The following is a 71054-nucleotide window of genomic DNA, read 5'->3' on the forward strand; positions in this document are numbered from 1 at the left end:
CGCCCGAGAAAATTGAATTGATATCTCAAGATTTGCGTAAAAATTTTATGTTAAGAGATTAATTGTTCAATTGTTTTTTTTTTTTAGTTGATCCTGATTCATACACAATTACCACATTGTTACTAACTTTTTTTGCGTTCAATTGTTTTAAAGAAAGCAATCTTTCTGTCTACACTCTACTTTCCAATACTAATTTGTGTACAATTAAATGATCATTTATAACAAATGACGTGTTTATTCTAGACACGTGCCGCACAAATTACAAGTGAAGCAATCTGTTGCCCCTTAAATAGTAGCGTTCCAGTGCCCAGTCCTTTTCTTCAACCTAATTTCAAAACATGTTACTCCATTAACAACTCTAAGTGCAGTCATTAAGGTTTAGTATCGGTTAATTCTTATTTTAAGGCTTGGGATATTCGGTTAAAGTAAGCACTTCAGTCTCTGGGGTGTACAAAGTCCAATATATTTCGGTAGAAAGCGGAGAAGACATGAGTCTTTAAGAATACCATTTGCAAATACAACTGGTCTACAAACATGTAAATGACGCTCTTTGTTTAACCACTATGCCATTATAGTTTATTACGAAGAGTTAATAGAAAAAAACATTTTGAATTAAGGAAATTTCGCTTTAATAACACTAGACTATAAATTACTGGTACACTTACCTTATTGTGTAAAGGAAATAACAATTGTTTTTAATATAACGTGTTTTCTTTGCGTTGATTATACAATAAAAAAACATTATAACAATTAAAATTTTGAGAGTCCTATAGGAAAACCACAAGAATGGCCAGATCCGAGATATTTAAATTATGTTTAACAAGAAGAGGACAAGAACACTAAAGTCTGTCATAGGTCACAGTCGACCGGCATACTAATGTGTTTTTTTAAGTACTAAATGTTTTTATTACTACTGTAATTCGAATAAACATTTAAAGTAAGGACTTTTAGAGGTTAACACTAGTATGTAAATAAAGATTATATTAATTGTAAGAATATCTTTATTAAACTGTATTTGGAACTCTCTCTGGTGTATTGTAAACACGTTAGAGTGTATTCTCTAAGTTCATTGTTAGTAGCTGCTATCTCGAGCACGTAGTTTGCAATTCATTGCTATACCTCTTCCTGGGCGTACCTGCGCATCGCTGCTTGCCAACTCACGTACCACATATCAAAATTATTTTGTTTTGTTAACTATGCCTAAGTACTTCAGTTTAATATTACTATGATTTTGTTTAGTATGATCATGTTTCCTTTATTGACCGACTTCCTAATAGAAAGAGGTCCCATTTTTTGTTTATTTTTTTTAGGAAGGTAGTGCTTGCAGGTGGGTCCCATTTTTTGTTTATTTTTTTTCAGGAAGGTAGTGCTAGCAGATGGGTCCCATTTTTTTTTTCAGGAAGATAGTGCTTGCAGGTGGGTCCCATTTTTTTGTTTATTTATTTTTCGCAATTATTTTTTTAAAAAGCATAAAGTAAAAACGTTTTCTTTAATTATGTAAGCTTAATGACTAATTAACATCTTCAAGAGTTTGTAATCTTAGTGATTTTCTATATTTATGTTGATGTTAAATATTCATAAGGTCAACAGTCAACTATCATCACATTGTTGTTGCTTTTGTAATTGTGTGTTTAAATAACCTTTGTCAGGTTAAAATGCAAAAAATCGCATGTATCAAATCCTGCCTCTAAGTTGAAATGTTTGTATTTATAAGAAAAATATTATAGATGTTTCTATTGTGTATAGAAAATCTTTAATTTTTGTTATCTTTGTCTGTAATGTAGGTATCTACTCAATTTAGAAAATAGGGGTAATAGTAGGGGTGATTTGTGTTTTCTAATATTTTTAGTCTGTTGTCTTGTCCTTGGTCAATTTAAAACAAGTAAATGTTTTTCTTTGTTTTTCTTTCTATTTTCCCTCTTAAATAACACGTTTCAATAGGAATGGGTTTCGTATAAAGTTAAAAGTCTAAATTGAAACGATTATTAAAATCGGTTTAACTTTATAAAGACATATATTAAAATGACCCCTTTTCCATCAAATACGAGAAGTGGTAACACAAAAGATGGAAAATAAAGTCATATGCAAATAATTATAACGCAAATTAAGATAATTGGATGCGACGGTCGCTCGCCCGCGCCGCCGCGGCGCGGCGCCGAGTGCGGAGAGACGAAGTAATATCGGGTTGAGTGGTGTTGCCTAATTGAAAGTCGCGGTTTGGCCCAATAACAATAGAACGGGGCTCGGTTACGTCTCGTGTATAAATTAGAGAATTATATTAATCGCGGATAACAATCGCCCGTAACGCTTAACGAGGCTCTTCGACTCGCTGAACCCGTATCGAAAACACCCCTTTTACCTTGCAAATTGTATGAAAGTCGACGCACAATTATTTGTGCTTACTAACTTTAATTACGACGAATTGTTTTTTTCCCCATATCCCTATATCACCATCGTCAGCTTTTCTCTGCCCACTGATGGATATAGGCCATCTAGAATACCTTCCAATTCCCTTTACCTACATATTGTCGAGGCGTTTTATAATTATTTGGTGACATACCATATATTTTAAATCAATGTTCTAGCAGAGCTTTTCAGTTTTGTTTCAATCTCGGTTTCTAAAATTTGTCATTTTTGATACAGAGGGACATTTAATTAAAGATAACGTTGAGATTGCTTGGTACCTGGGGAAGGATTACGAGAAACAGATAACCGGAATTGTTATAATAATTATAAAAGAATGGTTTCTTAGGAAAATCCGCGTCAAAGACGACGGAAGTGAGAGTATCTTTGAAATGAAAGAATAAAGATGTAACATCCCTATTTAACCCAACGCTAGTCCCGTAGCTTTTGTTCCCCGAAAAGTTTAACATTAATTTACATTTCCCGCTTTTGTTCTGCAAGACGTCATCGTCAAATTAGCTGTTTGTTAAACAAACTTATCGGGGCTATGAATATTGCCGACTTTATTACAAAGCTGGAGCCGAAACGTACGCATTGTGCGAGAACTCACAATAAACTTGAAATCTTATTTACTTAGGAATATACGCACTGTTAAATTATATCCAGTGTCAAATTAAAAAGTGTTTTGATAATGAAAATACTAATGATGTGCTTCAAGCAATTTAATATTAATACATTTTATTTTCACATAATTTTCTCAACTTGGCCGAGTTTGCCTCCACAATCGATCAGCATGCAACTGCCTGTAATACACCTAGCTTTGTCACTTGCGAGGTATATTATCAATTCCGCTACGTCTTCACTTTCACATACCATTTTAAGAGGTAACTTCTCTGCGTAGTTCTTCAAGATGGCGTCACTATATTCACTGCTCAAGCCGGCTCTCGTGAAGAAGTTAGTTCTTACCGGACCAGGGTTGACGGAGTTCACTCTCACACCCTTCTCCGCGAGCTCCATAGCGAGGCATTTAGTGAACATGTCCATAGCGGCTTTGGACATACAATACGGCGTCATGAATGACAAAGCTGTAGTTGATAGGACGCTAGATACGTTCACAATATTGCCCTTGGTAGCTTCTAAGTATGGAATAACTCGGTATGTAAGCATGTAGGCTCCACGAATATTGGTGTCCATTATTTTATCCAGAGGCTGCACACCATCTCTTATTCCGGCAATTAAAGAAATACCAACATTATTAACGAGTACATCAATTTTCTCGTAACAGTCAATTGTTTCTTTCACTATTTTCTCTACGTCATCTTCAGCAGTTATATCGGCTGATATCAATAAAGGTGCGTGTCCACTTTCCGTTTCGCAATTTTCGGCGACTTTTCTAAGATTATCCATGTTACGTCCGACGATGGCCAGTTTAGCGGAAGCCCTAGCGAAGAGGACGGCAGACGCCGCGCCGATGCCTGAGCTCGCGCCCGTTATTAAGACGACCTTGTTAGTGAAGTCCATTCTAATCGAATGTTGGTTTCCGACTAAGTGACCGACAGACACTAAATATGTTATATACGGCGATGTGGTTAACTTAGAGTAGGATTCAGTAAAGCCAGACAGTTTACTTACATTTATCATACAAAAATGTCGACTACATCCCTGAAATATTTCTTACAGTTAATTTGTTTATGGAGAAAACACTAAGATAAAAGTAAGTTTCTAGTAGTGTTTAAAAATAGGTAACTATAGTCATTTATCGTCGATACTCGACTTTTTGTTTTTGCTTTTCTTGTGATAAAATCAATTAACTTTTTGACTAGATTGAAACACTTCGCTTTGCTCGTCTAACTGGATAGCCTATTAGTTAGAGAGATTGTATTTAAGACATTAAATTAAATATATTTTTTCACACTCTGCGTCTACCACAGTCTGTGGCATTTTATAAATATCCGTCACAAATGTAATCCCATAGATGTGACGCAAGCAGCGCAGAAACCAGACCGCGGCAGTGGATGTGTTGAGGTACTACGTATTTACATGTATTTGGTTTCATTTTATTTAATACGCTCTACATGTTTTATTGTTAAAAATAAATAACCATGACGTACCTCGCATTGTATTGACCTTCCGTCGTAGTGTTGTTAATAGTTACTGTCTCGTTGCATACGATAAAAAACGTGTCACTTTCAAGAAATAACAAATTTTCTTAACAAAAGGTAACGATATTTTCATTTTTAGTGTCGTTCAGTATTTGTTTGTAGTTATTATATCCGTTCATATTTTCTTAAAATTAGTGCATAGTTATGTAATACACGTTTTTTTGTATAATTTTAATTTATGTAGATACATAGATTTTTAACATTTTAACATAAGACAGTGTGTTTGTACAATATGTTTAAACTTTGACCTCATTCAGTTATTGTTAGTTGCGTCGTCAACAACAACGTATTACTGATTGACATCCATTGTACAACTTCAATGAGGATTAATTGCTTATCAAGATTAATGAAATAATAAGTCTTCATCGAAGGAAACTTGAGGGTTCTCTGGGATGTTTGCTAAGGAATAATTGCTAATTTTAAAGTGAATTAGGCATACATAGTTCTTTTAAATTTCGTTTTGTACTTGAAAGTGGTTAGATTATGTCAGATTTTCCTATAATATATGAGCGGGCGCACACATTCGACTGCAATCGTACAACTGTTGTGCGATTGTCGATTGTTTTGCGGCCAATTCAATTGTTTAGTTGCACAACTAAAAATCGAGTAGTCGGAATACCTCCGTATAAGCGTATAGGAATCAAAGCGAGACTAAACAGTTGTGCTAAGTAAAATGAATCATTGAACGGAGACATAATTATAACTACTTATCTATATCTATACCATTATAATAAAGCGTAAACACACACTTTGTGGCGTAAGATGTCAGCAATTACAGCATATTGTTGAATAATATTTATTTAATAAAAACATCTACACTTACATCACGCTTTAGGCTCTGTAGGCTTTAACCCTAACGTGGAAAAGAAACCATAAGCTGCTGCCAAAATCAAGGAAGCAATCTTGCTTCCTCAGGCTATCTAGCCATAGTAAGTTAATTGGTATTTTAACATTTGCAATTGGTATTTGACAAATGTTAACAATAAAATAAAGTTTTTATAATTCCAGGCCGATGAAGCCGCATGGGAACAGATAGTGGGATAATAAAACAATAGTTGTTTCAGTACAGTCTATTTATATAATGTCGTTGCGTGATTGACAACATTGAAGCAGCTATATACAAATTAGCTTACACAATATTACAAAATAAGACTTACATAGAAGCTCCCTATAATTTGTTTTTGGCACTTGCATTACGTTTATATTCACATTATACTAACTTAAACAGATTTTAGGACAAGATTAATTAACACAACTTACAATGTAATCGAGTCTTTACTCTTCAATGTTTTTCGTTGGACCTATTGATCTGTCGGCCGATCGGTCAAACGGGAAACTTACAGAGGTGTAGAGAGCAAAGTACAAAGTAAAAAACATAATGTTTTTTTACAAAGTGACAATGTTTATGAGTTGATGAGTCAGTAAAAAAACACAGAAAATGAATCCTTGTCGTGTTATAAGGCTCAATTTCTAGACAGAACAAAACGATGTGAGAATCCAAAAGAGGATTAGAATTACAATTGTCAGTAATTGACATTTCGTTGTGAAAAATTATATGCGATTCCTTTGATTCTAAAACTTAATTACGTCTTTTTTGCTTAAACATAACATGAGATGTTTTGCACCATTTTTCCTATTTAAAACCAGATTTTAAATAAATCAGTATTTGAAATATATTATTTTGTAAGCGGATATTGTATTGTTTATTTATTTATTTATTAGAAAGGTACACCAATTGCATGTTCAAAATTCACAACCAAATTAATATACTGTAGACAATTAAAAACAAAATCTTTTTTTTCTTTTTTAATAACAAACGTTGAATCAAATAGCTTTTTCGTTAATTACAACAATAAATTAGGGTACATATATTAAAGAAAAAATTAAAACAAAGACAGTAAAAGAAGACTCTAAAGTCGCTAAAAGTTATTTAGATTGCTGATCGCTGATTTATTTTAATTCACCTGGAAGGATAGAAATGTGTCTAGTTATTAGTACTGATAGTAGACGATTTCATCAACTTTGACTATTGATAAATCACAACTACATATTACATCTCTCTCTCTCTCTCCGGATCGTTTCCTCATTCCTGAGGGTCGCGACCACTCTCCTTGGCTCTCTCTCGAAGGGTGTTTCTCCATTCTGTGCGATTCTCTGCGACATGTATGGCGTTATGAATGGTTGTGTTGAGAGTGGTGCATATTTGGTCCGTCCAACGCATAGGGCGACGTCCTTTAGATCTCTTCCCATATTACATATTACATACTAACACACATTAGTGACGAAGATGAAAAATCTACTGGAAGCTTAAATGAGTATTGAAACACTACGCTAAAAAATGTACTAAATCACAACCGATGCTTACAATACTTTACGTTCAATAAAAATGTACTTTTACTTAAAATGAAAATACATATAAATTTATTCAATAAATCTAACGTTATAAAAAGTACAAAAAGTAACAAAAAAGAATTAAAGGGTGCGTCGAATCTACAAGCGTGTAAATACAAAGCTTCTAGGAATCTAAACATATACCTCCAGATACCATGTTCAGTAAAAGGAAAAAAAATAATGAAGACTTAGGGCTTGTCCCACAACTGGCTAATAGAGGCTCAAATAGCTTAAAAATGACGTCACTCTCATATAAGGAAACCAAAACTGACATTTCGATGTTACCATTTGACACGTTTTATTGTATCAGACAATTTATAATATGGTGGGACAGACCCTTAGTATTTTAAATGACACGTACAATCGTTTGTGTTAAAACTGGAATATTATGAAATCTAACAGAATTAGCGCGTTTGTTCACGCGGATATTTAAGAAGTAATCAATCGATGCCTTTGAGAGGCTTTACTGGCATTGCCTGGATTAGGTATCTTGAGGTATGGATTAGGTGCTTAGTATATAATCCTAGATATATACAAAATATGTCTATAAACGCTGGAGGGAGTGCGATACTGGACGTTTGTGTTAGTTTTAGATAATATTTAGACATGTATTACAAAGTAGTAGTAAAATAGGTTAATAGTAAATGTTAATCGATCTTCACTTATTTTATTTTCACATTACTAATAAATTGGTAAAATACAGCGTTACATTTAACTCCATAAAGAATAGACAATGCATTAATCTAATCAAAAGATTTCGAAGAAAACGTATTCAAGTTAACATATGAAGCTCAAAAGCGCTCGTATTCGCGGCTCAAGAGCGGTCATGGTCGATAAATTATTACTTATATCATATTCATTTTATCCATCGAAGCGTCGAACTCAATCACGCTCACAGCCATTATTAAATTAATATAAAAACATCCTTTCATAACACGATAGGCTACTTACACCCGGTTTCTGGAAGGTCAATCAATTTCATTTATGATTAAACTTATAGTGCCATATATTGTTGTCCTCAAAACTCACAGTTAGACCCTTCGTACACAAAGCAACGTAAAATTAGTATTGTATAATTCCATCGCTATTATCGCATAGCGCGCGCTTCGCTCACACAGCGATAAATTATCGACGTATTTGGTGGTTGTTCACTTCAGGTATAGCGACTACATGGTTGTTTATTTACGCCATTTTTAAAATCCTATCGACTTTTCTAACGAAGATCAGGATGTCAAGAGACAAACACGAAGCGAGTGACTGGTTTTGTGTACGAAAAGCCTTAGGCGTATTAGTCGAATATTAGTTTGACATGACAAAAACCGGGCGATAATTTACAGTAACACTGGAATAACACCAGCCTATTAATACATCAAGCAGGTACTTATGACTCTTTTTCCCTTATTACAACATTAAATTACCCTACCCTTATAAATTAACACGTAGTACAAATAATTACAATGTTATCTATCAATTCTACAATAAGCTACTTGGGATTAATAAAAAATACTAATACATCTCCAATTCGAAGGATCTACTAAATTGTCTAATAATATGAGACTTGACAGCTATGACGTCATGAGGCTTTTCTCGTACTATAACCAAAAGTAAACATAGTAAACCCAGCGTGGCTACAACGAACTTGTATCTTTTTGGCTCGCTCCATAGGGACGTAAACCGTGTGAAGTTGCCTCTAAGTAATTCTGCTCGCCTAGTACTTTTTATAAATATTAGTTACACTTTCTAACACTACCCATGGTTTAGAATACAAGGAATCTACTAAGAATTTATAGTCTACACTACAACTACCACTACGAATGATTTTTTTAGATCACATTATCGCTTTGCAATATTTATAGCCTAAATGACTAGCACAATTTTGAAATCTTTTCAAAATTAATTACAATTTAATATCAATTACAAACATTTTAAATTAGAAATTTTAATATACAAGTATTATGTTAAAAATTCAACCGTAAGGTCAACCATCGGAAAGGTAGCTTTTAAATTGCAATTAGTAAACTGATTCCGTATAGAAAATAAGAAAATAGTTCGAGATTCATAACTTCCTGGTATATTAACAATAAAATGAAGAGTTTTGTAATGATCTCACAAACTTATAATGGCTCGTTGGCGCTGTTATTGAGATTAGTTCTTTCATAAACACGAAAAACGTTCTTAGGCATAGAAAATGACTCTTAAGATACGACAAGACAGTGAAACAAGGGTCTTGTGGCAGTTTTTTGACATTGACAGGGGGCGCTTAGAGCTATTCTATTTTAGTTCCACTTTTGTCCACCGAGCCATTTATGTTGTGGCACTATAGTATGATGTTTACGTTATTAGGTTAGTTTAGTAGGAGTTAAAATTATGATGTCTTAAGATGATGTGACTCGTGGTCGCAGCGGCGGAGTACCGCGAAGTGCGTCACTTGAAAGGTGTTAGTGGCCCGGCTGCCGCGCTCCAGCGTGCCTGTCATTGTATACCCCATGTTGAAGTCAGCTTGAGTTACGTTCGTCGTCAGGTATAACTGAAAGATATGTACAAGATTAAACAAGAATGCTTACAATTTTCTAAGTTAAACTTTCGTAAGAGATTTTTTAATATTGGCATTTGTGTCATAGTGAGTTTAGTTAAAGAAATCCATTAATCTTCTTTTTCAGTCTTCTTCTTCGTAAGATTTAATTAAAGCGCCTGTAGGTTTTTAATATTTAATTTTCATTACCTTAAAATCAGAATCTGTACCAAGATGCTTGAAGGTGCCAACAATGTAAACCGCATTAGCTCCGCTGATGACCATCCGCGCTTGAGTGCTGTGCCTGAATAAAAACGGAGATATATAAAAGATGTAAGCATATTCTTAAGAGAATAGACCTGACGATGTTCCGTTATCTACATTTCTAATAAAACTATCTAACATAGACTTTAATTTACCGAGAATGTAAATTAGTTGTAAGAGCGAGCTGTTAATAACGAGTTAGTTAAGCTATAATATATCAGAGTGGTCCCGTACGAGGCTCTCCAGGCCTGCATGCTGCCAGCGCCGCGGCCAATTGTGGCGAGCTTGATAAAGTGTTGCCCCTGACATAAAGCTATATTAACTGACACGTTATTTGTTCATCAATGAAGACATAATAATATTGTTTTCGTTTTTGAATATCAATAAGGCAGTAATAGCTTTCGATTTAATTTTATTTCATAAAGTACTAAGAATTATAGGAGACACGTAACGATTATTAGGATTAAAGTACGTTCGTCATTTGTTTTTTTGGTATGCAAAAGTAAAGACATTTCTTTATACTATTATTAACAAAAGTAGAGTTGATAACAATGTGATACATATCGGTGTAGTGGACTATTGGGATTCGCGGCACGTCTCTCGGCATGCTGCACGTAGCGAGCGCCCTAACGGCCTATGTAATGGTAGCTTGCTCTTTAATAGCCGCAAACATCGCTCTCAAGCCCTCGAACAGTTCCCACGAACAAATTAAAAACGTTTATGACCACTCCGAGGGTACTATCCACCTTGTTATTGCTGTTTAGCGTCTCTAAGAGGCTGAACGTACCCAGCATTACATTCATGTTAAAAACATGATGACCTAAATTGTTTTTGATCTCGTTTCTAAGATGACTATAAACAGTAATTAACATTAAGTCGATCCATTCTCTTTACATTCTTTTGAATTTCCTTACCCTATTGTAGTTACAGAATGTATATCTTCCGATATTGTCAAGTACAGCCGTTATTTCTTCTATAATTCAAGGAACAATGTTAAAGAAACTAGTAAGTATGAACTTATTCCCGAGTGTTATTTTTAATCGTCCATATTTATTTACGAAGTGCTGCACCACGCCTTGTGGCGCTAGGATCGCGTGCTTGTGGCGCCCTCTGCGACCTGCGGCCGTTTGTCAAACGGCGATACGCTCACCTGAGCCGGGCGTTGGTTAATTACCAACAACGCGCCTAATGTTTCTTCGCAGATGATAAACTGCTTCCTTTGAAGAAACTCGTGAACATTTTCAGCTTGTTATTTCCTGGTGTTAACGTATTTTATGCCTTGTCCCATAAATGCAGAAATGATTACTTTAATTAATGCTGCTAATAATTACAAAATGTAATCCAATGTAACCAGTAAATACGTCTTTTTACCACAATTTAAATTTTGTGTTTAAACTCTTTAAAATTACTTCATTCTGATAATTCAGATTCAGAGAAAACATATCATCACTATTCGGATTAGTATGGTTGTTGTGAGAATTTTTAACCGAAATGAAGTTTTTTTTTGGCGCATATTAAGTGTAGAGTATCACCTCTTAGTACCGGCGACCTCGATGACCTTGCAGCGCGAGCGGCGCCACCAGCAAGGCTGCAGAGTCCAGTAGGAGGAGGACGCACTGCGCGCCCACCCCTCCTCCGGGAACATCAGCACCTGCAATTATACACGTTCATGAAAACATCGAAGCACTTATTATAATAGTATAAGACATAGAACAAGACTGTTGGCACGGCCAATTTGTTGAGTAACCTTCGTCCATAGACAAAATAATTACCACAATTTCTCTAGAAAATTGTACATTTCAGTTTTGTAAGATACCGTTTCTATGTGTATATTGAAAAGGTTTATTCAAATCGAATCCACATTTCTAAATAAATGGTTATAATGAAAGTGAGTTTCAACTCAAACTCGAGATTTCCCTGACCGAAAAACAATTTTGCTAAATTAGAAAACTTTGCAAGCCTTTCGACAGCGGCGGCGGTATGAAAAATAGCTTTTTGGCTAAAACTAATATAGCAGGCCAGAAACAAAACGGAGCGGAGTCGTAACGAAGTTGTTGAGCGCTCGAGTTTACAACCGCGGGCGTTGGCGCTGGCGGTGGGAGACTCTAAATCGTCCGGATTCGTGTTTACGTTTCGAGCTCGAAGTACTTCCCGGAGCTACGTCAGCGCAACGTAAACGCGGAAGCATATTGGCTGCTGGGATTCGAACGCTCGATTGGTTTCCGGCGTTCTGTCCTCATTTTCTTCGTCGTGAGTTCGGGCAATATTTTTTTTTCGTAAAGGAGTTTTCCCGCTTTCGACAATATTGCGTCAGTTTCAAAGGCGCAGTCGTCGAGGGTGAAATCGCTTTCACGTCGGGTGAGCACACTAATGATAGAGTTCCGGACACGGCCCGCTCGCGGGGACAATGCGCACTCGTCCTGCGCTCTCCTGTGCTCTCCTGCGCCCCTTGACGAATCTAACTATTGTTTAATGGGTTTAAAAGCGTTTCAGTGTTGTGAATTTCAAATGCTTAATGGAGTACAAACTTTTTTCGATGCTCCCTTTACGGTAGCTTTTCATTTTAAAAACATTGTCACCTTTTAAATGTAATGAAATGTTTGTGAATAAATTTGAATAAAAAATTATTTCATTGTAATGGTAATTATCGAGCAAAAATTGTGTATAGCCATATATTTTAGTAATTAAAAAGTCAATATGTATACTCATTTTTAATGCCCCCAAGTCTAGAGTACCTAACTAAAAGTACTCAAATAGAAATGCAAAGCGAGAATTTGGAAAATGTATAATAAGCATTTAGCAAACATCTTTACGATTGTAAAATTTTTATCTATATCTTTTCATTTACATTACAGCGCGATGATTTACATTGGTCCCAGACGAAATCACTTGAGTGTCGGTGCGTTTAATATTCATGGGTGGTTGTGGTCCGGCGGCGGCGACACCACCTTTTCACAAGGGTCGATCTATCACTCCCGCTGTCGATGATCGAGGCTCGTCCAATTACCACGCGCACTCGTCAAGGTTTTTCATCTATCTATAATTGCTTTGCTTTTCAAATCAACTCAAGCGATATATTGCTTTTCATAGCGATTTCAATATCGCAAGTGCAGAAATATCAATAAACAAGCATCGATGTATACTTCAAATCAGTGCTTTCAACCTTTTTTAACTACCGTACAACTTGGACGGAAAACAAAAAAAAAATGGTGGCCATTTTTTTATTTATTGTTGCATGTTCTTTATTTATTGCTTAATTTGATTTTGACCTAATCTCTACTTTTTAAAGTTAAATTAAATCATTTCACAAACAAATCTCACTGGAAGTACCACTTTTAAAGAAATGGCTAAATTAAGAAGTAGTTATTGATATAATAAAAATACAACTTACACGTTTCGTTGCTAAATTGAAGTGAAATAGTACTTTTATTTTGCATTCGAGCGTCGATTTTGATTACGAGGCCGTGGAACTGAATCTATAGTCACGTCCTGCCACTCGACGCCACTTGACTGCTGCCGCCTACTGTCTGGACTTGCAAGACTCAATAGATAAAATGGAATTACTATTGTTGAATTTTACGCCGTTTATTTTATTTTATAGTAATTGATTTTTCAACTTCAATAGTCCTTGTATTTAATTTTCTGTTTCAGTTGTAGTAGTTTGAATTTTAAGTTAAATCATGAACACTTGCCGATTTTCGGAATCTGAATTATAGGATTTTTTTTCTTATTAGATGATACGTGTCTGGCACGAAGTTATGTATGGCACTCCATTACCATCTTTAATGACGACATCCGGTAGAATTCATAGAGTTAAATAAATGATGATTTTTATTAATTTAGAAAAGAAAGAACTTCTGTGCTACAATGCTCATAATTAAAAACGAAATTGTTAAAACAATGTGAAATATGATCGTAGTCCAGTCTCAAGTGGAGTATTAGCATGTCACTTTTAGTCCGAGCGCTCTAATTCCACGTCCTTACCTGTGAGTGCGAGTCGGTGCTCTTCGCTTTAATTGGATTTAGTCTGCACTATGAATATGACGCGAGGATTGCCGCTTTACAGATTTATTAACAAGATTAAATGAAAAACCTTGCTGTTAATTATATTTTAGTATCCAGAAAGATGTATAATCGTAATTGTATTAATCTAATACAGGGCTTTATACATATTAAAAGTCGGTGCGTTTTTATTCTGCAAGATAACAAGTTCCCATCTTTTATCTTCATCCTAAAAGAAATTTAACATTACGAAATGTTACATAAAAGTAGTAAAACTACACTTTAATCTTCATGTAATCGATAAAAGGGACGGCCGACAAAGTATACAGTTTGTTCGGTGACTTTCTTTCATACTTCATGATATTGTTTGCTTGTTGAAGTGTGTTTGTTCGGCCCTCCGTCTTGTAAAATTGATTTATGAAGGCGACGCGGCCGACATGTGATAATGTTTTTTATATAGTTGTACGGTCCATACATACTAAGATGGCCAGAATTACACAGTTAAGGATAATTTTCTTAAATGCTTAAGGTAGTTTGGTGAATTTTACTTAATAAATAAGCTTTTAAAATTAAATTTAAATGTTAAACATTCGATCATAGATTGAACACCCTCTTCATGTATCGTCAATGCAAAATAATTGCTTCGCTTGAGTGACATTTTCCGCGCAGGTAGCGGACGCCGCCGAGGAACCGGTGTCACAATTTAATTAACCGTGGATGTGGCGCGGCTGCGGGCCAGCGGGCTGAAGCATCATCTCATTACATTTCATTAGTCTGCTACTTCCCGATCTATACAGGTTTACCTGGAGCATTGATTGCTTTAATAAATAAGGAGCTTAAATTAGTCGATCGTCTTAACTTAATTTGAAGTACATTAACAGATTATAGCAGTCCTTGTAATTAAACGCTCTGTTGACTTTACATTTATGAGTATAGAATGTCTTAAGAAAATTTTTGTCCAATGGGTTAATATTGTTATTTTCACAAGTCATTCATATTTAATTGCATAAAAATCTTTTGTTAAAATGAGTAAAATAGTACAAATAAATACAAAACCGTAATAATTTCATCTAAATTTATCCGAAGAAAGGGTCTTCTTTTAATAATCTCGCCAGAATTGGTGGTCCCTTTATCCCTGTATGATATATTCCAGGATAACTTCGGATCGTCATAGAGGAAATGCCCTATGGAACGACACCGGGTCTTTGTGGCGGAATTGCAATGGGCAGGGAATTGAGTTATGTCGGTGTCGGACGCGAGCGATGCGACCCTTTGTCGCGTCATCAACCTACAAATTGGCAGTTTAGCCGCCGCGTCGCTGCCGACTCGCCCTGGGCAATGCTCGAACTCGCACTGATATTTCGAAAAATACAAAGGTTATTGCCGTCCTCCGGGAATGGAATATGATGAATGGACAATTTACAAAAGAGATTTTAAGTAAGGAGAGAAAGATAAAGTTGAAAGCGATCTAACAAAATTGACACATCTTGAAAACACACACTTTTAGTAACTTTAAGATTGTTTTTTTATTTGGATGCTATTTTAACTTGTCTTGGGATTACTTATGCCACGACTTTATTCAAATCTGTCTCTGATATACATTTGAATTATTAACACAACTTATGAAGGTAAATTATTCTTTTTTTATTGCTACTATTTTCATACATTTGGTTGGTGTCATTTGTTATCGATTGTATTTCAGAAAAAGTAACCGCGACTAACTAGGCCAGGGCAATACGTTACCGCAAGTCATGCTGTCAGCAAAAATAGCCTCGTAATTCATAGTCGATTTGACATGGGAAGCGCGCTAACGATGGATTCCAACGTCGTCATCAGCTAAATAACAAACAAAAGTGATCCCTTAATTACAAAGACCAGTCTCTGATGTTGAAGCAAGAGAATATTTCCACGATTATCTCTATGGTTTTTAGTTTTAAAATTAATTAAACAACCATTTCCTCCGTCAATTAAGCGTAGGCAATGCATCTGCAATTACGGATTGTCTATGGGTAGCGAAAGCTTTGCCATTTTGGCTGGTTCAGGTGACCGCTTGTTTGGCACTTTATGATATAAATACTAAGATAGTTTTTGGCTTGCGTTAACATGAACTGAAATATTATTTTGTTCGTTTTATGAACTGTAATTAGTTCCTAACTGCTTTTTAAACGCCCTGTCACGACAGTTTTCCAAGCTATAAATTATAATGTCTGATGATTACGGTACACTATACTTGTAATTTTGTTTGATATTTGGGAATGTTTTATGGCGGCGTTGCTATGGTAACGTTGTTGACAACAAGTGCCTACAGACGTCGTCGGGGAAGGGCGACGCGACTTATCAGATAATTGACTGCTGCCTCCCTACTAAAGGCAATAATACACATTTCTATGAACTGAATGTTTGTTCAGAATTAAGTAGTGTACTGTATACATTACATTACTTACCTTTTTATTTATATTGGTTTTAATATTAATTAAAAACAATATAACATCATATAATGCTGGGTTGAAGTTTCCATTTATTTTATCATTACCTATTGATTCATTAGTTCTAGGTTAAATAAATGTTACGTAGTTCGGAAACGCATATAATAAAGTTATGGAACCAATAACACTAACAAATGATTAAAAGCGGGAAACCGATCATTACAGTCCTATTTATTTATTGTTGTTAAAAAGATGCCTATATCTACAAATTTATGGCTTAAAAGGACAGTCGATTTAATTAAAAGAATAGCTTAAGTATTTTAATAATTCATCCACAAGACGCTTCCGCGAACCTCTCTTGGTTTATAAATAAAGATTTTTCTCTTTGATATACGGTCGATCAAATATCCGCGGCGAAGTCTTCGGGAACAATAGGCCAGAAAATAAGAAATTCTTTTGATATACGACTGTAGGTAAGACTATCCGCAGGATGACTCTATTGTATGTTCTAATGGCGCGTAGCTCTCATTACAGAAATGTCCTTCGAATGTCAACATGTTTATTATGACTTTCTTTTTATTTTGTGGTAAAACGTAAGCTACCGTTTATTTTATATTAAATGGAAGACAGTTGCATTAACGTTATGATTATGGTTTTTGTAATTGAGTTTTGAAGTTATCTCTTGTAAATTTGTGTTTTTGTACATGCGTTTTAACAGCAAGAAACTATAAAACGGCACTGATATAATGTGCATGAACGCAATATAAAAAATGTTTTCTTACCGTGTCAACATTTTACGGTTTACCGTACAAAGTATATTTATCAAATTAAAATTCTTATGGGAGAATTACGTTAAATAATTACACTTTTATTTCCTTCATATTAATAGATAAAGCTTTAAAAAACAATATTGTAATGGTAAATAGATTGGCATTGCAGACAGAGATGCGTTGAATGGGGGGCGCCCGCGGCAACTCGGGGCCTGCAGAGGGCGCTAAGTGACGACTGTAGGCTGACGAATCTCATTGAAACAAGGGAGCAATCGAACGAACCTTACCTAAATGAACCACTGCTTTACATGGCGTTAGATTTTTCTTTGCCTGTTACATTAAACGCTAAATATAAAGTAAGAAAACTAAGTAATTATGTTTACTTTGAAAGTAGCTGTACAACTATGTATCGTCACGTACAACTTAATAAAAATAACTAACAGTGTTTTGTGATAATGAGAAGAAAACGTTTCTTTATGAAAACCTTTTTCCTGGAGATTTGTTTAAATACTTTAACGTGTATCATAAAGTTTCACCATAGTTGTAACAAAAACAATAAAAGCTTCGTTAAGTTCACTACACGCCGCGTAAATTTAACTAAAGCGCCAACAATGCAGTACAGCTCACACGAAGAGAACTCTGAACGATCTTCTGTACTCTTTGTGTTAAGTACAAATAGACGATTCTTTTAAATGAGAACTATACCTTAAGGTCTTCTGGTGCTATCTTTTGTTTGTTTTAGGATCATCTTCGTATTTATTTAACTTAACCTATGTTTAGTCGATGTATTGTTTTTCTAGATTCTAGATTTGCATTTTAAGGTTTCTACATTGTACAGTTCGGCCTTGTATTAATTACAATTTTACTACAAGTGGATATAATGGAAAAACAATAAGTGTAACTTGAACCATGCCTGTAATATTCTATCTATGAATTTTATCACAATTTATTTAACGAAATACAGTCAACTTTTATAAATTGTCAATTATAATGACTTCATGTCAGTGGACAGCACCTGATCGTTAAGGGACGAGCTGTACCGTAGCATAATCACCACAGTAATCCCGTTCCATCGACGGCTTTATACCGCATATCAGATAAATCGCAATACCAACAATCCATGGACAGCGTATTGACGATGCGCTTGCTCGGTATGAGTCGAGCTTAATAGCTGCACATAATTCAATTGTTCCGGACTACCGGCCTGTGAAACTATATTCCTTTTGCGTCGGCAACTTGGTTCATGAATATTGCATCGCTTGTTCATTTAGGCTCTTTAACCGACCGGTGAAAAGCAAATTATTATTGAAAATGATAATAATGCCTCAAATGTCATTTTAAAACGAGGTCGAGCATGTCGGTAACGTTTTGAATTGATAAAATTAGGCAATTACCGGTGTTATTTTCTTTGGACTGTTCTACCGTGTTTTCTGTGTGATCGATCTGAATGAAAACTAATAATAAAAAGATCTTTCGGCTAATGAGATATGTAAAGGGAGAATAGTTTTAGCTCCTTCATAATTTATATTTCATTCGTTTGCTTCACCGCTTGCTTGAGTGTTTGCGCCTAATATGACACCGTTATTTCGTATTAAATTTAATTGTATTTTTTCAACAATATAATCATAAGTATTATTTTCTACGTATATTATAATATTCTGCCGTTTCACACTAGGTAGTCGTTACCATATGCACAATAAATTACTGTGGTGTGAATTGTAAATTGGACATTATTCGTTAAATTTCCCAACGGCTTAAAACTTTACGATCCACTATTATAATTTACCCACACATATAAAAAGCTTAACCGTTTATATGTAAGTTACCATTTGATTTTTACCTTATAAACGTGTCTCAATCAGTAAAAGGAAATAAACAAAAAATAATAAGAAATATAGTTTAAAGGGAGAAAGATACAATATAATGTCTGGAATTAAATTGTGATCGGAGGTCGAGCATTTCCTGTTCGAGGCACGTGCACACGATGTCATTATGAGTGTCATCAAAATAAAATTGGAAATGATTGTACGAGAGTATTGGTTCGCGTCTTAGCAAGGCTGCTATCACAAATATTTAATACATCTGACTTCCACCGCATCCTTAGGGAGGATACAGCAAGATTATTGCTAAAGAAAAATAGACTTTATGTCGAATTACATAGAATTGAAATTATAGCAAGTTCTATCCTTTTTTGATAAGATTTGAGCGGAATATGTTTTTGATTTGGTTAGTTTTGTCGTGATTTCGAGCACAATTTACCCTTAGTTTTGAAATATGAGACCTCAAAAGTGTGTATTGGAAGTACTGTTATTTAAATCGAAACAGTGATAACTGAACAACAGATGTGCCAAATTATTGTAATGCAAATATACTTTTACAGTAGAATCAAAAACATAACACGGGTATCACAGTATCGTGATTATAATAAATGAAAATAAATGTCTGCGATCGTATAAGAATCGACGAATCGTGTTCGGAAGGGGTTAAAGAAAAATGTGCAAATTACAATTTATGTAAGAGTAATTCGATTTATCCAACCCATTGTGGTCGCGGCGGCAAAAGATCCTGTGGGATAAATGACCGCGACGAACTGCTGGAATTTCAATGATATCCTTTCGCCCCAACATTTGTACAGCTTTAAATTTAAAGGAAACAACCATTTTGTCAGGGATTGGATTTGACTTTTCGATTTATGATTTCGTTAGGAAATGAAAAATATCTTCGTACGAATTCCTTAACAAAATAAACGTAAAACTTTACACTATTTTTTAAGTGAGATTACAAATACTAGTAAATATCTCTATATATTTTTAACCTGTTAAACTAATAGATTTAAAATTCATATCTATGTATGCAACAATAAAACTTTTTTTATTTGATTAAACGTATGAAAATTGATATTGATATAACAGACGTAACATATTCAACAAAAATGCTTTGTGTTTTAAAGCGTGCTGGATCTATGCAAAACTTTTGCCCGAAAATGATTTTTTCATTTTTCATGAATCCATTTGGAGATTGTTTCACTGCTGTATTCCTCTAAATCTTTTATAAAAATTATTATGCATTATGAAATTGTAACGAATTTCATATTTAATTAATACACTTGTCTTAATTCCTACTGTGTTAGCTTATCTGTTTTAATAAACAACTATTTTTCATTACATATTTACAAGAAAAAATCTACTTATATTTCCAAATTCAAGATTATAAATTTTAATGGAATTCAACAAATACATAAATACTATCAACGGGACTACAAAGTGAAATTGAAATTACATTGGTATGAGTTATCTGAGTTAGGGGTATATTTCAAAAGGAATATGTTATGCAGTTTCGCAGACCGGTAGCTCGGAACAATTAAATTAAGTCCGGCCATTAAATTTACCTTCGTAGCGGTATGCAGTTACGAATCTGCCCTCAGTCAATATAAAATACATGACCACTAGGTTGGGATATGTTAAAATAATCGAATTCACTATTTGTTATTATTGGCTTTAAAAAGTTATAAAAAAAAACATTACGCGGTCAGTCAATTTTACATTAAAATTTGTGACAGCTACGAGGCTACGAAAGTCTACGATTAGCTACAATCTATTGCGTTAGTATTCTTAAACGGCAATTTCTTGTGCAATACTTTTATACAATAATGTTAATTACTTCGTGTGCTAATTACGTCATCATTTAATTAATTAAGCCATTAGTTTAAAGCCTTATAAATGACTATAAACGGTGCTCCTAAGCTTCGTAGATTAGGATACATAAGGATCTTTGCGGTCGTATTAAGGATAATCTCATAACTAACATAGTAAATAAATAATAATACCTTTAATATAATTATTATTATTAATTACTAATAATATTATTATTTATTTACTATGTTAGTGTTAGTAGTAGTAGTGTTGTAATAAATAATAATACCTATGATTTATACCTTATTTTTTACATTTTAATTACAAATAACTTTTAATATTTATGATTTTCTTTTAACTTTTCAAATTTAAAATGAAAACTTGTACAATTTCAAGCAAAGTATGCAGCGCTGTGGGTTATCTGCGTTGTAATTAAAAAAAAACCTCTGAGGCGGTTTCCCCGCACCTCTCCCTGCAGCCCGCAGTCCGCTGCCGGCGGCTTATTGGTAATTTTGTGACAAAGCTTGCTAATAAGCCGCCATTTGGAGAAGGGTAAAACTTTTTAAAACACTTTTAGTTATAAATTGAAATTGTTCCCACAACGTAATGAAAATGAAGACATTCTAGTTTTCTAAGTATTTATCTAATAATACACGTAACTGTACGTTTTCACTATTAAAATATACTGAACGCAAACATACGGCCATCTTTGTTTGTTAATTAATAAGTATGATTTGTTCGTAAATCAATCTTATTATTATCGTTTAAATTTTAAATTATGCTTTAGCTCGTTTCATCGTAGGCGCAGGAACAGAATTTACACCGCATTTCATTGTGTTTAAATGTATAAGAGTATTTTGATTGTAAACGATAAGCCTACGTATCGTGAAAGGACTAGCGAAATATGTAAGGATTGTAAGCTGTAGTGGGTGCTCGGGTACCGTAACGAATAATGTCCAATTTACAATTCAAGCGACTGTAATTTGATTTATCCGACCTATTGTGACTCCCCGTTCCTACTGAAAGTGATCACGTACAATAAGACGCTAGAAATACAAAAAGAAAAGTTTAAGTACAACTCAGTTTCTTTGTTTTTTTTTGGATATTGCTTTAAAATGTAAAGTTCCCTTTTCCAAAGTAAAAATAAGCATTTTAATACAAATATATGTTAAGATACTACAATTAATATCTTTTATTTTTAAGTTAGGTATTTCTTAAGTACGTATCATGTAATTATGCTAACTTTAAAATAATAGCTCTACAAGCATTACATGGGTTTATATATTTGTGCTATAAAAGTCATTATAGAAAGCCTATTGGTGGCAATACTAACAAAGTCCATTCGTAAAATAAACACAACAAAACGAGTAACATGGTAAATGTGTACCAGGGGAGCAGAATTTGCACTATTCCGGAGTAAATAGGGACAGTAGTGGACAAAATTGCATTGCGTGCGAGAGTCAACGGAGACAAAGTGACACGGACGGGCGCGCGCTGCGTCACTGATAGCTTGTGACGGAATTTTTACGAGATTAAACACATGTAAATGTTGCTATAGGTTTTTTAAATCTCTATTAGAGTATTAGAGTATACTGATATTGTATTCTTTAGTAATATTTAGCTATGTATGTTATTGGAGTACCTTTTTTAATTATTAAAAACTAGCTGTTCCCGTACGGCTTTATCCGCATGAAATTATGAAAATATTATTTTATTGTTCACATTTGTCAAACTACTAGCAAATGTCAAAATGACATGACATTACAAACCTTCGCAATCTTGCTTCTTTGATGTTGGCAGCAACTTATGGTCTCTTTCCCACATTATGGTATTTATCCAAAATATCACCTATTCCTTAAGTTTAACGGCGTGAAAATATATAGCCAAAAGCATGACGTAAGTGTAGGGCTTTTTATTAAACAAAAAGGTTATTCGAAAATATGCTGTAATTGCTGACATCTTAGGCAACAAAGTAGTGTGAGTTTACGCTTATTATATTATAATAGTATGGATAATTTTACTTTCAGTGCAATTTCAACTTAGATTTTTTTATTCATTAAAATGTATATTCATAAAGTTGTAGATGTTGAACGAAAAAATAGTTTAAGATGCAAAATGCATTCTTACAAAGCGGTTTGAAAGTAATATGATTTTGGACTCATTTCAGTTCACAAATGAAGTTCATTTGGACGTGAGCGAAGTGAACTTTTGCTTCGTTGGGAAACTTTTTGTGTGAAAGTTATCTAAACTTTTGCGGTACACGCTATTAAAATGATACGCCTCAATTTGTAGCTCCTATTAAGAAAACGATTATCTTTATGTAAAAAAGATACAAAGTCATGCGGGATACTTTACTTTGGAGAGTAATTGCGTTCCTTTTGAAATAAACTACGTAGAATTTAAACATTCTTATTATGTTTAAGTTAACTAGAATTAGAGATTTGCTGTTGGCTACAAAGTGTATTTGATTTTTTCATCGTTTGCTAACATTAAGTTATTAACAAATTCTATATACCCTTGTGAGCCACTAACATTTATCAGAATTAATTCGTGTGCTCGTGTGTATCACAGTGTTGCGGCCGTGACGTCAGCAGCCGCCCCACCTGTGCCGCTGTCACACGTCGGCGACCCCCGGTGGCTCCCGCTGCGCTGCTGCACCCCGTCGTCGATGTACGATTGGTCTGTCGGTCGACGTCATACGCTAAATCACTAATTAAAATTAGACCGGCAGGCCAATCCTAGCATCGATGACGGGGTATATAAGACGATGACGCGTGTTCTTCTCCCTCTTTCGCTTCCGTTCTTCACCCGCTGTCGAAACTCTCGTCCCTTCACCTATCATTGTAAAGTGGCCGAAATAAACGTGTTATACGCAAAGAAGTTTAATTTATTCAAAGCAACACATCTCAAACACACAGAATTATTCAGAATAGGCAATGACCCCCGGGCAATCTAGTGAAGGATAAAGGGTTTCCGTGTCTACATACACAATTTATATTGAACATTATATTACATAATAACTAAATTATGTAACTAATTTTAGAGAATATAATAGTTCAACTTTCAGTGTTGCTCGTTACACGAAACATCAAGAGTAGATTGCCGATAGCTTTTACCGAAAGAGGGAGAGATTTGAATGATTTTTTTTTTTACAATATAAGGTAGCAAACGAGCAAGCGGCCACCTGAATTCACCATAAACATCCGCAATTGCAGATGCGTTGCCTATCCTTAATTGACGGAGGAGGAGACGCACATAAAGAGGACATTTCCCATTCCTATGCGTCTCTTCCACCGTCAAATCCACTTTTCCTTTCTATCCTCTTCTCTTAAGAAAAGGGTGGAAAGGGAAAGGGCCTAAAATTAGGCCTCCGGCACCACAGTCATCAGACATAACGCGGAATTGCGTCCATTTCACGCCTGTTTTCTGTGTGGTCGTGGTATGATACCGGGCGAGCCGACCTATTCGTGCGAAGATGTTAAAGCTGACTCTACCACTGTTACACTTAAGTACAGAAATAACTTGACAGTCTTTGTACTTATTAGATGATATTTACAGTATTGTACATAAAATCAAATATTGCGTACAATGTGACTTTGAGACAGTGAGCTTCTAAAGTTGTAGAGACGGTTGCGATTGCGAGGTGTAAGGAAAGATAATGTTCAATTTACAATTCATGCGGCTGTAATTTGATTTATTCATCCTTCATCGCCCCGAGCACGCAACAGAGAAATGTCTTTGGAAAAATGTTTGGAGTTGTTTTCCTTTTGTTGCCTTTGTGTTAACTTGAAAGGTGGCTGGGTGAATTTACGTTCTTTCATTTTCTTACAAAAATCGCTTCTACAAGAATGTAGCCAAATAACATATAAACACAAAAATAACGTAAACAAGCTAATTTACAGAAACTATCGGAGATATGCATTATAAATTATAAGTAACTACTTTAGCCATATTCTATTTATTAGGTTTCTTGTAGACACTTAATACCTTTTGAATAAATTAGTCTGTAAAGTAAAAATAAGCATTTTTTATACAAAAATATGTTAAGATAAAAGGCAAATATTTGCGTTATCTTATAATTGAGTTGTTAAGTCAGTAATTGTTGGTAATTAGTATCGCAAGGGCTGCGGCTTATCAGAGGGATAATTAAGATTATGCGCGGAAGCTTTTTCTCTAAGACGCGGCAAAGCTGTTTGCCATTTTCGTGTAAAAAGTGTTTTTACTTTCGTTTATTAATAAAGTTTACTTGGGTGGTACCATTCAAGTCATTGTGCGGTATAAGGTAAAAATGTACATATTTAACTGTAAGGACTTTCATACACAAGGCAACGTAAATTTTTGAACTAATTTTGTATCTTTGCGTCGCAGTTATCGCGTATTTTGTGCCCCGTAAACACAATGACAGGTTTAGAAAATTCACATCGCCTTGTGTACGAAGCCTAAGTGTACAGTTACAACGATTACGTTGAACGCGAGCAAAATATTGCATATCGTTACAAAGTTTGGTATATGCATAATCAGTACACGCACGATGATTTACATTCGCATCAAAAGTTATAAGTACATTTGCATATCAGTGGTGTGGTTATACGATACAAATTGTTGACTAAACTTACGAACTAACAAGCACTTCAATATTCAGAATAACTTAAAGACTACACGATTTTGTTGAATGATTTAAAAGTAAGTGACATGTACGTATTTAAAACTAGCTTTCGCCTGCGACTTTATACTAGCGGAATTTTAAAAATACATTATAATAATCAGTAGCTTATGTGTTCTTTCAGGCTATGTTCCATATCTATGGCAAATTTCGTCTAGTTTAGACTGTAATTTCAAACAAACATCCATCCATCCATTTACCTAAACATTTGCATTTATAATATTAGTAAGATTACATTACTGCGATTCTTATTTTCATACCCAAATAATGAAATGTATTTTATTTAGATAATGAGTTGAGTTTAGCAGAAATAATAAGCACTCGTACCTTTGTAACTTGGTGCATTCATTACCCCGCCTCTGATATGCTGATGTAGTCGAGAGCTTATTATGCAAACAATGAAAGTTACCAACTATCTCCTCTCCGTGCTGTACATCGCTACAATATTCTGAAAATGTTACCCCGTAAAGCTTTTTAATATTACCATTCTAGTACCTAATCTTTTGTTTAATTCTATTAGGAAACTAGCTGTTCCCATGCGACTTCATCCGCGTAAAATATAAAAATTTCATTTCATTGTTCACATTTGTCAATCGATTACAAATGTCAAAATGACATGACATGACAAACCTTAGCAATCTTGCTTTCTTGATGTTGGCAGCAACTTATGGTCTCTTTCCCACATTAGGGTTTTTATCCAAAATATTTACCCTTAAGTTTATTGGCGTGAAAATATATAGCCTAAAGCGTGACGTAAGTGTAGGGCTTTTTATTAATAAAAAAAAATTGATTCAAAAATATGCTGTAATTGCTGAGATCTTAGGCAACAAAGATGTATGTGTTTACGCTTCATTTTATTAGTATAGGTAACATTTCTAAACATTATTCAGTTCGTATTACCTATTCAATTGTCTAGTCTATTTGATATAATTTTGGTTAGCTTATTTTTTATAAAAATGGCTGTTGCCCCCGTCTTCGTCCACGCAATATTAATATATAAAGTAACCTACGATATGCCCGTCTATGTCAGCTACCGTTTAGTGAAAATCCGATTGAAGTCGGTCCAGCCGTTTCGAAGATTTCCCGGAACAAACGTAGCTTGCGGACAGACAGACAAAAAATGTATAAATACGATTTTAGTTATCAGCAATACAAATACATCATCTTACCGAAATCTGGATTTTTTTTTGGTATAACAAACAGACACTGCAATTTTATTATATCTATATTAAATAAAGGCTTGATACAAATAAGCCGTGAATGAAGCCTGAATACAACTAATTTATTCTCGATCAAACGAATTACAATTTATAGCATTCCTGTTTATTGAAAGGTCTATTGAGTGCCAATTAGCCTTTGAATTCTCTGCTATTGTTCATAAATTGCTAGTTACTGTAATTTCATACAATATAGTATTAAAATACGAATTTGTCATATGTAACTCTCTAACAAAGTTCATTGATATTTTTTTCTAAATATTGTTATCTGTAATGCTTTCATTTTATGGTTTAATTTCTTTTTTTTAATATAACTTAGTAATATTTCATTTCACATTTGTATGTGATATTTTTTCGTAACATAAAAACAAATTTGATTGTAGCTAAAAGCGAGCCATAACAGTCGTCGGTATTCACATTAGCAGGAGCAGGGCGTGATGACCGGACTGCCTCGCCCGTCTACACTAATATTGTATTGAGGTCGGGCACCCCAAATCCAAAGATATATTATTTAAAGGAATAAGCAGTAAGCATTTAATTTACTGTTTGTATATTTAAAAATGTGCTCCAATGTTACATTTTAAAGGCACATTTCTGTTCTTAATTTGTATTTTCATAAAGAAAATTGTAGTAGTCAAATTAAAAAGTTGAACTGACAGTATCTTTAATAAATTCGTAATGCTCACAATAGGCCTACTAACATTAAAAATTAATTAAATCATGTTTAGATGGACGGACGGATGTTTGTTAAAGTTTGTGGTCTAATCAGCAGGACGGGTCTCGATGAAAATTGGCTTAGTCGTAGAAGATAGTCTGGAGGACACATAGTCGACTTTCTTTTGTTTCTTAATTCCAGGCGAAGTCGCGGGCAAAAGCTTGTAGTATAATATGCGTGTTGACCCTTTTTTTACATTTTTTAGATAGTTATTGAGTGAAATCCATCATCATTGAGGAAGTTACTTGTTCAGACGTTATCAAATCAATGTGCAGACGTTGAAGCGACGATCAGTATTCAGAGAGGTATTTCACAATTGTAGAAGGAGGGGAGGGAGGCACGACTACATTGTCTTAGAGTTTTTTATTCAAAGGACTTGAGTAAGATTCAATATACGTCAGATCACAGAGAACTTGTAAATATGTAAAGCTGAATAAAGATTTCGCATTTTCTTTCTATTGTAACTTACTATACATTATTATACGTTATTTATAACACTGCTTCAAAAACCACATAGATTCCCTTTTCTTTCTATGTCTCCAATAACAAATAATAGTATTTTTATATCGGTTTCCGTCTCATTTATCAAAAAACAAACATTTATTTAATGAAGAACTGTTCCACATCTTGTCGACCAATACGATGCTGTATTTTACTAATATTATAGATTCTATAACACCATGTGTATTACCATATCAATAGGAAATCGGTCACCGAAAAGAACCGCTGTCCTACTAGAAAGCTTGCTTTGTTGCGTGATTGATAGTTACATAGACGCAACAATAAATACGCAACCAAATTCTTAAAGGCCGCATTGCAAAAAGCCTGCATACATCAAGTTTGGGGGAGAAGTTGGGGTACAATAAAAACCACTTTCCGCAAGACACGCGTCAATGCAAAACCAGTAGGGTGTATGCTACTGGAAGATTGTGAACTTTGGCAATTTTAAAAGAGACAAAATAATTTACAAACTTATTAAATTGTTAATTTACGTAATAACGTATTAATTAAATCCTTAAACAAAACACAAACAGTATTAAAGTTTATTTAGAATCAAAATAGCATGTAGCGTGGTGTGTACAATTCGTAGCATTTGTAGGCAATCATCGTTGTTAGCCCCCGTTGGGCGCCAATTACGCTTCGGAATTGGAGTGATTGCTCGGAAAATTGCTCGTTAAACCTGTATACAAGTATTAATACTATTCGCTGTATTGTATACAACTATTTATTCCATACCACAACAATACAAAATAGTATATATTTTATTTAAACATTGTTTCGTGGTAAAACTGCAGTTAGATTTAAAAAAAAATCAATTTCAATTTTCTGATAACAATTTCTTCAACTTACCATCAAAAACTAATGTTATGCAGCACAATTTATGTAGAAAGACGTCCTACCTACAAGTAAATGATGTTACAAAAGCTATTATGATAGGAAGCCGTGCTGTTGTACAACTGCGCCTTCACACGACACTGTGGAAAATGCTGTATTAAGTCTAATTCCGAGTCACGATACCTTTCCATAGCAACATTTACGCTACTCTTACTTATCTCACTCTTGATAAAAATGGAAAACGTTTTTTTTAAGCTCTGCAGCTATCAGAAACAAGACACAAGATTTCCACTTAACCAAGTTGATACGTGTCCTTTGTTTAACATCCTTACTTACTTTGAAATAGAAAAGACGTTCAGTACCATAGAAAAAGGTAGTGTGGGAAGATTAGATTCGGTCCCGACCAAGCTTATATACAGGATAGAAACTACAAATTAAAGTGCCGCGATTGGCTATTATTCCAAATGATCCGTAGCTTCCAACAAAATTAATTACCGGTTGGGTCAATGTCCCCTCGTACGGCTACGGGGGAATCAATGAACTGCAAAGGAACGCTTCGAGAACTTGATTTGATTTAGTTTAGAAATGCAGTAAACTATTTATTTAGACAATTCCAATTTGGATTATATGTTACTTCTTTATGTATACTTCTATACTATTGTAATAAAGCGTGAACACACACTTCTTTGCTGCCTAAGATGTCAGCAATTACAGCATATTTTTGAATAATTCTTTTAATAAAAAGCCCTACACTTAAGTCATGCTTTAGGCTATAAGTTTTCTCGTCATTAAACTTAGGGTGTAAATATTTTGGATAAAAATCCTAACGTGGGAAAGAGACCATAAGTTGCTGCCAACATCAAGAAAGAAAGATTGATAAGGTTTGTTATGTCATGTCATTTTCACATTTTCTATTAATAACTTAACAATAAAATAAATTTTTCATAACTACTTGCGGATGAAGCCTCACGAGAACAGCTAGTATTTTATATTTCTTAGCCGAAATTACAAATACAGAAGAACTAATAACATTACTTCGTTTCGTTTTTCGCTATTTTGAAAATATGGCTAAATAAGACGTCTACTTCTTTAGCCAGAGTTCTTCGAATATCATTAAACATTTACCAACAGACTGGTATTATTCTGGTTAGCTAAGTCTCTTTTCCGCTTCGGAGGATTCCTTGAAAATTACCGCTTAATTGGCTAAAGAAGCTAAGGGGAATTCAAACTCGTATTAATCAAAGAAATCGTTTTTTTTTTAACAATCCGTTTAAAACCTTCAATATTTTCAATTAAGCTTGTTTTATGAGGATAATTCAAAGTAAAATGATAATTAATGTGTAAAGTAAATAAATAATATTAAATTATGTATCGGAAATGTGATACCAATAATAAAATTATAGTACACAATGCATTGTACAATTTTTTTTTAAATTTAAATTATATAATAAAGAAGCCTAATTTGATACTTAGTAAGTGACGTCCACAATTTCGAAATATCGTAAATAATAAAATCTTAAAGCAATTTCTTTTATAGTGATGGAGTTAAATATAAACGAATCTCGTATCTGTTGTAAAACGATTGTATGCTGAGGCATTAGGGTGGCAGGCGGAGTGTTTGTCCAACACTTCAAACTCCTATGGGATAATGACAGACCGATGGACGTCGAGTGTCACCAAATTACCTAACGGCAGCTACTAATTAATTCCCATCGTATGATTTATTGCCTTTTAGCTGGAAAGTATTTTTAAATATGATTCTTTTCTAATGGATTTGGAGGAAATATATTCTAATATTATAACGTTCATAGATTTGTATTTTTGTATGTATTGAAATAACTAAAAAATGTGTGTACAATGTGTACATTAGAGGAAGTTTGAAAGTAGCGCCAGTGGTGGAGAAATTGAGAAGCAAAAGGTTAGCGTGGTATGGACATATTATGCGACGAAATGATGGGGACATAAACCAGAAAGTGTTGAGATTGAATGTGGATGGCTACAAAGGAAGAGGAAGACCGAAGAAAGTATGGATGGATTGTGTGAAGGAAGATATGCTTAAGAAAGGAGTGGATTCAGATATGACGGCTGATAGAGATGTATGGAAGAGCAGCACATACTGTGCCGACCCTCCATATGGGATAAGGGCAAGTGGATGATGATTGAAATAACTAAAAAAACTACTAGGACGATTTAAAACTCTTTCACCATTAAATTTTGATTTATAGTCACACGCACAAAGTCGCAAGCAAAAGCTCGTTATTAATATTTTTTAGCTACAAAATAGGCTTATGTTAATAAAATAATATAAAAAGTTTTTATGTTGTACGTCCTTGAAAACTTAATGTAAAGTTTGTTAATTATTTGTTGATTTACTTGAAATGGGATCTGTTGAATTCGTATTAGTATTCAAGTTGTATCGGGGACGGCCAGTGAGCGGTTGTTACGTTGTTTTTGAATTTCTGTTCACTGAAACTCCAAAGTTGTGCAACTTAATATTCATAGCACGCGAAAGCTGCTAATGAAAGACTTATTTAAGTAACCTTAAGGATTATAATTAAAAACTTTGGAATTTAAATGAGTAATCAGCGGTATAACCAGACGGATTGAACCTTTGAATAAATTAAATTGGCATATTTTTAAAATCAAAGATGTTCGAAGTAATTGATATACTAAATAAATCAAAACTTTATCAAAAAAACACATGACTAAGAAATACATCTATACTAATATTCTAATGAGAAAATCTTCGTATTTTGGTATACAATGGAATAAGTTAAAAACAAATAGGCCGATTTACAAAATTCTTTCACCATTAAAAAAGGTACGTTATAATTTCACGTGGACAAATCGCGAAAAAATAGTAGACAAATAATACTGTGCATGATAAATAATATTATATCCCATCTACCACATAGTATGACATACATATTATATAGCTTGTAAAATTTTCCACATGAAATACCGGAGAAGAAAGTAAATATCAAATACATGATGTATGTTTACGTTCACGGCCCAAAGCTTTTCGTCGCACAATGTTTGCTCATGACAAAATTACAATGTTTATTTTTTACTTGGCTTCTGTCTGCATACCGTAACACTTAATATTTTTACACTCATTTCATCTATTCGATTATATGTTTACATCGTGACACGTAAAAAAAAACTCTACGAACCTTTCGTCATAATTAGTAGTAGCGCTACCAATACATCTATACCAATATTATAAAAAGGAAACATTTGTATTTTTGTATATATTGAAATAACTACTTGGCCGTTTTCAAAAATTCTTTCACTATTAAAAAGCTACGTTATAACTGAGTAACATAGGTGTATTTTTAGTACCTTTAATTCCACTTAGACGATGTCGCGAGCAACAGCTAGTTGGATAATAATTTTGACCAACATAGACAAAGAGTCAGAAGTGAAATATCATGACTAATCACACAAACGACTTGGTGAATGTTTACGTAGTTTGTCTTGGAGAGCTTAATCTAAGTTAGAGTTGCAAACTTCATTCGAAGCTAATTCAATAACTAACTTGAGTTTGCGTTCAATTTGTATACTGTAACTATTCTGTTGATATCCAGTGTTATATTTCAGAATTGCGTTACTAAAGAAAGATAGATTTCAATAATTTATCGTTAACTTATCAAAGACTAGACGTTCCAAGCAAAAACATAATTTTTTTGTAAACTTTGAGGAACATAAAATATTTCATAACCTTTAATATTTTTCAAAACAAACACTATTTCTCAGTTGGTTGCCTCACTTACACATCCGCCTCAATGTTGAATAATGGAAATATTTTTCCATCTTACAACTTCTCAGGGCACCTGAAGAATAAACTGAACTATTTTACAGTAAAGCAAACTGTCTGGTCGGAAAAGAAAAAGGAAAAGTCCCGTGTACTGGCCAAGGTAAACATTATGTGTACATTTTGTTCTAGACTTTGTATAAAGAAAATATAAATCGAACTTTTAAGATATATGAGTTTTGATACCTATACCTTTTGAGGTTATGCTTAGGGCATAAATTGTTTTTCATATGGCATATTTTTAGTGGAATGTTTTATAATATAAATTTAGGTGTTAGTTAAATAGCGTAAGAAATGGAAAATTATTGTATCTCTACCTATTCACATGTTAATCTGATTATTAAAAACGCACCAAAGTAAGATTTCTGCAGCAATCTTGGATCGAAATCTAAGTTAAAAGTAGAAATAACTTTGATACAAAATTACAATAAGTACTTTCAAGTTCTTCGAGAGTTATAAAATTTCTTAACAAGTTAGTGTTATCAAGGCAAGACGAAAGTCGTTTAGGTTGCTCACAGTCTAGTACTTTAAGTTTTAAAACAAGATAATAAGTTAGTTATCTAATATTAGTAGTATTTGCATATTTGAAATTAACCAAGTCTTACTTAGTACTACATTTTAAAACATATAATTTAAGCTCGAGTAATGTAATGTAAGTGAGCTTTACAAAAGTATCATTTCCATAAATCTGTAAAAAACTAAACATTTTGCACTACAAACTATTTTTAATTTCTCTAATTTTTATGGATAAATCGCTTTGTAAAAAAGTTATAAAATATGTATTGTCAATCGAATTTTATTAAACACACAAATTGAAAATTTTAAAAAAAAGACGACAGATTTCATTGATAGATACATGAAGAGCTAATAAAACTGTCAGAGGCGATACTAGAAGTCGTATAGATGTAGTTTATAAAAGGGGGATGCGTGACAAACAAAGAAGCAATCTAGAGGAAACAATCTGGGAAGTGGATCTCTGAATGCAAATAGAAACCGATACATATGAGATGTAGGCGAGGGAACTGCGGGGACAATGAAATACACTTTTATATGTCTTATCCCGATAACAAACAGGATCTTTGCTATATTAAGAATATTGCATTTCAAAGGTTAATTGAAATAAAAAATATATAAAGGTATAATCAATAAAAAATCGCAATCGCCTGCTTTTTTGTCACCTTGTACTATAAAAAGAAAAATACTAAACATAGCTAATTATTGCAATAAAACATACTGAAAAACAAAACGCCTCCGAAAGTAAACACAATTAAAAAGTTTAATGACATTTTGAAAATATTATCCGATTAAACAAAGATGAAAAAGGTGGGAATGCATTAGTTAAAATTCTCTGACATTTTTATTTGCTCGTGGAATTTAATGCACAATAATTCTTCGCGAAAGTGCAGCTTGCACGCGATAAGAATGCTAGACAGTTATATTTGTCTGCACAAAATGTTTACGTGCTACCGACTCGTAAATTACTTAAAATAGGGACGATTATGCAAAAGGTTAAGAATATAAGACACAAGTAGAAACCATCAAAATACTATACAAGGTTATTATCTATAACCCATTTTTCCACATTTAGATGCAATGTTCCAATGAACCATAAATTATTATTAAATCAGGAAAGGTATATGAGATTATATGAAAAACTTGTACAATCAGAGACCTATAAAAAGTAACATATTTCTAAAACTCACTGTGACACAAAAGGTGTTCCTTAAGAAACTTTTTAAGTCATACTTGACTGATTTAATTTTCAAACTTTATATTATAAAACTCTGTACTATTTTTCCTGATTTGTTTTATTCATTAAAGTAGCAATCGTACGTTCGTCTTAGATTGGAATTTCTTGTTTCTACTATTTCAGAAGGTAATGTTGAGCGGCAATAATTAATCTATTGTCTCCGCCATCTTGTGCGATAGAGATTAATGAAGTGTGAAACACATTGTTCCATTCAATTTCGCTTCATTTCATTTTGTTGCGAAACTATTTGGCACTTCCGTTTATTGCTTACAAAGGTTTGCGGTTGTTAGTTGTTTAATATTTTGAATAACGTCACAAAGTTATACGAGTAACAGCTGAATTAATATAAATGAGAGGTTAAAGAAATCTTGTTTAGTTTTCAATAAAAATGAAATACCTATACTGTAGCAGTTTCGAGTCTCTGTTTTTGTTTTAAAAAATAAAGTAACCAATAATACATACTTTTAAAGGAACACATGGACATTGGAAACTCGCAGTAATATACAGGGTCATTGGTATTTGAAAGGAACCCCCACTATCACCTCTTAACGAGAATACGTTGAATTACCAATAACCCTGTATATAATTAATAATGAACATTTAATTAGCTCAAAAACACATTGCAAAATAAATACACTGAACAAAAAATACAAACAAGAGAAAAAAAGGTATTAACTATAATAAAAACTAATATATCGTTTCTGTATATAAATCGTAATTTTAGCACAAAAAAAACAACAAAGAGTTTCAAATTTACTTAAAGATGTAACACTACTTAACAAGTTTTATCTCTTTAAGAATAAGATCCCTTTGATAAATTCAACGCGAAGTAAAAAGTATGTAAATGTGCAACTTTAACGCTGGCACTTTGTAAAAGTACTTAAACGTATCATTTTCTCGAAAAAAGCAATGCGCGGTATAATACTTTAGGATTTTTCTGTAAAACGCTAATTGATATAATTCATATATAACTAAATCTGAATATAATTAACGCCATTTTTACATACTAATATTATAAAAAGGAAAGATTTGTATTTTGCATTCTTGTGTGTGTTGAAATAACTCGAAAATTACTGGGCCGATTTTAAAATTATTTTACCACTAGCTTTTGCCCGCGACTCCGTCGGCGTGGAATTAAAAAAAGAAAAGTACGTAGCCTATATGTTCTCTACAATCTTCTACATCTGTGCCAAATTTCATCGAGATATGTTTAGCCGCATAGGCTACAAAGTCTAACATCCATCCATCTAAACTTTCACATTTATATTATTGTTAAGAATATAAAGCTACATTATGAGTAAGTAACATAGGCTATATTTAATTGTTTTTTAATTTCTCATGGGTAAAGTCGCGAACAACAGCTAGTTACTATATAAACATTTAATAAAACTTATATATCAATCCAAATCCGTAGCTTAAAAATGCGTGGTAATAAATAATTTCTAAAATAGTTTATTTAACGTATTTAAAATACAATATGGCGGCGAGACGGTTCCAGCAGTTTCAATAAAGGCACCCTCCATAAGCTAAATAATGCACCTTCGTTTAATAAAGGCACGTGCCACATCAGGTGTAGTGCTAATGAACCGCTTTGTTGTAAACTGTTTCAACAAATTATTAAAGGGACTGCAGTTTTTTTCACCTGACATAGTATTCTTTTGCACGGGAAAGAATGCTTTGAAAACATAAGTCTACAAAGTAGTAGTTCTCGTAGGTTTGATATCAATAAAGATCGGGTAGTTGAAACACTTCTGTAAGAACATATCGTCCTCATATTTTACTTGAAAATAATGAGTTGAACAATACGTTTTCGGCATAAGTTTGCAGAGAAAATGGTACATAAACAAGGTACATTTGATAGCTCGAGTAACTTGCGATAAGAAAAAAAGAATTCTTAGTTTCTAAAGGAAAAATCCTCATCATCATCATCTCTTGCCTTATCCTACTCCCGGGAAAAATATTTTTAAAAAAAAGAAAACATTATATTTTTAAATTAATGATGAACAGAAAAAGTTTTGCCTTAAACCAGATTTTCGTACTCATTTTTCTAATATTTTTCCCTTAAATCACTCAGCATTGTGAAAATTGAGTGCTTTTAATTTAAAATTAAGGAATTCTGTACTTCACTTGGTAAGTGAACCTTTTTGTTATTATGCAAAGCCTAATTTAATGAGCGCACTCTTAGCAACTCACTCAGGGAAAAAAGACCTTTCCTTCAAAGTAATAGCAAAGCAACTTACCATCCTTTTAATAAAACAATTTGCATATTTCAAAAATTCGTTTTATTAATGACGCCAGAAAAACCTAATAAAAACCCTAAGACATTAAAAATCAAAGTGTCCGAGTTAACTGAACTTTTTTAATGTAGAATTTGAACTAAAAACGAAGTTAATAATGGCACTATATTAAGTAGGAAATCCTTTCTCAGGAAGAACGTTAAACTTTATCGAAAACACTTAAGGAATAATAAATCAGGTAGTTCACTTCAAAGAAGGCTATATCCGCACTGTCCACACTGGAGCAAACGTTCCGACATTGCCGTGAGCGGTGGTCGGCATAAGTCACGTATAATTCAAAATTTAGAATGGACTAAAGCGGAAAGTTAAACTGCAGGACCTTTTTTGAATAGGTATTTTACGTATTTATTTTTTCTAACCAATAAATAAAATCACGACTATATACTATTGTAAGAAACGACGACACGTTAATCTTAAGGCTGGCCTAAAAAAAACACTTACATGCTCATGAAACACATTACTATGTCCTCCTTTCAGTCGGCTTAAAAGCGACGTAATTTATACTTTGAAAACCAAAAACTGTATTTCGTTATCTTATTTTAGCGTTGTATAAATTCAAATGTAAATGATTTTCGATATATTTGTAATCATCGAGTCGTACACATCCGTCTGCGGCGGGTTGCGGCCAACCGCCTTGTTATCAATCACGCCAGATAACTAAATTGATATATTCTGTTTATGTTAATGTCCCGTTAACATACGCATTTACGTATTGACATATAGTTTTCAATGTATGGTAAACTAGCTGACGCTCCCAAGTTCAGTCCTGAAGAGCATTGGTTAAAAAAACTCGTAATAGGCACTACTTTTAATATTGAAAAGCCTTTTATAGATATTTATAGTAAAATCATATGTGTAAAGTCGTAGTTTTATCTCCAAATATTGGACATTTGAGGGAAAATCCATTTACTCATTATTTACCAACCTTCACCATTTACTACATTTTTTTTTTATTTCAAACACCTATTAAATTTTAGGAAAAAAATCTTATCTTTCAATTTCATTGTTTTTAAATGCCTATGACCTAAATCAATGTAAATGTAAAAGCTTTCTTTCATTTAAAACTTTGCTAGTGACATTTTAAATTAACTTTGTTAACGATTTTATTAAAAGCGTTTAAGGCGCTATTCAAATTTTGCTGCAGCAAATGGTCGCCACTTTGCTTTGACAAGGTTTTAATTGCCTCTTTAAATAATAAACTGAGAAACGTTGCATTTCAGTGCGTTAGGGTATATTAATGTTATGCAAAGCTTTATTAACTAGAGGTTTTTTATGTAAAGCCTACAAATGATTGGCACAGCGTCAATAGGTATAAACGCTACACATGCAAGGCAAGGCGTGCGAAAAGACAATCAAGTACGTAACCCGTAAAGATTCTTAATAACAAATATCCATCGATCTATCCATAGCTTCGCATGGATAATATTAATGTAAAATATGGTAAAGGTATAATATAAAAATTCTCATTATTACTTTTCAATTCCGTTACGTAACAAGCCGTGTAATGAGGTTACGTTATACGTGTGGGTGTGGATTTATATATGGCTTAATTCACTAGTTTAATGATTTCGTGAAGCGGGGAGCGGCATTAAAATTATTGGTGAAATCATTTCCGATCACGTATAAATTTATTGTAATTTATAACATGCAAATAATTTTCTCTATTTTATGTTTATGCGTAATGTTTATTATCAAAATACTTACCTCAATCAAGACTTAAAACATTACTTTTATAAACAATTTTAACAACTTTAACGTAGGATGGCATAAAGTTGTTGAAAACTACTGAATTATTTATAGTTAGTAAGAATTGTTAAATTTAGTCTTGCTCAGAATTTCAGTGAGCACATCGTTTGTTGTTTTATATATTTTTCACTTTGGTATTTGTTTTACTAAAACGTATACAGAAATACTCCATTTCAATTGACATATTTATTTAATAAACATATGCAATCTAGGATAAAACTCAAATCAAAACGCTTTTTTTCATTATTTAGTACATCTCATCTGGTATTCGAGCTGTGTAATGTCTTCAATGCGGTTTTATACTATGCTTTCCTCGAAATTGAAAATCTCTAGCTTCTACGTGACTTTTAAAGCGATCTGTGTTTAAGGAAATCTCAAAATAATGTTAGTACTGGCTCCGGATATAGCGATGGCCAATTTTTGTACTCCGTCGATAACTTTTATATTTTTAGCCAAATGAAATAAAAACAAACTACTGACATGAAATTGTATTTTTATTTCGTTATACACTTAATACAATTTCTGTTATGTTTCATTTACTTTTAAGTTTCTAAAATCATTAATGTAAAGCAGATATCCCTTCGGCTAAAATAGTAAAGACGCAAAGGTGCAACGATAAAATAATATACAATGAGCTATCGCACGCAAACTTCTTTAGCGAAAATTTGGACCACCGGTTACGCCATTTTGACAGCGCCGAATTTAAAAAAAAATAGCTTATAACATGTCCGTGTATATCAGCTACCCTTCGGTGAAAGTCCGGGCGAAATCGGACCACCCGTTCTGGAGATTACCCGGAACAAACCCGGCTTGCGGACAGACAGACAAACAGATAATTTTTTTTAATGCGATTTTCGTTATCAGCAACATCATCTTCCCGAAATTTGTTTTTTTTTTTTGATATCACAAACACACTCCAATTTTATTATATGTATAGATCTAGGAATGTTTACATATTAATTATAAATTAAGTAAATCACTTGCATGTAATCCTTTTTAATTCAGATTTTATCTGAAAGCATGTAAGTATGTGAATGGTGAATGTTTTGCAATTCTAAGTTGTGCGGAGTGCTTTCAATCTGGTTAATGTGCGCACACCGAGTGTTGGACAACTGTTAGGAATTTACGTAACACCTACACAACTTCGTACAATTATTTATAGCTTAACAACTTTGAATTCCAACTTCAAACAAACAGATTAAGTTGCCTTTTAAAATGGCAATTAAAAAAAACGAGAAGTTTGAAAACCATAAATCCATAAATCAGAGTTACATAAAACGTATTCAAATTAAATTCAAAGTGTAAGTAAATAAATGAATTCAGTGAATCTAAACGATGTAATAAATCTCCTCGCAGGTGTGAAAGCAAAGTCGATGAGTGTTTACTCCGAAGCGCGTCCGAGCCAATATTGGCTAAAAGTACAGGTGACAGAACTTCCGATATTGCACTTCGATTTGGCTTGATGAAAATACTCCGCACGCTCCGTCTGCCCCTCTAACGAGTTCAGCTTCGACAAATACAAGAAGCCCGCAAAAAATTTGCTCCCTTTGTCCCTTGTCTTGGTTTACGTAGATTTATAAAAAACGTATCATTCTTTTTATCTATAAAGACTACAGTATCAGAAATTAGTTAAATAACATGGAATCCTTTTACTTATGACTTCAAGTTCTAATTAATTTTAATTAAAAATTCATATGTTAAAAGGTTTTTTCACATACTCGTAGATCCATTAATAAAAGCAATAAAGTAATAACTATATAATAATAGTTGCTTAGTTTTAGTTTTCTTTTGTAACGTTTGTGAAAAAAGAAATAAATATATAAACCTTATCTCTTTTTGAATGTGTTGTAATTTTTCTTTAAAAAACTATAATCCTGCATGTGGTAAGCATTAATACGTTCAAGTGCTAACGGGTGCACATTGTTCTCGTTTGAACTGCACTCGAGTATTAAGTACTCCACTGAAAAAGGTGCTCTAAGTAACGTTTAAAGTCTGGGATTTAAATGAAATAGGTAACACCTCGCTTTACCACTGTTACCTCTTGACATTGTTTGCAGTACCGAAAGTGCAAAGTGATTGTTAATTTTTTTAAAGATATTTCTTTTTATTTCTTATTAGAAGAATCACAATAATATTCTGAGGAGCATTATCAGTTAAGGAAAACCACGGTAATATACTAACTAGTATTTATATTCTTTGCTACATCCTCCTTTAAAATCGCGAGGCAATATTAATATTAAAAGACCAACTGTGAACGTACAAAATGTACAGAAATAAAGCGAAGACCAAACAACAGAACTTACCAATACTTAGCATTAATGTCGTCCGATAGAGGGCATTAGTTTTATTGATACAGCCTTTGCGAAGTTTCAACGTTATCGTGAAAATCAACAGCTGGTCTCTACAACACGACAGTAAGTTTATTTTTATATTACCCAGATGCACTTTGAAATTTAAAATAAAGAAAAGAAATCTGATTTTTACATTCAAGACAAGTAGTTGTTTGTTCAATTGGTTTTATCCAGAGAAATGACTAGCTCGTATTTCTTCAGCTCAAATTTTGGCAGAATTTTAAATTTAAATAATTCTACAGATTTCTTGTGCTTCACTTTTTAGACGTAAAATACGGTATAACGAACAAAGATCACCTTATCAAAATGTTTTAGTTCAAAAGGAGCATTATTTACTGTGCTTAGCAAAAGGACCCTCCCTTTGGTCGTGTTGTTTTCATTGATTTTACATTTCCAATGCACTTGTACGTTATCTGGTAAGTCGGCAGTCGTTATGCGATTCGTGTATCGAACTCGGACGCATTAGCACGATTGAAAACTTTCTGTTCAACTCAGAATTTCAAAGCGATAAATGCAGCTTCTTGTGGAAGCCTTTTAGTTATATTCCAATAAAATTGTAACGCGAATCTTGTAGTTATTTGGATAAAAAGAAACTGCTTAACTTCCTCTAATATTTCTATTTTGACAACAGACTTGTAATTACATTTTACTAGCGTCCTGACAAAAGTGAATATTTACATATTTCTAATAATAGATACAGTCTAGGTATTTGTAACATTCTAATAGAGAAATAAAGTTTAAAATCATTCTAGTAGTTTTTGTGTTTATTCCTTACAAATACAATGATATAACATGTTTTATTTGTTATATTAATGAATTATCTATTGTTTATATATAATTCAAAATACATTTTAAATTGAAAGTAATAAACAGTGTAACACTAAAGTTAACTCATTACGTGCGCTGTAGCCACATGAGTTAGTTTAGTTTTTTAGTGCAAACTTCTTGCGCCGGTTGTAGCGAGGCGGTTAATTAAAGCGGCCAAAGCGCTGCACGTCAGCGGAAACTAATTTGATGTTAAGTTAGCAGTTCGCGGCTAAGTTATTTGCTCAAGTTACGATGCAATACTAACACTTTGTAATCACTATTCAACATTCAAGTTAACGAAAACACAACTAGGAACTTTACAAATTAATAGCTCAGACTTTAAATTCAAAAGACGTTTTTGTATAACAAAAGATTTAAAGGAAAGCGAGCGATTATAAAATGAAATTGAAAAACTTTGTAATAAATATGCCTAATTAATATCACTAAAATGTAATAACCATGGTTGTTATTATTCTTTTTACCATAAGACTGAAAAGAATAAAAACCTAAGGTCATCATTTGAATCATGTTATAACACATTCTCAAGTTTCACAAACTCCAGCACGTGTGTGGACATTGTGAAAACTCTTCAGCAACCGATGCAGCTAAGAAAGAAATTCTGAAGTAGTTAGTGGATAACTTTCGTTGTTTGAACTTTTATCACAGTTCACGAACTAAGTTGAATTTTAAAATGGTGGAACGTTCTTTTGAATATTCCATCAAATATATCAAACTTATGTAGACACTTGACGGAAGAAATAAAGAAGACAGAAAATAAAGTAATGAAAATAACATAAAATGTTTTTGTTTTTTATTAGTTTTACAGCATGTTGTTAATTAAAAAAATTACTGTCGTTCCAAGAAGTATACGTTATTTTCATTTTTACGGCGTAAACTAAATGATTTCGTAGGCTTTTCATCATCTCCCGTGCCTTATCCTACTCCCGTAGGGTCGGCGCACCGGGTTTTCGTCCTCCAAAGCATTCTATCATCTGTCATCTTAGTCATCACTCCCTTCTTGTTTCTTTCGTAGGCTTTTGTTAAATCTTTTTATGTGTCACAATATATACATATCTACTATTATTGATTATACATTTTCAAGACGTAGTTCAGTTTTATGTTGCATGTGTGTCCCGGCCGGGAGGGTGCATGTCATCGTATCCGTAACAGACACATTAGCAAGATCGAAAACTGTCTGCACATGTATTTCGCTTTTTACTTTTTCCTCTCGAAGATATTGAGTATAGAAACTATCTGCATATATGAATACTACTTTACATGCAATAACTTTTATGTATTTAATGTTTTATGAGCGTCAAATAAATGAGTATAACATGAACAATTGTTTAAAAGACTACAGACTGAAATCAGTAAAATTAAATATTTTTACTGTCTGTAGTATGTAGTAACTGTATTCAAGTAGTGGATCTATACTTGTTCTGAATTTAAGGTTCAGATATAAAGTAAAGTAATTTTGTTATAATTTCAGTTGCATTGCGTTACATGTAGCGTTTTAATTGATGTTTTTTCTTTTGTACAATACACTTTATAATAATAATGGAGAGTTAAATAAGCGTACAAGTTCAATGATCCTCAATCAATTGACGTATAAACCATGTGTATATCAAATGCAATTTTGTTGAACCGAGCTCCGACGTACGGGCTTATCGGAACTTTGATTAACTTTGACGTACTCTACCATGAAATATGAAGGAAGCCGATCCGTATCGTAGCAAAGATGTTTCATTATCACAAAGTCCCGTTGTGGTTTTAATAACACATATTATAATCAGGGAAAACGTTCATCCATGACATTTGATGTTCGTAGACAGATCTGACGTAGTTTGGAGTATGTGGCTTTGTAAAGATTTCTAGGAATTAATTAAAAAGTAAATAGCCTTTACTGTACTTAAATCTCTTTGTGCAGTTAAAAACTTTAATTTAAGTTAGTTATTTAAATTTAAATTCTACATTTTCATTCCGATTTCTATATAAAATTTGAAAAGCATTTATTTTTTAGAGTAAGATGTATAATTTTAAAATTCCAACCAAAAAAATATAGTGCAGTAAGATTTTTCTTCAGAGATATAAATGAATTTTAGTTGAATTATTAAGACATTAGCTCCATGCTTAAATAAAACATGGCGTTAACTAAGTTAACATGTGGAAAACTGTGCAGAACATTAAGTAGACACGTCAGTTATAATTTTCCGTGTGAACGCAACGACGCGACGTACGCAGTGAAGTGTGAACCGCTACCGCTACTGTTATTTGCATAAAAATTGCTATTTAATTTATTCATATCATATTTCCTACCAATATAAATGATCATCATCATGCTCCTTATCCTACTCCCTTAAGGTCGGCGCAACAGGTTTTTGTCCTCCAAATAACTAATCATACGTCATCCCAGTCATTCCCTTTTGATCATGTCAACTTTAACGCAATCCATCTCTTTCTAAGTCTACCTCTACCATTGTACCCTTCCACACTCATAACTAACGTTTTCCTTGTTACTTTAGAAAATAATAAATCATTCAGTATAAAGGTGTAAAGTTTCAATTGCTATTCAAGGACATATTCTCGTCCAAACCAAGAAAACAAAACACTGAACAACCGCAAAACAACTGGCTGGGTTACATTTTGTGGTATCAAAGTTTATTTCATTTCAAAACTTGAAGGCGAAATCTTGTTTTGTACGTCATTCGCTCGGAGTATGAGAATTATTTCCACTGAGGGAGCGGTTAAGCGGCGAACGTAGCGCTTAAACAACGACGGCGAAGGTGAATTATTACACTCAACTTGTTAGCTACACGATTTATTGACGGCCAAATTCTGTATCTCGATGAGAACGCTTTGTACAAACCTTGCGGTGAATGTAGACAATGATATAACTTCGCACTTTCCTTCAAAACGACCTACCCGTCAGTTTGTTAGCATAAATTAAGAAAATACAAGAGAAAGATTCAGAATAGGAGTAGTTAATTATAAAATAATAGTTGATCTAATTTATTTATCTCATCTATACTATTATAAGAAAGCGTAAACACACACTTCTTTGTTGCCTAAGATGTCAGTAATTACTGCACATTTTTTAATAAATATTTTTTAAATAAAAAGCCCTACACTTATGTCACGCTTTAGGCTATATATTTTCACGCCATTAAACGTAAGAGGTAAATATTTTGGATAAAAACCCTAATGTGGGAAAGAGACCATAAGTTGCTGCCAAGATCAAAAAAGCAAGATTGCCATAGTAAGATAGTTGGTATTTTGACATTTGCAATTCAGAATATGACAAATATAAACGATAAAATAAAGTTTTTATAATTTCATGCGGATGAAGCCGCACGCGGACAGCTAGTGATCAATATATTTTAATTTAAAGTGTAATTATATTGTTTAAAAACAATAAAAGAACAGCGATGACTACATGTAAAATAATATTTTCATAGCAATATTCGTGATATTCCCCGTTCTCGGCCGCAGTCGTCCGCCCCGAGGCAGCCAATTAAAGTTAGCGAGCGCACGAACAAGACTGAATTGATGCAAAGTTACCAGCTCGCGAATCACTTGTTTAAAATACTAATTACTCTGTCGTACGAAATGTTAAATTATTACACGTCGGACAGACTATCGAAAATTAACAAACTTGCTTCGGCCAACTTTGGCATTAAAGTTTGATACAACCGACATTTACTTTTAAATTTACTAACTCTTGTTAGGCATTAACATGGTATGTATGTACCAACCTTTTTAGCCTTCCCATTCTTCCGAAGCAGCTTGGCGCAGCAGAGCCCCCTGGTGTCAGGCAGGGGCGCGGGCGGGCGGCGTGGCCAGCACAACCTTCGAGGGCTCGGACCCGCCGCCTCTGCCTCACTGCGGGCCTCTTCCTTGTCCTCGCACATCACTACCGCAGCACTACACGTCCCTACACCCGCAACCAAATAACCAGATACCAATGCTTTACGACACCGGTTCTCATTGTTTTCCCCGTAAACCTACCCACGATCCACGATAACACAATCTCGCTCCAATATATTACACTAAATAGCCAGGATTCAAGCTAAATTCTCCTTTTTACGCGCAAGCTCCGATCTCACTAGCGTTACAGGCGGCTATAAAAATAAATTAGTACGCTCTTTGCAAAAATAAGTTCGATATCTTTGTACTATTTACGTTAAAATTTAAAATAACAGCTCGTATTAGCTTATTTTAAAAACGGGTCTCTGAAACGTCCGATTAAGCATCTGAAACAAAAGATGGACACGGTTATGATAAAATAAAACTAACCAGAAATAAAAAAATAATTAATAAAAGTGAGCAGTGTATAAATCTTTGATTTTAATTCTTATGAAAAACTACAATCCGTCTTCAAAAGCACTGTGTGAATAATAAATTAATTCCTTGGTAAAACCGTTCTTTTGTGTAATCAACGCAGTCATCAAATACGTTTTAAAACATCACTATTTAATATTCGAAAGGGAGATCTAAAAAAGTACAAAAATCAAGTAACGACTGTCAGTTTAATTATAAACTAACTGTTGCTCGCGACTTCGTTTTCGCGACATTGAAATATAATAAAAGATATAGCCTATGTTATTCACAGATAAATTACGTTTCTAATGGTGAAAGAATTTAATCGGCCGAATAGTTTTTACGTAAATTAAATATATACAAATATTCAAAATTATAAATCTTTATAATATCAGTTATAAATAAGTTTCTACAGACATAAAAAATACACAGAAAACTTAGACCTTTAAGTTTAATATTAACTTCATACTTGAAACATAATATCCATATATGTAACTCTGGTAGATGCATTATGTCATATCAATAAGCATATTCATGAACAACAAAATGGTAAGGACATTTTTTCATACAAAATAGCATTTAAAATGTATGAAAAGTCCTTGAACACGTCAGATGTAGCGACGAAACGAAAAGTTATTTGTGACGGGTCGCAGGTCGTGGGTTCACCTATCCTGACAGCACGCTGGATCCGTTCCAACGGCTAATATCCCATTCTGTTTGTCTTGCGAGCCAATAAAATGACTTTTATGCAAATCAAAACGAATTCTATACATTTTTGATGAGTTATCCCGCGACGAATTCGAGTTTAATTAATATTTTTCCATCTGAAGTTTAAAACTTTAAAGTGTTTGATTTCATCTGAATGTTAAGTTAGATGATTAAATAAATCTTTGTCATAATTATTTTAAGGTTAGTTTTCATTGTCGTCTTTGTTTAGTTTCACAATACTGTATGAAAAAAGTGACTCAACTAAGAAATTCACTTTCAAGTATTAATTTGAAATAATAATTTAAATTTTAATTAAATAAAATTGAAAAAGTAATCTACACTTCATAATAAATGTATTCAATAAACTGAATCATGCGTGTTGGCTGCAAATATTCTACAAATATGTGTTGTGCGGCCGTGCAACCTGTTTGCAGAAATTTCTCGACTCACTGGTTCAGATACAGTTTTTATATCAGAAATAAATTAAAGTTTCCGCATCGAATTCACAAAGTATAACAAAAACTAATAACATAATATCAAAGGAAATTGTTAAAAACTAACCACTATTTTATGTTGAAACAATTTTGAGCATTATCATATCTTATATCGGTTTTTTATATAATTCGTTCGAACAGTTGATATGTATATCTAAGATTATTTTTAACGTATTAAATACTAGCTTTAGCCAGCGACTTTGCCCAACCGGAATTAACAAATAACTTAATAGGCTTATCAGTTCTTCCAGATTATGTTCTACATCTGTGCTTAATTTCGCAGAGATCTGTTTAACCGTTCTGGAAATACATAGTAACAAATATCCAAGTAAATTTTCGCAATCACAATTTTAAGAATGTAATGCATGTAAGTACGATGACTTGCTGCATTTTCTGTTTATATGGTGCAATCGTATAGTCAGAATTAAAAAAAAAAGATTTTAAAATGATTTATTTATAAAGTTACAAAATTTCTTTTAATACAATTGTGGTCGATCGCCTGGTTCCTACACTAGGCTCTAGGCCCGTCTTGTAGGAGCCAGGGTTCTTCCGTCTTAGTGCTAGTTTTTTATTTTTTTTTTTAGAACACTAATATAAATCTAAGCAAATTTACAATAAAAAGGTTGTTGGTGAATTCAAATATTACTATGCGTGTGTGTGTGTGTGTGTGTGTGTGTGTGTGTGTGTGTGTGTGTGTGTGTGTGTGTGTGTGTGTGTGTGTGTGATTATAACCCTGGTAGAAAAATCTCTTACAAAATAAAAGATAATTACGTTTTTTCAAAGGATCGTAGGTCCATTCGTAAAGCAACGTCTAATTTTTGCATTATTTAAAATAAACACTCATGGAGTCATCTCCCTACTACACGGTTTGTTATACGAGTACGGTAGTTTTTTTATCTATTTGTGTGGGGGAACCGCGTCCCTGCAAACTGCTTTATGTTATAAAAATCAAGCGCATTTCAGTCTACAGCGAGTCGACGTTTGCGGATTCTTTGAACGAAATGGAAATTAGAGGCTGAAAGAGGAAATTAGCTTGTATTTTAAAATATACAACCGGTAGAGAGCAGAGTTTATGTATAGGATTTAAATAATTTAGTAAGTTACTTAAACAAAAATTTATTACATCAATACTAACAAAATATTGTACGTATATTTAATAACGCAATAATAAATTTCAGGTTGTTGATTTGGGATTTTTTTTCTAATACATATGTATGTCTACTTCTTGTATTAACAAGCGGCGATATTTTTAAAATAAGAGCATAACTGTATTGTTGAAATTCTATTTCTATTGCCTAAAAATAATTAATTATAATGCCATTAATCAAGATGGAACACCTTGTTACCAGTAATGAGATGATCAAACTGACAAGGCAGGAGCGTGCACTGCATTTCGATTTAACTGACAACTTCCCGTGGCCAACCGGAGATTAAGTCCCATTAAAACGGAAGAAAACATGAAAGCAAATTTTTATTTTTAAAAAAACTCCGCTTTACTTCAAATTGTGCAAATTTACGATTTGACTGTTTATATTATTTCCTATAAAATAAAGCTTGAGTAAACTTTAAACATTTTTCTTATATTGTCATATAAAGCATATATACGACAAAATGCTGTCGTAAACGAACCTGAACTAACAGTGCGAAATTCATATTTAAAGCAGAATTCAGGAACAAATGCTTTTATACTCAAGTAGGTTCTCGTTTAATTGGCTTTTATCGTTTAATATTAACATTTACTAAAAGTTTAATAGAAAGAAGTTGATTATATCAAAAATAAATGCATTTTTTTAAATACGTTATAAAATCAATTAATTGTCCTTTATTACTAAATTAACAAACGAACAACGAACGTAAATAAAAACAGTGTATGTCATATATTTATATGTATAAATACGTAATATGTAAATTTTCTTTTTCATTTATTCTTATAAAACTAAAATATATCAATGAACTACATCTTACCAAAACAAAGAATGCAGAACGGCGCAGAAATTTTCATCCTAATGACTACAAAATTTTACTTAATGATGCTACGGACGAGGTAAGTTTGGCCGTAGCACGTCTACGCGGTTAGGCGCTACGCCGCCCAGAGACGCGAGCTCTCTGAGCGGCGGATGAGCCGGCGCTGCCTTATATTGTCTGTGGAGCCTCCCTCGCCCACCTAAACATACCCGACCCTTCCCGCCAAAACGACGCCCGTAAGCTCCGTTACGAAAATTACGTACGTAGCGAAAACGCAATGAGCTAGCGTTCCGTAGATACGATACAAAAAATGTTTCATTGATAACTTTTAGGTTATTTGTGGTACTAACCAAAACATGTTATAAAATAAAATAATTAATTTAAATAAACTGAACTAACAATGATCCTATAATATGAATTATTTAAAAACATCTTAAGAACAATTAATTTCATGTTATAATTTATGTACTCGAATGTATTTACGATTGAAGATCATTATATTTTTTGGTATAAAATCTATAATCATATTGATAAAATGTTTGCCATGCGTGAACTCTAAAAACAATGAACCGAACAATGGCTTTTTACAATTACAATACAACAATCATCGTCCGTAACTACGATAGCGTGATCGAGTTGTACATTGTCTAGTCTAACCTGAACCCCGATTTATATATTAAGTCTGTAACGGAAAAGAACATTTTAAACAGAAAATACATAATGTGCCATGTTGTATATAGTTATATCTCTGGAGATTTATCCAGCGGCTTTTACACGTATTAGAAAATATATATTTACCTTGCGCTCCCTCATTCACGAAACATATGCTTCGATCACAAACCACATAAAGGCAGATTGGTTCACAACTGAAGTGCTATGTATTTATAGAGATTCATATTACGGATAAAAATGCTAAAAAACAATACAAGTTTGTTTACATTATACTATACAAAATAGGATATTACAAGATGTGTGGCGGCCACGAGCGCCGTCTGGCGGCGGACGGGTGAAACTGTTGCTAGGGCGGCCGGGCCCGGGGTCGCGAGGGTGCTTCATCCCTCTCGCACGCACTCTTTATCTACGGCCCGCGTTACGCAAAAACGAGGCTTTTATCAATGACATAGGTAATATAACTAGGAACCGCACGGCGTACGCCGGCTCACCCGCCCCGAGGCTGCGCGTAGTGGCCTTGATCGGGCCTGATGTTTTCATCCCGCGAGCGTAATAAAGCGTTTAGGGAGGGGACAAGCGACTCCTACTGAAAGATTTATGGTGAAATCTGTAGAATTAGTTCGCGCCGACTTTAAGTCTCCACTCTGCTAAGGGGTGATAGACTTGTACTACATTTTTGTGGATTTACAAAATACACAATAACTACTAATACTTCTTGTCTATATTTCTTATTTTATTTTAAACATTTATCTTTATAATAGTGGGTGATCTCGCTTAAAAATGGGTATTACATTAGTTTTAAGGTTAGCGCCGTCTAAAGTTACATTTTTAGTTTGTACTTTATTTTTCATACATGTCATCAGTACGATGATCTAATATCTAGTCTATACTGATGTTATAACATGAATGGTTTGTATTGAAATAACTCAAAAACTACTGGGTCGCCTTCAAAAATTCATTCACCATTAGAAAGCTATATTATCGATCAGTAACATGGGCTATATTTTTAAATTTCACGAGGACCGAGTCGGGAGCAACAGCTGGTAACTAATAAAGCCGCAAGGATGACATGAAAACATAGTGTATCTCCGATTAACAATTACGCCTTGTGTTATGACATAGCAAAGATATAAGATTACTCTCTGACAATCCTTCCAAACGTAGCAATATCGATTTATTTTGGCAACACTTACCATCATGTCAATACAATTTAAGGACAAAACTACGGCCCCTTATCTTAATGTACAAGGTCTCAAAACCACAACTTGTTCAACTTAACAAGATTCTTATCAGCCTAAATAATTTTTCGAAGCCATTGTAAGTCACTAGCATCATTTAAATGAAATTGTTTTTGTTATTCCCATTCAGGAAGTTTCCTTACTTATACTTAGTTTTAAGTGTTTGTAGATCAGATATAAGGAAGATGTTACTGTAAAATAAATTTGAAAATTCTAATACAACTAAGTTTCTACACTTTTATCTCAAAATATAATAGTTGTTAAAGTTTAAAATTACTTAACTTACTAACATTACGAAGAGGAAAGATTTGTATTTTTGTATGTATTAGAAATAATTCAACTATTTCGCTGCTTTCAAAAATTCTAAAACTACATTAACAGTAATTAACATAGGCTATATTTATTTTGTATTATTTCACGCGGACATGGTCGCAAGCAACAGCTAGTAATAAACATAGATAAGCGTAACAAAACACTTTATTTTTTATACAAAAATAAGTACGAAACATTTAAATTTTTATATACATATCTATTTTGGCTATAAATGCTTTAAACTTAATAAAGAATTGTACTTAACAAAATTTTGAAACAAAAAACATGAAAATAAAATTGTGATGTTTTATAAACCAACATATTCTTATAACCTTTGCATTTTTGTACTTTGTTTGAGTAATTTAACCAATCAACATTGGTTCGAGTTTTCCCGAGTCAAGTAAAGCCTTCACATCGGAGCCACCACCCACACAGTTTCCATTGATAAATACTTGAGGCACCTGAAAATTAAAAAGACACATTTTAAAATGTTAATTGGAAACCAACAATTGTACTACAATAATTAATTTTATATTATATCAAAGCTTCGATGGATGTTTGTAAATTAAATAACATCAAAGTTACACTATCATTTCTTTGTGTGGTTAAATTTTGTTTTTAATATAACCCAGCAATAAAATAAACGCTAAGCTGTGGAAAACAGGTGGTATTGGATCAGATTAAATATGAATGAAATGAAATTTTAAGGCCCCTTCAATGGATTCAAAAATATCAAGAAAAGCTAATCTTAACATATAACTGTGCAAAAGAAATGTTTAATAGGTTTCTTAAGAACCTGTAATAACAGGTTAATAACATCTTTAATAAAAGATAATAAAATGAAATGTGAAGTGTTATTTCTGAATTTCTTAAGTTAAAAGAAATGTTTTCTCAAAAATTAAATTCAAATTGTAAGTGTTGAGAATCATATTATTTAGTTAAATAAATCATTGATTGATAACCTTAGAAAAGGTTACATTGAATGTTTAGGTATTGGATAAATGTGTTGCAATTTAATTTTATCATATTCATACAACAACCACAAATATCAACAACTGTAAGGAAAATTATTTATAACTGTTTAAAATGTGCACATTATTATTTAGAAGAAACTCACACATTTATTTTAACTTTTTAATCCTCATCATTTTCATAGATGAGCAAAATTATTTTGTAGTAAATGAATCTCATAAACTGTAGCTGTTTATTCACACATAACTTTTCTTCACACAGATTTAAGTCAGATAAAAAATTCAATATTACTGTACTAAATTCTATTAGCGCTGATGATGTCATATGTTATGAAATACCTGAAAAGGAACTTACCGTTCTAAACCCTGTTAATTCTGCCAAGTTTTCCTGGATAGCACTGCCGTCATCGCGTTCGTTTAATTCTATAACAGTTATGGGTTGCTTCACTTTTGCAAACACCTGAAAAAAAAATGGTGGTTAGAAAACTTTTAAATTCAATATTGTAATTATTGGTTCATATTGTATACACTTGTAATTTAATTATTTTTTATATTGAGATCGTGATTTAAAAAACAAAACTAAAGTAAACTTACATCTTTCGCCAGCGTACAATACGGACAATAGGATTTTGAAAATACCACTACTTTGTCTTTGGAAACAGCATCCTTGATGTATTGCTTGATTTCCGTTGAACTGGCCATTGTCGCGGTTCTTGCTTTAGTAAGTAGTGAGCCCATAAAATGTGGTTAATATATTAAATCGAATTTTGATATTGCAAATGATGATGAATTTTGGTTGGTTTGGTTGTCATTTGTCAATTTTTCAAGTCATGACAGTGACAGATGACAGACGACGTCAGTTACAAGTTAAAAGAGTAAAAAAACAGTAGTATTGTCATAGACAAAAACTCCGACGAAGTTCAAATTATAAGAAAGATGAAGTTTTTATTTGCGAAAAATAAATAAAAGCGATAATTGCACGAAAATTCAATAAAATCGTAACACTAATTGAAAAAATCTATGGTGAACTACCTCTACTTTTTCGTTTACAAACTGTGATTATTTAGTATTTACTAAGGTCATATCCACTGTTCCTTTTAACTCCAAATCTTAAAATACTAACTTAAGTCAATTAAGTGGTCTAAGACCTTATTATTTCTTCAGACTGCAGGAATTGTTTTCTGCGAGCATGTTTGTTCTTAAATAAATGTGATCTCAACCTACAAGTGTACCCTGATGTGTATCTCTAATTTCAAAAGATGTGCTAACTAAATAATGTCCTTGGTCCACGGTATATGTGGTATCCTTCACATTAGATCTGAAGTCGCAACTTTGATGTATGTCTTATGAGTTGTTGTAATTAGCTAACGGTGAATACTCGATTGTACCGTACGGCGAAATGTTGTTCACAGCACAGGCTCGATTCAAAAGTCAATTGACCAGAGCTGCAGCGATGGGAAATAATGAATGATTATTACACACGTGCACACCATACGTACATCGGTTCAAGTGTTATATAGCAATACTCTGTCCAAGACTTTTTTTACTTTCAATTGCTTTTGTTCCAATCGCGTATTTGTTTAATAAATCTGGGTTACCGCTGCCAAAACACTCTTGCAAAACAAATGTTGTCATCTCTCTCATTTTCTTTGTAATAAACAGAGTAAACAGTACTTTTTGCACGATTGTCTCAACAGTGGAAACTAACAATGAAACATGATTCATCAAGGTCATTACGACTTGTGAAATATTTGACGGTCCTTTCTCTTAAACGTAATTATATCTGAAAACTTAAAACAACTAAATAACGGTTCAGTTTCTAATGTTCAAATTAATTTTCCTTATAGGTATAAAACAGCTTTAAATAATTATTTTGTTAATCGAAGCTTATATTATTTCTCATTGTCTTTCCCTTCAAATAAACTTTGAATTACTGAACTTAGTTATGAAATAAACTCAGTGAATATTAAAAAAAAACACTATTGAAAAACGCTATTTAAAAACAAATAAAAAAACCTTCTATTTTTCTCTGATTATTGACAAATAAACATCTTAATTCACAAATAATTTCTCTGATGATATCATGATATACAGATGCTCTGAGAAACAATGATTCAACGTTCTTACTAATCAAATGAGCGATTGCTTTTGTATCATTGCTATGCATGTAATCCTTCAGTTAACAGATATGTATTGATCTAATAAACTTTGGGCAAAATTATGGTACGCGCGAAATAATTCTTATTGGATTGTCTCAATACAAAATAGGACATAATGACTATTGTTACGGAAAATAATACATGTAAAATACATTACGTACGGCTACATTTACCGGAAGAAATTTTGAGGGTGGCAATGCAAGCGTGACTAACAGATGCCGGCAAATAATTACTAGTATTATTAAAAAAAAAAACTTTACTAACCCGAAAAACATAAAAAAATCATAGTCCCTTCATCAAAATTTTCATGATTGCGTAGTTGGATGTATGAGCTCATCAACTTAAAAGAGAACAATAATGCTTTGTTATAATCCGATGACGACTCAGCTCGGCCAAGCGTGCCCGATGCATATACGTTTAGAAGATATACCATCCATAGTACGACTTAGGGCTGCTAACTCTTTGAGTTTGAATGACTTAAAAATTGCATGCCAAAGGTTTGACATTAATGTCGAGTCAGGATGTGAAACTAGTCGCTAGATGTCCTATTTTCGATTTATCTGCCAATGGAACATAATTGTATATAAGTGGTCACTGATTTATTGAACGTTGGCAACCCTAGTTACAATGCATGTGATAGAATCGTCAGATAAATGAAGAATATTGTGCGCCAGATGCACGCTAATATACTTACGGTGAAAGTATGCATTTCGTTTTAAACAGCACAGTTTCTGAGACAGTTAGTTATTAAGTCATGTTATTTGATATCAAATTTCCAATAAGTATGTTATTTATACCTAAAAATGCCCTGCTTACAAAGTAGAACACATAAAATGATCTCACTAGGAAATAAATGTTTTTTGCAATATGTCCTTCTGTTTAGAAGTAAGCCATTTTCGTTTATTCTTATAAATAAGTAAGTATCCAGTTTTAGCGATGATCGAAGATAAAAAATATTTTAGAAAGGAACATGTGTATTTAATGTAAGTGATACGGAATCATTTGAGAATTCGCAACGTAAACGAATACACAATATTTGTGAAGCAGACGCAAATGTGTTGTGAACTTAGTAAACATCTCAAACCGGATCCTTTGCAGTTAACAACACAAAGAACAGGAACCACTCTCACCTATGTTTCAATTGTTGCTTGCAACAAACAATATTTTGACCTAAAACGAGCTTGTGACTCACAAACAAAATTAGACATTTAAAAGTTTTCAAGGCTCTTACTGTAAATCAAATGTATAGCAAATATTGGGATATGGACACAAATATGTTTAAAACAAAATGTATAAAATAACTAGCAAATTCTATAGACGTGTTTATGCGTTGCGTGGCTAAATAAATTTCAAAAAATATTGGTACTCGTTAGATGGCGTTACCATCGTAAATTAAGCTATTTTATTGAACTTCTTAAATCAGGTAATTTCCATATTCTCAAAGCCCGTCGCGAACGATACATTCTAAGTATTTCTTTAATCAAAGCTCCATAGGAACACCCTTTCGCGTTTCTCGTGTTATCTATTCTTTCGCACACCAATTTTTGTTTGTGAATTATTGTGGCAAAATGTGCTGCCATCGACAATAAATTGTTGATCACAAATTATTAGTTGGTTCTTTTGTAACCTTTTGTCAAAAAACACAATAAATACCAGAATGACAAAGTATACATTAGTAAAAAAATAACAAGATCAATTGGAACGTTCAAGAGCAACGTTCCTTGTTATATTTTTTTATGAATTCTAAAAGTCATTGAACATATCAAGGTTATTGGTTATTTTATATTACATATACAATACTATTCAGATAGACGTAGTTACAATAAAAGACAGTGTGACCATAACAAGAGTTTACTTAAACACAAAAACCTGAGAAATAAAAAAATAATGCATTCAAAGTTGGGCACTAAAGCTAACAATTTTTATAGGGTAATTAGGAAAATGTATTACTAATCTTTGCACACTAGTTTTTAAATTATACAAGTAAATTTCCTACTATATGTACACGTTGTTCGAACATAAGCAAAACTCTCGATAACACAATAAGATGTGTTAATTTATATTCAAGACAAACAAGAAATTATCAAGAAATCATCGTGGGACAGTCTTCCATGTGAGGTGCAAAGTTTGTTTTGAAATTCACACTCGCCACCTGCGATGCGATAGAGTCATATTGAAACGAGTACATTCATGTGCGATCTCGTAAACAATGCTTACACAATATTATCTGTCATCAATGTAATTACATTATGGTGTATGAATTTTATCATAAAACTACGCTTTTTAGAGTAAATAATAGAAAAAATGGGAACACGACATTAGCATGCAGATACTGATGCGCTGTGTTAGGTGTGCGCTTTTTTATTTATCTTTTCCTGTATATGAATTTATATTTACACATTTTTCTGGCTGACAATGGTCATTTATTATCTATGCTTTTTAAATTGACAATGCAAACCTGTCTATTTTAGAAGTTTGTGATTACAGTCTCGAAAAGGTAAAATTGTCTAGGTAGGTTTATTATAATTTCTCAGATCTGTTGAATTAAACTATTGTTATCTTTTGGTATAAAATTTTCCATCAAATATGTGAAATTTGAAGTTTTATTAGCATGTTTCGAAAGAGTGCAGCAATCATTACATCTATACTGCTACTCATTTTTGCTTCCTCCGTGTTTTACATGCCAGAAAGCTGAAAAGATTGTATAATGTCCAGATAAAGAAAATTGTAGGCTCGATTCACAAATATATAGAACAAAGTCCTTATAAAACCACTAACGTTGTAATTGAGTATATAACCACTTCTAACGTTAGGATCACCCAAAAAATTAAAAGAATATCTTATCGCCCAATGTCATCAAAAGATTAAACAAGTTAGATAAAGTTTTAGAGTTGTAAATAGAGATAAGCCGAGAAGAAACCAGACTAAGCCACTTGCTTTGCTTGTACAGATAATGTTTTTTTAAGATTTCCAGCAAAGACTTTAACCAAAATTAAGAGGTAAAGGTATTTGTTATTATACATTACATTTAAATGTATTATTGTTATTTGTTACTTTAAAATTTATTTAAATTGACTAACATGAAATTTTTGGTCTACGAATTATAATTAAAAAAAAATTAAACCTAATATAAAATATTTTCGTTGGATTAGACGTTATTTTTTTTTTTAAAAAAACTCAATAATTAAATATAAAAACAGCTTTCAAAACTTGTCTGTAAGAAAGCAAGCATACTCTTCTTTATTTTCTTATACCGCTATATGAACGGTCATACTTTGTTTCGGTTAATATACCACGAAACAATGGCGCATCCGTTTATGCACCGCAGAACTGCATCGCATACGGGAGACTGCCGAGTTACGATGAAAATGTTTTCTAGTCGAAAATTAGATCCAATCAATCTATATTACTTTCCAAATAAGAAACCGGTAATCAATGATCTCGATCTGTCAAAAGTTGAAAAGTTCAGATTTAAATAAATAACTATTTAAATCAATTATCAAGTTAAACATAATTAATATAATTTTAAAAGCTTGTTAACTTATTTTATATGCAGTTATTTCTTGCTTCAAACGCATTGGAATGACTTGCAACAAAATAATTTCATTATTATAATCATTCTGTATTTGATAACAGCTACAACAAAAATTTTATTATTAAATCAAATTTAATCTATATGATAATTGTGTATGTTTCTTGACGATTACATGATAAGAAATCAAAACCGTTAATAGTTTAATTTCAATATAATAAATAAAATTAATTTTAATTTCACCGTTTGTATCAGTACTTCTTAAATCTTCACTGTCAGATAAACATAAAGTAACCCAGGCCTGTTCCACAAATTTCAAAACTACGCAAGCAGTAACATTTCTAATGATAAATTGTCTGTCATAGTAAACATGTTGTAAAACATATAAGACCTAACCCTGATCTAATCCATGTCAAAAGTAATAAATAACATAAAATTTTAAAAACTCTCGTCGACAGTGCAATGTTTAGGGCCTGTCCCACCACTGTCTGATAGATGCTTAGACAGCTTACGCTAAGGGAACAAAATCAGATATTTCCATTACATATTTTACACGTCGGATTGGTATCAGACAATTTTCAATTTGGTGGGACAGGCCCTTAAAATGTTAAATTAAAATAATATTCTTAGTACGTAATCCTAAAGTTAAAAAATAACTGACATGCAGTGAGTGGTTCGTGCTAAATTATTAAAGCTTCATTTCAAAAGTTATATACATGAATACAAAATAATAACGGTAAAAGTAATGTGTTTTTGTCGAGAGGGGAGTTGTTAAGAAATGTTATTAGTTAACGGCGCTTGTGTCGCGTTAACACCTTGAACCTGAACGAATTGCTTACTCACAAACTGGCAACATAACGACGGTCTTGTCATAGCAGAAACATCACTTGTATTTCGGGAGAAAGGACCATCTAAAGAGTGTAATCGATGACCATGCTTGCATAGTAATATTCACTTTTTGTATTTTTTCTAGAAAGGTTACCCTGAATAATAAATTTGAAGATTTCATAATCTACGTTTGTATTTTAGCGCAAGTAGTTATACCTTTTACAGTTCTTACATGCATATTTCTAACTGGTAATTTACAAGCCAAATTAAACGTTTATAATAAGCTTAAAGCTTCTATGATACTATTCTACCTTCTCAAATTATTTAGTTATTTTTACACAACATTCAAAGTTATAAAAACGTGACAGTTGTTTGTCATGGCAACACTGAGTACAAAGTACAAATGTATTTACGTAACATTTGCTTATTAGTTAAGCACATGTTAGTTACTGTTAAAGAACCGCATGCGAGGCGATGGTGAGGCGAGTCTCCTGCGGTTTATGTCGGCATAAGATATGGATCACGATTCGACCACTGCCGCACCGCAAATACATGTTTCGAGTTTCTACTTGTATCGAATAAATTCGAACATTCCAAAAAGGTTTTAATGTTTTCGGACAGATCGAATAAAAGTTGCTGGCAATCTTTATTTAGTGACTTATAATGATAATTGTTTTTATTCGGTTCTATTAAATTCAGATTTTAAAACAGTTTTTTTCTTTTGTCACAATGTACTTATGTATCAAAATAATTAATTAAAAACACAAGACGTAGGGATTTCATAATTATCGTGTTATAAAAAAGGCTCCTTGCAACGGTTTTCCGCCAATTGAAATAAAATCTAGACAAATGAAAAGCGAAAAGATTTACCCTCACAATTATTTTTATTATTACCTTTAATTATGTAAATTTTATATGAAAATGTAAAAATCTAGATAGAACCTTGTCTCCTAATAGTGATACTGTTTTTGTATATTTAGAAATGATGCAATCGATTTCGACATATTAAAATTATGCAGAAAACGTAATAATACGCTGTGATATCACTTCGCGTGGGAATAACATATTGATTTTATCAAACCCGGCTATCGGGCCATAGGATAAGATAAGCAAAGAATAACAAGTATGTACATAATATAGCTTAAAATCGCAATGTACACTTTACGACACCATAACAATACCAGGTAAACCAATATTGACTCAGAAAAGTTTATTTTTAAAATTACTACGAAATTGGTACGGTTATAGGTTTAAAATGGTTCCTTTCTAATTATCTTTGTAATTCAAAAATCTAAATTTCATCTAGCAATTTTAGTCACATCTTTAGTTGTTTTGCTATTGAATTGCTATAAAAATTAAAACTTGGGCTTGTATTATTGCTTAGAGCTGTACAGATGTTTAAGGAATTTCATGTTCGTTAATACAAGGCAACCCGCTGTTCCTTTGGTCCTATAACTACAATAAAAACTTCCAGCCTTTAAATCACTCTGGAGCAGGCTGCTAATTGTTGTCTTCATTAGAAATCTTTTACGTTACAGACAAAAGATCGTTTTGCTTTCTTTGATTTTATTTTCGTTTTTGTAAAATGGATATACTTTTGGAAAATAACTTTAGTAACACCCCAGGCCCTAGAGAAAAAGGATAAATATCAATTGCAAAAATAGTGTGAATTTATACTAATAAATGAAATCTCGTTGTGCCTTCAATAAGACCGGGTTTCAACAAAGGACCCAAAATACAAATTACCACAAAGAATGCTTAGTTTTAAAGTTTCGACATTTCTTTGTAATCCGCCACTAAAGTGGCATATTTCCTCCTGTGTTTTGCATATTGTGCTTTTAATTTTGGATTTTTTATTACATTTTTTAGTTCTGGCAGATTAAAATTCAGCACGAAATACATTTTTTATTAAGATTATTTTTGTAATGTGTAATTGTAGAAAGGACAAGCCGATCTTTTAATATCAAGGCTAATAAAACACCTGCAACCGCAGATGCGTTACTGTTTTCGACTTAAAACGATAGTTATAATGTAAAACTTACCGTAAGTCCCCATTGTTAAAGCACCTATACAAAATACATTGTCGTCTCCCTTCTTCTTTTAGGAAAAGAGATAGCACCATGATTTTTGCAGTAGGGTTATGAAGACGTAGTATCAAATAATTCTAATCTTTCAAATCAATTTATGGTCACCAATCTCCTTCTAAAACAAAAGTTTTAAATATGATAAGACTTCAGGTCTAAAAACTTTTATTGTAACTTATAATCGTTCTAAATGTAACTATTTTGCATTGTTTTAGTTGAGCAGGTTGACATTGTTAAATTCTACTATATCGAAGAACGTACTTCGATAAGCAGATGAATAAGTTAAATGTTAACAAATTAATCTACTAAGTGAATGTCACTACCAAATAGACCGGTTCTTAGCGCAAATTCGAACCAAAACATTGCGAAGAGATAACATTGTAACACTTCGTTTAATTATTTCGTACACGCTCTGTTTACTTACTAAGGAGGTTATCGAACTAAGCGTAGATATAGAAAAAAATCGTACAACTTTGAGTAAGGATTAGGTGACAAATGGTAGGTCCTTCCGGCGCGGCGACGGAAGTACCACGTGACTCACACGAAGCGTGCGCGTGCGCCGCTCGGCCATTGTCCACGCATCGCCGACTGTGACGTCCGACGCCGACGTGATCTGTATGAACCAGCCTAGCGTACAACCTGCTATATTCTGCAATACTTTGCTAAACATGCTCTAGATCTGAGATCGATACGAGTATCCTAAATTACACCGTGTGTAACACCATATAAATCTGTACCACGATATTTGATTTACATTGATATTATATTTTTGGAGTTTTATTGAAGAAAATATGTACTTATAGAATAAAACAAAAGAGCAAATCATTTTAGTTATACTAATTTATACTTTTATAGTTTAAACAAAAAAAACAAAAGTAAACGAGCTCGTTTCGCTCTTATTCACACAATCATTAGACACATTTCTGTTGCTTTGTACGGAAATTACGTTTTATATTTGGTTTCCTTTCCCACTTAACACCTCATTCTGACCTCAATATCGAAAATATCACAACGTTCAACCCATATAGGTTATAAATGAAATGCAGTTTGTATAATTAATTATGTAATTCATAATATCAGGTTCTAAGCGTCGAAAATATGACGTATTTACATAATAATATAACATTTATAAGCAGAAGACACTGAGATACATTGAATATATTCGACTTTCAGACAAACGTCTGAGTAAAGCTTACCCTAAGAGAGCATGGAGATAGACATATGACATCACTCGATACAAATACAGCCATCCTCGCACAATATGAAAATAAAACTAAACAATGAGCACTCAACACTAGCGGACACGAATTTAAATAATTTAATACTGTCCCATTCGCATCAAAACATACATAGAATTCAAATCACTTTGTATAAAGAAGCCCATTTCAGAAATATCGCATCGACCTTTTTTGGAACTTAACAATAAATAAGTAAATGCGCAACAAGCCTCACAAAATATCAACAGCAATATTCAATCACGTTGTATAATAGTTATGAATTATCACAACATCTTCGTATGATAAATGACAAGCAAAATACGATTCATAGAAGATTTAGATATATGAGTCATGTGTTTCAGTAAAAGTGACTCTACATACATACATAATGAATGAATATTTTAAAATGAGAGCTCGGAACCGTTAGGCCCACGCGGAAGTATTCGAGGTTACTCCTACTTAACTCGAAGATGACATCCGAATGAATAATTAATAATCTTTACATGCACTAAGCGAGGTCAATACAGTTCTCCGATAATCGTTAAAGTACATTGGCTAAAAGTCATCACTTAATTCTGAAACCTTATGACTGAAATATCGTATTTCACCACACACTCGCTTTCGAATAACTAATTTTGGTGCCGGGACATTAAAGAATCAATAGTTTTCAAAACACTGGATATCACAAAATACATATTATGTATTATATTATACACCTGGCAAAGGTGGGGGCAGCACATCTGTCCTTTGTAACAACATTGCAGCGGTGCACCGAAAGGTCAGTCTTTATCACGCAATAGTTCTGATTTTGCTCCTTTCTCGTTGCTATGAAACGAAAAATTTTGATTGTCTTTATGTATGTACGCTTTGTCCAGTTTAGCAGCCGGTAATTCGTTATCCTGGGGTGCAGTTGCGGTTATCGTCGGTACCGGCGACGGATCAATGTTTTCATATTGACAAAACTCCTTTAGCCAACGTTCTGAATTGTAAGAAGGTCCCTCTCCCCCCAGCTCAGCGGGAAGAATGTCGAGAGGTAACGCATCGTGCAGCGTCGAAAGGTTGTTCCCATGTAATACAATTCGTTCCCTCGTCTTCGCTTTCAAATAGGGTTTAATTACAGCTAAGGCGGTCTCCACGTACCAAGGTTGTCCAATAAAATGTATGCTCTTAAACCGAACCGGCATACAGTCCTGAAGGCAGTCGATCATTAACTTTAAAACTTTAGCTTGCAAACTGCACGACTGTTTAAACGTGAACTCAGTCCAATCCACAATAATAACATAGCCGTTGGCTTGATTTTGAACATCGTTTAGCGTCCGTTCCAGCGTGAGCAACAACGCTCGGTACACGGAGAGCAGCGGGCAGGCGTGCGGCGTCCAGTTGGAAGCGAACATGATCAGCACGCACCTGCCGCGCCGGTCGCGCTGCGAGAGAACGCCCGGCAAACCGTCGGCCAGCGCCCGCAGCACGCCGCCGTCCGCCACCGCCCACAGCTCTGGGTGCTCGCGCCGGTACTGGTGATAGCGAACTAGCAGCTCGAAACTCTGCTGCACGTCGTGTTTGCGTGCGTACAGAAATCGCCGCAAAAAGTTGTCGTCTTGACATCGACTCTTGTCGCGTAGGGCGAGGTTAAGGCTCGAATCAACGGCTTCCTTCAGCCCGTCGAGGGCCCGTTGTCTGTCACCATCGGTGAGCCTCTTCCTGGATACGTCACAGAGGCGCTCGTTCTGCATCTGCTGCAGCCTCCAGTCATATTCGGCGTACTCGTTCATGTCTGGCGTGGCTGTGAGTCATGCGGCCTTTCACTGTAGCGACGTGAGGTGCGCGCGCGCCGCCTGTGCCCGAGGCCGACTGCGCGCCGTGCGGCCGCGCGCCACCGCCATTGCTGCCCGTTCATTAAACCGCGTTGTGCTGCCTTCACATTTTAAATCTACGCCAGTTGCTTGTACAAGTGTACTTGAATACTAAATGGTATATCATCTTTTCAATAGTAATATTTTATTTTGTATTATTTTAATCTAGTTTTATAATGTATCTAGCAATGTACTCTATGACAGTAAATGCGACTTAATTACATAAGTTAAATTCGACTCGTATAGACCAGACACTATTATTATAGAACATGATGCAGATGCAGACAATAAATAAACAAGATAAGTTAAATCCTTAATTTTTGAGTTTTTTCACTTTTTTTTACAAGCTTTTTTTAAAGTATTAGAAGAAAAAATGTTTTCTTAGCATTTCATACATATTCTGTTGGCGCATAGACCCAAGGTGAATCTTGGCACATGCATTCTACAATTTAAGTAATTTAATTAAGTCATGCTTCATAATTTTACTTGCAAGAGAAAATAATTACTGTAATAGTTTCACCACTATAATTTTATTTTGCAATTTTTTTTCATAAATAAAAACATATGATCATTTCATAAATAAATACATAAAAAACACAGTGAAACAAGTTACCTCAACTGACATAGAGCATTAAGTTGTTCAAGTGCTCTCGACCGTTCGAAGGCGGCACAACTTACCCAGCCAGAGCGAGTTATAAATAAAAGAAAAACTGAAGGTTGACGTTATACCGGTCAATTGGTTGGCTGGTTGGTGCGCTGACGTGCGGCGCGAGGGACGCCGCTCAAGTGCGAGAGGGACAGACTACTTCGTACCACAGTTTCGAAGCCTTATACGTATTATAAACGGATGGCCGAAAATCGTATAACGTCCGTGCTTTGTTCACTTTATCGTACACCTCGTAACCGTAAGCGGTAACATTTATTACACGAGTAGCATTTTTTAAGACAACACTCATCGGGTTACTGTGAGACGATATATCGAGAAGTCATTAGCCATACTATCCTTTACGACCAGTATAACTTGATAGTCACGCGCATACACAAACATCTTCATTATACTATAGAAAACTCAACATAGAAGCAATTCTATTAGTCATTAAAATTTTATAAATAAATTGTAACTTTAAACAATTATTAAAATTAATTATAAATTCAATAACAAAATAACTTGATTTATACTTAAGTAAATACGTTTTGAGCATTGGAAAGACATCAACGAAACGTGCAGCTATGTGCTGTTATTGGGACACAGAAGTACTCACTCCCTAGGGTTCACTTTCTCTTCGATATGTAGGTAACTATATCATATACTATAACCTCTACTTAAATCGTACTCGATCTTTATTAAAAATTAAAACTAAGCGTCAATTTAAAACCCTTTTTAATAAATAAAGCTTAAAACAAATGCAGAAGTTATTTTTAATAAAAACCAATACAACTTACAACTTCTTATGGATTTCTATTCAATCTATAATTGTATATTTCACTAACTTGTTTAGAAGTATAAAATTTTCACATCACGATTGAAATGTAATAAAAAACCTAACGATTGCTTTTAACTTTCAAAACATGAACAAAGAGTAACAAATATTTTGTTTTCTAATAACTAATGTTTATTTGTGATTGATGTTACCTTGGTTTGAAGGGCAATGACTTTTTAAAAATTAACCGTGTGGATGCATCTGATGGTCGTTGCCCTATGACTAGGCTTGTCGTGCGATGTAAAAATAGACCGGCGACTACTTTAAAGATGCGCCTCTACACATTGCTAACTTGAATATCTATGCATATTGAAATTAAAGATCACACGTCAATATATTCTCTATCATAGGAAACGTAATACGTCTATATCTATACTAGCATTATAAAGAGGAAAGATTTGTATTATTGTATTTTTGTATGTATTGTAATAACTCAAAAACTACTGGGCAGATTTAAGAAATTCTTACACTGTTAGAATGGTAATTTATCTGTGAGTAACATAGGTTTTTTTTTTAATTTCACGGGGACAAAATCGCAAGATATAACTAGTGTATATAAATACAGTCTTTAATAAGATTTGTGGAAATTTTGAAGTGATACAATAGGTATAATTCACTACTTAAATTAGCAATATTATCCGGAGTAGATTTAAAAATCGCTTTGTTTTATTCGTTGCTTTTGTCATACAAACTTTTTGTTTTAAAGATAGTACTTGTCTTTTCCCTTCTCTACAATTTTCGTGTTGTTATCTTTATATGCAATTCTAGATATAACAAACCAGAATTGCTGATATCTTTGACAAGCGATCAATATTCATAGATAATTTATGATAAACGTTATGTGATAACAATTGATAAGGAGACAAGATTTGGATTAAATTCCTAGGAAACGTAACAAAATTTGGACTCTAGATTATGTATTCAAATCACTTCAATAAATAATATAAAAATATCTATATCGAGTTTTAGACATATTGAAATAAAAAGAGGAACATGTATTTCAACAAAAAAAAATATATTTTCTTAATATTACTTTCAACTTTTAAACCACATTAAATGCAGAGAAAGTTAATATACAAATAATAAAAAATACGTAGACGATTGTGCAAAGTCATGTTCTTAAACATAAATGCATTTTCAAACACTCATGCTATTATAGGTTTCTCTTAATTAGTCGTCTGAATATTTTTTCGGTCAGTAGATGTGATTCAGGTCTCATTATCTAAGTAATTTAGATGATAACTGCGGCATTTTGTGTTCAAAACAAACCAACAGACGTCTGTCAGATAAGTAAATATAGTATGAGCACCAAGACATTATCTGACTCATACGCAGGTCTGCATATGTGTCTATTTCCACTTAGCGATGAGCCGCACCACTCTTACAATATCACACGGTTTACTTTACAAAGGTCGGAGTCGCGCGGCAATATCCTAAGTGGAAATTGTCCTTAAAAGTGTCTGCGTTGTCTTTGTGCCTTCAACGGACGCGACGATTGATTTTATTGGTCCCAAACAAGTTTTAACATGTAACTCTTAACCTAAATCCTTTAATGACGTGATCTGAGTCACAATTTAAAAACGTTAAATAGCTTTAAGCTCAAAACTTTGCTTAAATCGTTTTTTTTTTAAGTTTAGGTTGTCTTAATTTACAGATAAACTATAAAGATGTGTGATATAAACTGGGTGTTACTGATTACAAGATATTTTTTTATCAATGTAGGACAACGTTGTAGTTTATCTTTCTCGAATGTAAGAATAGTAACAGAATTTAAATACAGCATCAACTATACAAACAGTCCCATTAGTTGTATATTTTGAACATGTATAGTCCGCATGGAAACATTATTATATCAAAGTCATCATGATACTCGATAAAAGAAAACTTTCCCTGCAAAGAATAAACATAGTTTATTAACGTAAACAACTCTGCTTTACATACTCTTTGATCCGATTATTTACTTCTGTAGCACACCAACGAAAGCGAACCGAAACCGAAGCGAACCAAAAGTTGATATGAGCTGGCAAGAATTTCATTTATTCCAAGGAACCATTTAGGACCTATGTTACTGTTCCAGTACGCGTTTATAGAGGCTTGCTGTCCGCAGAGACGGTGCCAGTTCAGGGCCGTGGTTGTATATAAAAGTGTTCCCATAGCCCCGTCCGAAGAACATTGCATGTTTTTAAACAGTACCAGTGCGATACACGTAAGCATTTTCAACATAAAATAAGTTTACAGCAAGGAATTAAACTAATGCAACATTCGCTTCGATTCCGCTTTCGCAGTGTACTCAAGACGTTACAGCAAAGAATTCATATGCGATATGACCATAGACCGTCGATCTAATTCCATAGATATCAGATGCATGTTCGAGGTTAGAATTTATCGATTTTATCTTCTGCTGTATTTATCATGCAAATGTTTCTTGCTTGAGAGAAAACTGGGAGAGAGCGTGCGCGTCCAAGTGTATAATGTACTTTTATGTTACTTGCTCATCCGTCAATAATTTTTTTACTTAATAATATAGCTGAGATTGAATGACTTTTCAAATAACTAACTTAGAAACTTAAAATCACATAAGAAACAGATCATACAGGTTAGTATTTTCATGAAGCTTTTCGATGTATGCTAAATTTTCTAGAAAAAATCAGAATCAGTTATTTGTGCAATTAAGTTAAATAAAAAGAGATAAATACATCTTTGTATATGTTTCTGCAGTGAAAACTACCCAGTAAGATACAGGTCGCCAAAACGGCGGACAAAAAGCGGCCTCCGCGGTCGCAAGGCTGTCGGGCCGGTTCCCCTGCTCGCCAAAAAATAACTTGAGCTCGTTTCACGCCACTCGTGTCTAACTTTTACGTTATGAAATAAAATTATCTCACTCTATCGGAGTCGGTAATGTACGAAAAATGAAATAAATCGTTTCTTTGTTTTTATTATCTTGATTACTTACTACGTTCTTTCTTCTAGAATCTAAATAGTACCTTTAAGTTATGGGAATATATTCATTATTTACTTAGTTTATTTATTAACTATACATATATGTACGAAGCAATTTCCTTCTGTAATATTCCATTAAATTATGTAAAAATATAAACCAAACAAAACAATATCAATTTAGATCGTAAAACTTTTATCTACCACATAACGTACCAAAGTAAAAATATCATATTACAAAACTTATACAAACACATTTCTTATGTAACAGATTATCGTAAAATAATAAATAAACATTTAAGAAACGAACTTGTTTGTTCTGACTCATCTTACTCGATATGTAAATTTATTGTATTAATAAATGCCGAATGTCCGAACATTGGAACAAGAAGCATTTAAGAAAACAATCTTCCTAGAAACACATGATATCTTCGTAGAAAAAAAATACACAAACATTCACATTGTGAAACAATATAAAAGAATTTTGTTTTTTTTTATGTTATAAGGTGGCAAAAGAGCAAGTGGTCACCTATGTAAATCCGCCGAAATGGCTAAGCGACCGCTACCCATAGACATCCGCAATTGCTGATGCGTTCATCATCATCATCATCACCAGCTCACTAAACATCCCCACCAAGGGGCTCGGAACCTTAGGGTGACTAGGCCATAGCCAACCACTCACCCTCAATTTACGGAGGAGAAGCGCATATAAAGAGAATATTTCCCCTTCCTACGCGACACCTCCACCATCAAATCCACTTTTCCTTCCCATACTTTTCCATACTATAAAATGAATGGAAAGGGAAAGGGACTAAAATTGGGCCTCTGATTCATGAGACGAAACGCGGAATTGCTTTCGCTTCACGCCTGTCTTCTGTGTGGTACTACACCGAGCGAGCCGGTCCATTCGCGCACAGATGTTAAAGCGGGCTCTACCACTGTTAAATACATTTTTGTCCCTACTTTATCTAGAACTCTATAATAATAGATATTGGTGGTCGGTGAACATCGGTGGTCATTCCCTCAACTCCATAATTTAATAATAAACTAAGCATGAGTAATTAATTGAATCGTATCTAGATATAATAATACACATACTTGTTTTAATCTAATAAGCTATTTATTTATATCTTACATTAAAATATAAATAATATTTATAATCGAAGTTAAGATTTAAATAAATATAAATTAAGTGTTTATTAACTTTTATAGGATACTTATGAATATTGATAAATAACTAATATCATACTAATATTACTAATACTATAAATGCGTAAGTTCAGATGAGTGGATGGATGTTTGTTAAAGTTTGTAACCTATACAGCTGAACGGATCTCGATGAAATTTGGTATGGATACAAAGGATAGTCTGGAAAAACACATAGGCTACTCGCTTTTGTTTTTTTTTATTCCACGCGTACGGAGTCACGGGCAAAAGCTAGTGTTTGCATAAAAAACATAATTTATTACGAATAGGCGATAACCGCTGTCTTATATAATTATTAAAATAACGAACTTCCATACCGGTTTGGTTTCTATGTGGTATTAGTATACATCTATTCAAATATCCTGGCGGTTTCAATTCTTCTGTGTGCGCCGCTTCCCTCATTTGCAGCCTCATATACATAAAAATATATACTGTATACGGACACGAACTATTTACGTTCCGAGCCGACAAGATATTTGATAATTTCAATATACTAAAAGCAGACCGATTTAAAGGTTTTTGAAAACGATTATTAGTAACTATTTATATTTCTTTTATAAAATACTCTTGTTAGTTTGATACTAATGTATTAATTTCAAAATTATAACTATAGAATAGTTAATTTTTTCATCATATACAGATTGCTTAACAATATAATTTCGTAAATTTGCTTAAAAACAAGAACTTAGAACAATTCCTATTGTTCTTTTATAAGCAATACTTTTCAAAGGTTCACTTCTGTATCAACAAACACGACAAAAACTTCAACACCAGATGCTATTTGTCCTCTTTTTTTTATTTTTATCTTAACGGTACCTCTTTTTGCATTTAATACAGTTATCCATTAACAATTGACATTTGTGCCTTCCAACTTACTGTTCCGAGAAACTTTAAATTTATGTATTTTAAATTTTAAATACTGTTTAAACGTCGCAAGATCCACTTCGGACCTGTCTCCTGCGATGTGGTATTTCGTTATACAACTCGGCTATTCGCAACATGTGACAGCTTGAACTACTTAAAAATAATTGTACATTTTAGTTCATACATTAACTACTCCTATTGACTATTCAATGATAATCAAACCTATCGCTTAGTATAGTTTTCTGATACTGAATCAATACTAAAAAAGTCCTTTAGTATTCCCTTATAATAAGTAATAAATTATTCAAATAAAGGTAATATAAAGCGTACACAAGACTTTCACAAAAAACAAATAATAATACGTTAAGACAGCGATATTATAATGACCATGATATTACAGTTTTTTTCTTATTATCGTATGAACGTTCTAAAACATCTGAACGAGGAAATAATTAATTTCCTTTTGCTTGTTTTATTTCATTTGAAAATGTTAATTGTTTCGATTACATTAATATTTGGAATAAAAAATTCGTTGCTACTTTCGATTGTAAAAATTGTTACGGGTTATGTAAATTATCATAATTGGTGAAGAATTACGAAGTTCGCTAAGCCTAGATCTGCTTAATAAGAGTAACCTTACAGGGTAAATAAAGGCCCTAATAATTGTGCCTAAATTAGTTGTGTAATCTTTGAAGGTAATGTCGCGAGGGATTCTGCCCAACCCCCACAGTCAAGTTGAAGTCATTATTGAGTTCATTGTCAGATGCTTGAATTCAAACTTCTATTTGTGACTATATGTACTTCCGTATTACTTAACTTTTCTTTTTGACCGACTTCCCAAAAGAAGGAGGTATTCAATTCGTCGGTATATTTTTATTTTTTTTTTTATGTGTGTTACGGCATAACTCCGCCGCTAGTGGACCGATTTGGATAATTCTTTTTTTATCCGAAAGGTAATG

The 71054-nt window shown here is 33.3% G+C and overlaps 4 protein-coding genes across 4 annotated transcripts; all 4 read right to left on the bottom strand.

Moving 5' to 3' along the window:
- Positions 1-3110: 3110 nt before the first annotated feature.
- On the bottom strand, positions 3111-3934 carry LOC106110791 (uncharacterized oxidoreductase TM_0325-like). The gene has a single exon (XM_013292697.1). It carries the CDS (start codon positions 3922-3924, stop codon positions 3148-3150), a length of 777 nt encoding a protein of 258 aa, XP_013148151.1. The 5' UTR covers positions 3925-3934; the 3' UTR covers positions 3111-3147.
- A 2409-nt stretch (positions 3935-6343) lies between these two features.
- On the bottom strand, positions 6344-60607 carry LOC106110898. Its single transcript, XM_013292848.1, has 5 exons — positions 60496-60607; positions 45010-45507; positions 11265-11383; positions 9679-9772; positions 6344-9483 (listed from the first exon to the last, which is right to left on the bottom strand). Exons 2-5 carry the CDS (start codon positions 45163-45165, stop codon positions 9322-9324), a joined length of 531 nt encoding a protein of 176 aa, XP_013148302.1. The 5' UTR covers positions 45166-45507; positions 60496-60607; the 3' UTR covers positions 6344-9321.
- On the bottom strand, positions 51274-52760 carry LOC106110899 (glutaredoxin-C3-like). The gene is made up of 3 exons (XM_013292849.1): positions 52529-52760; positions 52290-52394; positions 51274-51424 (listed from the first exon to the last, which is right to left on the bottom strand). Exons 1-3 carry the CDS (start codon positions 52670-52672, stop codon positions 51326-51328), a joined length of 348 nt encoding a protein of 115 aa, XP_013148303.1. The 5' UTR covers positions 52673-52760; the 3' UTR covers positions 51274-51325.
- A 980-nt stretch (positions 60608-61587) lies between the features above and the next one.
- Positions 61588-63623, bottom strand: LOC106110737 (clavesin-2-like). Its single transcript, XM_013292634.1, has one exon. It carries the CDS (start codon positions 63524-63526, stop codon positions 62534-62536), a length of 993 nt encoding a protein of 330 aa, XP_013148088.1. The 5' UTR covers positions 63527-63623; the 3' UTR covers positions 61588-62533.
- Between the last annotated feature and the right edge of the window lie 7431 nt (positions 63624-71054).

This window comes from Papilio polytes, unplaced genomic scaffold, assembly GCF_000836215.1.
Source record: "Papilio polytes unplaced genomic scaffold, Ppol_1.0 DF824191.1, whole genome shotgun sequence".
In the NCBI taxonomy this organism is placed as follows: domain Eukaryota; kingdom Metazoa; phylum Arthropoda; class Insecta; order Lepidoptera; family Papilionidae; genus Papilio; species Papilio polytes.

Bases quoted from the DNA above. Each gene is read 5' to 3' on its own strand.
- LOC106110791 (XM_013292697.1), bottom strand. From the start codon at position 3,924: ATGGACTTCACTAACAAGGTCGTCTTAATAACGGGCGCGAGCTCAGGC.
- LOC106110898 (XM_013292848.1), bottom strand. From the start codon at position 45,165: ATGTGCGAGGACAAGGAAGAGGCCCGCAGTGAGGCAGAGGCGGCGGGT. The intron at 9,773-11,264 runs GTGATACTCTAC...GTTTTTATTCAG, and splicing joins GAGGTCGCCGGTACTAAGAG to GCACAGCACTCAAGCGCGGA. The intron at 9,484-9,678 runs GTAATGAAAATT...CATATCTTTCAG, and splicing joins GTACAGATTCTGATTTTAAG to TTATACCTGACGACGAACGT.
- LOC106110899 (XM_013292849.1), bottom strand. From the start codon at position 52,672: ATGGGCTCACTACTTACTAAAGCAAGAACCGCGACAATGGCCAGTTCA. The intron at 52,395-52,528 runs GTAAGTTTACTT...TTTTTTTTTCAG, and splicing joins ATTGTACGCTGGCGAAAGAT to GTGTTTGCAAAAGTGAAGCA. The intron at 51,425-52,289 runs GTAAGTTCCTTT...TTTAATTTTCAG, and splicing joins AATTAACAGGGTTTAGAACG to GTGCCTCAAGTATTTATCAA.
- LOC106110737 (XM_013292634.1), bottom strand. From the start codon at position 63,526: ATGAACGAGTACGCCGAATATGACTGGAGGCTGCAGCAGATGCAGAAC.